This window comes from Chrysochloris asiatica, unplaced genomic scaffold, assembly GCF_000296735.1.
Source record: "Chrysochloris asiatica unplaced genomic scaffold, ChrAsi1.0 scaffold00009, whole genome shotgun sequence".
NCBI lineage: Eukaryota > Metazoa > Chordata > Mammalia > Afrosoricida > Chrysochloridae > Chrysochloris > Chrysochloris asiatica.
This window is the reverse complement of record NW_006408527.1, coordinates 27,867,128-27,923,688: the sequence shown is the minus strand read 5'-3', so window position 1 is coordinate 27,923,688 and position 56,561 is coordinate 27,867,128. Positions and strand designations below refer to the sequence as shown.

Genomic DNA, 56,561 nt, shown 5'->3' with positions numbered 1-56,561 from the left:
AACAACAACAACATGTGTCATATTCTAGCATAGTGGTCACGAGTTGGGCTGCTAACCTCAAGGTCAGCAGTCCAAAATTACCAGCCATTCTGCAGAAAAAAGATGAACTTGCTCCCATAAAGATTTATAACCTTGAAACACTCTTCAGGGTCACTATGAATCAGAACTGACTCCACAGCATACCACCACCACCACCATCACCACCATGTGTCATATTAGGAAGAGTGACACTGTAGCATAAGCACTGTACTGCTAACTGCAAGGTTGGTAGTTCATATTCACCAACCGCTCCTGGTGGGAGAAAGATGAGGCTTTCTGCTGTAAAGATTTAGTCTCAGAAACCCTATACAAGGTCGCTATGACTCAGAGTCAACTCTGTAGTCAATGAATTTCTGTTTATTATTTTCCCTTGTTGGTGCAGGGGTAAGTGCTTGGCTATTTACTGAAAGAGACCAAGTGACTTTGTGTATTCCTCCCATCTTCTTTTAATGCCTTCTGCATTATTCAATATTTTGCCCATGTTATTGTTGTTGTTTGATAAGTGTTGTTGAGTCATTTCCAACCCATAGAAACCCTGTATAGGGTTTCCAGGGAGCAGCTGGTGAGCTTGAACCTCTGACTTTGTGGTTCAAACGACTTTGCAGTCCAGCGCATTAGCCTACAGTGCTACAACAGGATAGAATCTTTCAACATTGCAAGTCAAGGCTTTATTTTTACTTCAGTTCTTTCAGCTTGGGAAATGTGGAGCATATTCTTCCCTGTTAGTTTTCTAGCTGCAGGTCTTTGTACATTTCATTATATAATACTTGACTTTGTCTTCTTGAGCTACCCTTTAAAATATGCTCTTCAGCTCTTTTACTTCATTTCTGCCATTCACTTTATATTCTCTATGCTCAAGAGCAAGTTTCATATTCTTTTCTGAAATCCATTTTTGTCTTTTTAATGATGTTTTTGTTTTCTTCATGTATGTTTTTGATCTCACCCACAGTTCTTTTGGTCTTGTCATGAGTGTCTAAAGTAGTGAACATCAATTGTGCCCCACCATTCTTACAGACCACTCTGTCTTGGGCTTAGGTGGGGTTAGTTCATAGGCAGTTCCTGTGTTAGTCCCTGATTGACTTAAGTATGACCTATACTCTAAAAGATTGGTTCAGGAATGGACACAAGATAAAGAGATGGCATTTAGGACTTTCATAACAAGACTCTATTTTCAGCTGGGTAAGAATGAGAAAGGATGAAGCCCAAGTAGCTGTTAGCAATCATCTTTCACCAAAGAGGAAAGAACTGACCAGCCTCAGAAGGCATCAGAGAAGAAAGTAGTCTAGAGGGCTAACAGTCTACACGAGCTACGACTTCATCTGCCCTGAGACCAGAAGTACTAGACGGTGGCTGACTATCACTACTGAGTGATGGATCTTGATAGCTCATGAGAAAAACATTCAGTGTCAGTTCTCTGTTGATGTACTGCTGCAGATAATTTAAATTATCTTCAGCAAAATTTTACTTGCATCTGATATTAATAGTATTTAAAACCCAGACTTACTGGACTAGTTGAGACTAGAGAATTCCCAGAGATTATCATCCTGAGATACTCTTTAACCCTTGAACCAAATCTATCTCCTGAGGTCAGCTTTCAGTGAAATGGCAGATTAACACACAAAATAAGGGATATTATGTATGAGTATGATACTCATTAATAAACCAACTATATATGAGATCAAAAGCCAATATGAGAAGATAGGGGTAGGGAAACTAGAGCACTAGGAATGGAACAACCAGATGCAATCAAAGAAAATGTTTACTTGTTATGAAAAATGTAACTATTTATGTAGTTGATGATAAAATGTAATGAACAATTTATGTAAAAACTGTCAAGTGAGAACCAAATTTCTATGTAAACTCTCATTGAAAAAGTATTAAATAAAAAATTTAAGGGAAATAGAAAGATATACATACTGAGACAAGCAGGAAAATAGAAAGTTCTAAGTCCTGAATCAAGTCATACATAAGTCAGATGACTTTGTGTGTTATCTTGCAACCTAGAGAGTAGTCTAACATCCTATTAAAATATATATGACTTTGGCTATAAAAATTGGGGGTGGCTATAAAGGCATGAGGTAGCTGGCTTACAAGCTTTCATGAGAGTGCTTAGTGTCAGAACAAGTGGAGTATGATAGAATCCCTACTTAATAGTTTTCTTCTTGTCAGATGGGTCTAGTGATGAGGGAGATGGGATTTTATGATTCAATTGTGAATAATACCACAGATCAGAACAGTGGTATTATTCAATTGTGAATAATATTCAATTGTGAATAATTACCACAGATCAGGACTAATGGCAATTGTCACAATTGTAAATGTAGAAGAGAGGTAACTAAAATGGGGGTGCAGTTAATCAGTCGTTTCAGCAACTGAGGACACTAGGACCATCAAGAGGAGAGAGCATGAGAAGAGCCAAGGATCCTAACTAGAAAAGCAGCGAAAACAGAGATGGTGGCAGAGGCGATGGTATAGACAGACAGAGCAACAGAGGACTCTAGGCAAGTTTCACATTCACCTGCAGTCAGGAGGCTGCCTTGAAAATGTGCCCTTTGGACACTTAAATGAATATATATTTTCAATGTGGTTTGTGTACATCAAAAAAAAAAAAGGAATACAGGTAAATACTGTTGGTTGAGGGTACATGGAGAGGATTTTAATCATTGCAGTGATTTGATGAATGTGAAACTGATCTGTCCTGTCCTGTAAACCTTCACTCACTCAATTCACAATAAAAGCTTAATATATATATATGTATGTATATATATAAAACCTGTCTTTGGTTAGTGTCTGTATAGGGTTGTAAATCTTTGAGGGAGCAGATAGTTTTATCTTTCTCTCATGGAGCAGGTAGTAGGTTTGAACTGCCAACCTGTGATTTGCAGTCAAGGGCTTATCCCAGAACAACGGTACTCCTAAATGAAACCTTATATAGGGTTTCCAAGGCACGGCTGGTGAATTTGAACTTCCAACCTCGTGATTAAAACCGACCTTGCAGTCCAATGTTTTATCCCACAGCACCACACCAAGACTCCAAATGAAACCTAGGGGAGTACATGGAAAATTTTTTTCCCTCACCCTCCAAAATAACAAATATCTTCAATATCAGCATAAACACCCCAGTGAGTGGGGAAGGCTACATACAGAGATGAGGCACAAAACAGAACTTACTAGAGCAATTCTAGGCACACATAAAAACTTTGTAAATAATGTAACTTAACTTTGAAAGACTTAACGGTCTTTCAAAGGTGGAGCTTAGTGTCCTAACTGTGAATTATTAGAATCTATGAAGAAACGAACACTTGCTAGAATAAGGGCCAAGTCCTGAGGAGGTTTCTTTGAAAAACAAAAAAATGAATGAAATACTTGATGTGAAATGACACTATGTCTAAAGTATGAAGAACAAATGAAAATTGAAGAAGGGGTCAATAACAATTTATCAAATTATTAAAAATTACTAGTATTAGGATACATTTATTGTTGTTGTTTAGAGCCATTGATTTGTTTCCAACTCATAGTGACCCTGTATAGGATTTCCAAGGAGCAACTGGTGGGTTTGAACTGTCAATCTTGTGATCAGCAGTTCAGTGTTATCCCACAGCGTCACACCAGGACTCCAGGATACCTCTACAACTCTTTTAATTATAAAAATAGTCATTATTGATTATACATATATTTTTAAAATCTCTAAGAATGTACAGGTAAGCACCATGTGAACAGTACACAACAGCTTTATTAGCCTAAAAGTCAAAAAGTCTTCATTAACATGGATGAAATAAAGTGGGTAATGAATGAAAGTTCTAGTTAATTTAGCAATCTGTTTTACCACAGATCTGAAGACTATTTTTGCATCAATTTCTTAAATTACTCTTTTAAGTTTTGAAATATATGTTATACAATTATGAAAGTCTCAAAGATGGCACAGAGAGATTTCATACAACAATCACTCAATTTTTCCCAGTTGTCATATTTTATGTAGTTTTGATATAATATCAAATCTACGAATTTACCTTTAGAACAATGTGTAAGCCGTTCAATGCCACATACTTTGTCGCCTGTGTAATTATTCCATCAACACAAAGGTATCTCTTGTTTGACCCTTTATGGTCACATACCTCTACCTATCCAAAGTGAAACAGCACTCATACTTTTTAATAAAATGGCCCTGCTCATATTTGAATCTGGTCTAATCTATACCATTTTAAAAATTGATGCCACAGTCCATTAGTAAGTCTTGATCCTCAATTTTCACAACATTACAATAAATCTGAACTTTCCAACTTATTTCCTTAATTTGGGATCTTGATTTAAAAAAAAATAACAAATCCAGCAAACTGATTTATGGTGAATTCTCTTTTCTTTATGTTGTTGTTAAGTGCCATAGATTGGGTTCTAACTCATAGGTACCCTCCCTGTACAGGGTTTCCAAGTAGCAGCTGGTAGATTTGAACTGCCAACATTATGGTTAGCAGTCAAGTGCTTATCCACACCAGGACTCATTTTTAGTGATTTTAAATTTGGTCCCACGCTTCTATAGCTTTCCTAAGAGTCTCTCCTTAGCTTTCCAGGGCTTAAACTCTTTTCTCAGATCATTGAACACTCTCCAGATTCTGATAGCTAATTTATTTCAACACAAAGGAAACAAATTTGCAAATAGGAATTCCAGTTAATTCATCATGCGATTATTTATAATAGACCAATACAAGTGTACGTAAAAAAGGTACAAGGGTTCCAGTTCATACATACATGGGTTTATTTATTTATTTTTGTTTTTCCCACTCAGGCATATATAATAATTTACATCTCCAAAGGGCACATTCTGCAAGTCTGCTCCTGGCCACCAGCTCTGAGTCCTTCTCTTCTCATGAATCTAGAGTCCTCAGCTGCTCCCCCTCTCCATGCCCCATCTCTGCCTCCATCTGTGGTGCTGCTATTTCTCTGGATAAGGTCCCGTATTCTGCTTGTGCTCTTCTCCGTTGATGGTCCTAGGGTCCTCTGTTTCTGGACTGTAAGAGTAATCACTCCCTTTTTTTTGTTGTTACAAAATTTCTACCTTTACAATTGGGACAGTCGCGATTAGTCATAATAACAGTTATTCACTATTGAATCTTTTCACCAGACCCATCTAGACAACATGACCGCTATTCAGTGGAGACTCTTTCCCCCCATATTCTTAAGCTAAACTCCCTCTTGAAACCTTGTAAGCCAGTCACTTCTTGCCTTTATTGCCCCCTCATTTTAGGTAGCCAATGTCTAAGTTGCCCATCCCTATCTACCCTGTGTACAGAGTGGATAGCATTGGAACTTGATTTGAAGGTTCTTTCCCTCTCTGTTGGTATTTAGAGTAACTACCGCTCTGAGTATAGGTCAGGTTCATCATGAAGATATAGCTTCTGTCACTGTAGCTGTTCCAGTCTGCTTGTCCTTTCTCGTGGGAATGTCTCCCCTCATAAGGTTGTGGATGGGATTCAGGATTCCACCTAAGGTCCTATGTCATTGCATGAGGCCTATGTCATTGAGCAAGTTGTAGAATCCCTTTTAGGTATTCCAATCAGTTATAGATAGGCTGACGGCGGGCTTACAAGTTTTCTCTAATCATGTTTCCCAACATTCCTTTCTATGCCACTCAAGTGTCTATTTTACAATAGTAGACAAGGGAAACTAATATTCATAAGGCAGTCAAGGATTTTCGTATTATTTACCCTCTTCAAGCTATACCTAGATCCCTCTATCTGGAGCCTCTTGTTCCAAGGTTGAGTATACATCACTATTTACCTCTGTCCCACTAGGCCATGCAAACTTGTCTCAGTGTTTCCCTATCTATCTTGTTCTTCTGCCTTCTCCCCCTTCTTGTATTGTACTCCCCAACACCCAAAGTAAACCCCTCACCCCAACCCCATTGTGGTTACCTTATATTCCATTAGTTCTTCCCTCCATTTAAGACAGTCTATTTTATCCAGTAATCTACCTGACCTTCCCACCACCTGGATCTCTGTGTTTACCTTTTTTCACATTGTAATTGTTTTGACCATAGACTGAACTCCCAGATCCTCTGTTCTTATAATTTTATTCTGTTCTTCACTCTTCCATTTGTTGACTGAGTTCAGATTGATGTTGCCATGAACGTCATTTTGTAGTTGTTGTCTGTTCTTGTTAGTTCTCAGTCCACAGAACTTCCTTTAGGATGTTTTTCATAGCAGGGTTGGCTTTGGCAAAATCCCTTAGTTTCTGATTATTCTGGAATGTTTTGATTACACCATCGTATTTGATTGACAGCTTTGCTGGGTAGAGGATTCTGGGTGGCAGTTTTTTTCTTTCAGGGTTTTAGATATCTCTCCCCACTGCCTTCTTGCCTGCATGGTTTCTGTTGAGAAATCTGAGCTTAATCTGATTTGCTTGCCTTTGTATGTTATATTTCTCTTTTCCTAGCTGCTTTCAAAATCCTGTCTTTATCTTTGATTTTGGAGAGCTTGATTATTATGTGTCTTGGTGATTTTCTTTTAGGTTCTATCCATCCTGGGGTTTGTTGAGCTTCTTGAATGCTTATCTTTTAACTTTTCATGATGTTAGGAAATTTTTCTTCCAGAAGCTCTTCAACTATCTCCTCTGTGGGCTTGTGTGATTGTTCCTGTTCTCAAATGCCAATAATTTTTATGTTATTCCTCTTCATATTATCCAACATGAATCTTACTTAGGACTTCTTCAGATTTTTTATCCTTTTTTGTATTTGTTCTTCTATCTTAGTAGTGTTGAGAGCTTTATCTTCTAGCTCACTAGTTCTGGCTTCTATCTCTTCACTTCTACTCCTTTGCCCTTTCAGTGTATTGTCCATTTCTGATATTCTATTATTAATTGTTTGGACCTCTTTCTGTAGGTTTTGAATTGTTTCCAATGCTGTATCTATCTTATTTGATTGTTCCTGTAGCGCTTTCCTGACTTCTTCCTTATTTTTCTCAGCTGCATTGTATAGTGCTTTGATACATTTTATAATGATTTTTCTGAATTCCTTCTCAGGCATTTCCAAAGCCTGCCCATCTTCTAGTATGGAGTATAGGTCTACTTCCAGCTCATTTGCCTCAGTCACTTTATCTGCAGATATGGTCAGCTGCTTCTGTTTTCTTTGGGCATCTTCAGGTGTTACCTGTGGCCTTAATACTCAGATGGGTATGTAATTTGGTATTTTTTATGCTTTCTGATTGCCTCCAGTTAGATGTGATCAGGAAATGGGCTTCCCCAATCTTCTTCTTAAGAAATTTCAAAATACCACTGTTGGTCATTTTGACGTAACTTAGGATTTAATTTTCGGCCTGTTTACTTTTTTGTCTTCTTGTCCCGCTCCACAATCCCCGTTAAGGCCTTTTTTCTAGTTGTAAACTGTTCAGGGCCGGCTGTGGCTGTTTGGTTGTAATTGGAAACCATCTCTTTAAATTTCAAAGAGATCTGTGTGTGTACATGGTAGAACCCTCTGAGGGTGGGGCTGGGGTGCCCACTAGCTCAGGCACCCCTATAGTCACCAAATGGAGGTGCTCAGACAGCAAGGAACCAATGATCTGCTACCAAAAGAGAAGAATGTCCACACCTTTACCTCTGTGCTTCTGCCAGGCGTCTGTGGCCGCTCCGATCCTTCCCCCACTTGGTCTCAACCAAGATGGCGGCTCCTGGAGCAGCTGAGCGTCTCAAATTAGAAAGGTATGGATTTCTTGCCTCTGCCACAAATTCCCCCAGCTGTGAGCCTTCCAACCTTCTAAATATTCCTTTATATGTGGTTCAGAGTTCTGGGACCATCCCCTGAGCCTGCTTGGTCGGGTATTCTGTGTTGTGGCTGGCGGAGCTCCTTTATTGAACTTCCACCCGATCCACCATCTTGTTTGTTCTCCATGGGTTTATTTTTAAAGTATGTGTTTTAATGTTTCTGCAATCTGTGGATGGCTGCAGACAAGTTCTCTCAGTAGTACACTTGTCTTAGTCTTATTAGGATGTTTTGGGCTATGGAAAAAACATGATTTGAGATCTGGGTTAATGGCAAATTTTAAACAAACTGAAGAGGACATCTTCCCAAATCACTGAAGCTTTGCAATAAGTTTAGGGAATGCTGTCCCGCACAAAAACAAACAAACATAGACTGACAGACAATATTGTTTAGATGGATCAAGTGTTTAAGGAAGGCTGGGAAGACCTCAAAGATGAATTCAAGGCAGAGAGGTCCACTCAAATGGTTTTGGCAACTATTTTTTAGAATTCCAAAGGAGTAATCTTGATAGAATTTCTCAAGGACACAGGACAATCAAAAGGGCTTATTATGAATAAGTTTCAAGAACACAAAACTGGACTGGTCAGAAAATGGTCAGGAAAGTTTTGCCAAGGAATTTTTTGCCATCATGACAATGTTGTTGTTGTTGTTGTTAAGTGTTAGGTTCCAACCCATAGTGACCCTGTATAAGGTTTCTCAGGAGTGGCTGGTGAGTTTGAACCACCGACCTTCCAATTCAAACGGACTCTGCACTTCAGCAAATTAGCCCACAACACCACACCAGGACTTAATCACAACATTCTTTGAGGGTAGCAAGGACTGCTTTGAGATCTTACTGAGAAACCTTACGCCTTTCATCCTATATCCCTGGTCTTGCCCCTGCAGTGTTTTTGGTTCTGAAAACTAAAAGAACATTTGAAAAGGAACATGATGCGAGTTCCTGGAGTGTGCTAAAACTGCTGTTCGGCGTGGCTGAAATCCAAGATATGCAGAATTATTTGTGGAAGGGTTTGTTGTTATTATTATTAAGTGCTGTTGAGTGATTTTGGCTCATAATGATCCCGAATAAGGTTTCTGAGGAGCATCTGGTGAGTTTGAACTGCCAACCTTGAGTTTCAAACCAACCTTGTGGTTGAGTGCTTATCCTACAGAGATGGAAATATCACCTTCATAAGTGTGTAGACCTAGATGAGGAATATGTTGAGAAACAATAGCACCGCATTAATATTTTTGCTTAATAAAGTTCTTGAAGATTTTGTAGCAATGCTATTGATTTATCTTTGTAGGCTTTGTCAGTCAGCCAGCCACTTAGATTCTAGTTAATTTTATTAAAACCCAAACCTTCAGTAGGATTCCAACTCATAGCAAGCCTATGTAAGATTTACAGGACTGTAGATGTTTAAAGGAGCAGTCTCTTCTTCAGTGCAGGGGCTGGTGGGCTTTCTTTGCAGTTAGCAGGCCAACGCCTAACCTGAGTTAAGGGTTAGGACTTAACCACCAGGAGTTAAGTCCTAGTAAGAAAATCAAAATCCATGGTAAATACAAATAACAAAAAAGGGTGTAGTGATGGTTTGCAATGGTTTATAATTCTTCTTTCTGTACAACTGCAAAGTCCTCAGGACTCCTGCCTTTTACAGTATTATAGAAAACTTAACAAAATTGCTACACTGCATCCTTTTCCAAAAAGCAAAGAGGATATCCTGTTGTTCATTCTAACCAGAAATTATTCTTAATTTTATGCTTATTTTGTCATATTTGATTTTTGTGGGGGTATCAAGAGAACTTTCAGCAATATCATTTTAGTTTGAATTTTACAAATTATGTTAACATGGTAACTGCGTTTTTTCTTCTTCAGTGATTTTACTTTTGATGCTCACTTAGGTTGGGTAAAAAAACCAAGTCATGAAGATCCCCTAGCTCAAAATATCTCAGTAGTTTTTAGAAAGGTCCGAGTCAGTTATTAATAAACTTCACGTATTTTGATACATTTTCTAGCATCCCAGTCCTTGGGGCTGTTATTTTGAATGATCTCAGGCCTAGTTTGAGCTGAGGAAAATACATCCACCCTACATCTCAGAAGAGGAATAGCTTTAGAAGTCAGATCCGGAGGCCTGGAAATGTCTCCTTCTAGCCCATCGCCTCATCCTGTTGACCCTCAACGGCTGCCACAAGGTCGCCACCTGCCCTAAAATTACGAATGGTTTCTGAGGCCGGGAGGTTGCGGGTGCGGAAGGCTGGGCCCCTGAGCACTTCACCGGCAGTCCTCACCGCTCCGATCGGCCCGCGGTCCAGGCTACCGCGTGCTGGGGCAGCGCGCGCAGCTCCGGGTCCACGCGCCGAGCCCAGGCCGCGCCGGCCGCCAGCTACGCCCGGCGCTCCGCCTTCCATAGGCCGGCGGCGGCCATGGCGGCCAGGCAGCTCCCGGCGTTGGCGGGCGCCGCACTCAGAAAGCAACAGCGCACCGCCTCGCCACCAAAACTTCTTTGGGCCAGAGCAGGGTTCCGCCAGTACTTCAGCTTAGCCCTCTGCTCCGCTTCCGAGGGAGACCGTTGCAACTCCGGGAGCCGCTGGCAGAGCAGGCCGGAGGGGACCGGGAGGCGCCCATCGAGGAAAGAGTTAACTGTGGCGGAGAGGCGGATCGTGGAGCTGCACGCGGCCGCTTGCGCGGTGAGGCCCCCCTTCATCTGCCCGCCCCGCCCCTCACCGTGCGGCCGGGAGTCAGGGTCGGTTCTTGAGCGATCTCCGCGGCCCTGAGCCCCCGGAGGCCGCCCAGCAGAGGGAAGGAAAGGTTGCTGGGAGCTGACTCACTCCTACCTCCCGCCTCTGATGTGCACGTTCACGTCCCACACCAATGGTTTCGTTTGGAAACTGGCCATAGTTTCACAAGGCAGATAAGGGTTTATTGTTTGTCCTGAATGTGACTCGTTTCGATTCAGCATCCGAACTAAACTTGGCTGCTGGATGGGTGTCTCTTCACTCTACAGTGTGTGTATGCTGGTTGACATGGAAGTGGTTAAAGAATTGATAGAGGGGAAGGAAGTTGTAGGAGTTGATAATGTCATCAGAAAAAAATGTATTGCGTGTTTATTTGAATTATAAGTTACACATTTTTACAATTCTGTGATTTCATCATGAAAACAACAACAAAAGATAAACACTGCCTACTTCATTTTAGTTTTTGCATCCCACCCTTTCTTCTTTCCAGTCCACTCAACAGATCAAAGTCACAAGGCAAACTACTCAGGTGTTTGGCTCTTTGCAAACACTATTGCACTATTGAAGTATGTTTTCTAATGTTTTGTGGATTTGACCATTGTCCTCATCAGCATCTAATTTTATCATGTCCCTTCACAATTTCTAACATCCTAGACCACGTGCGTTTAAAGGTTGTGTATTATTTTTGTATTGCTTTTTCAAATAAATAGCAATAAAAAAGGGAACAATTAGATTACATAATAGAGACACAAAACCCGATCTGAGATTAACCTAATCGATGAGAGGGGGTGGGGGTGGGATGTGTGTTTGTGTGTGTGTACATACTTACGTATGTATGTACACACTAGTGTTAACTGCTGTGGCTTGAGCCAAAGGTGGTGGTTGTTGTTATGTGCCGTTGAGGAGTAGTGAAAAAACTTTGGAGGTTGGCTAAAGTTGACAGGTTTTTTTTTTTTTTTTTTTTTAATTGATAGTTTCTTGTTGTTGTTAAGTAAGTTCAACACATAGTGACTCTGTCCGTATAGGGTTTCCGAGGAGAGGTTGGGGGGGGGTGGGGTTGAACCATTGACTTTGCAGTTAGCACTTCAGTGCTTATCCTACATCACCACACCAGGACTCCTTGACAGTTAATAGGCCCTGAAAATCCATGACCCATTTTAGTGTTTACAAGAATAAAGTTTCATCAGGAAATAACTGGCATCTTTTAATTGCTCTTGTTTATATTCTCCTTAAAATGGCATGTGTAGTTTGTTTCTACACTTCACATTTGACTTGGGATATAAGCAAAAAGTGTTTGTCTTTGTAGAGCAAACAGCAGTGGCATTTAAGGACAGGCTCAATCAGGCCCAGGAAAGGAAAGGAACTTTCTTCTGTCTTAGAGTCCACCGTGGTTTCATCAGTGTCAGCATCACGGGTTAAATGACTGTCCAGAAGCCCATAAGTAAACCCAATAACATGCTTGTTCTTTGACTTTTTCAACAAATCAGACTCCTCACAATGGTCTTTGTACGCTTCAAGGCAAATCATGCTCTTACCTTTCTCCCTGTGCTGATGTGCATCACTGAGCATCCTGCTCTCCAGTCAAACTGTCAGCACTCTTGAACATCTTGGCTGCCACCATTGTGAGAGGCTCATTTACTGAGGACAAATTAAGTTTGTGTGGGCCGCCAACAAGCTCAAAGGTGCTCAGTCAATATGGAAAGCAGGAGAACAGGTGCAAGCACAGAGGCAATCTGTTAGGCTTCCAGGTTGCCAGATAATTGCCCTCAAAAGACTCCCAGAAGCTATGAAAAGTGAAAAGAAAGCCGCTACAGAGCTCCCAGTATTTGTTTTTGTTTTCCTTTCAAGTTCCAAACTCAGACTTTGTAAATAAAGGAGCACGTCCTAACAATCTGAAGTATGGAGTAGTTTTTCATGCTCCTGGTTTCATGTAATTAGCTTCTGTCATCCCAAAGGATTTGGGAGGCCCCTTAGGCCAGCTTTGGTACTTACTTGCTGGGTATCTGCTGCCTTGGTCTACCTTTGCTGGAATGCCTTAGAGTGGACCTAGACTTGAACTTTTATCTGCCCTTTTGCTGCACATTTATTCATGAAGTACAGAAGGTTAAATCCTCACTTAGAATTCAGCCACTAAAAAAGACAACCGGAAGCTGTTCCTGACCTTGGCAAAAAATGTGTTTTGGAGACATGTGAATTTCACCTGTGTTTAAATGGAAAGGCATTATACACAGGTTTTTGTTGTTAGGTGCCATTGAGTTGGTTCCATTCCACAGTGACCCTGTGCACATTCGAATGAAACACTGCTCAGCCTTGCACCATCCTCGCAGCTGTTATGCTTGAGCCCAGTACTGCTATCAGTGTACCGATCTATCTCTTTGAAGGTCTTCCTCTTTTTCTCTCACCTGCCACTTTACCAAGCATGATGTCCTTCTCCAGAGACTGGTCCAAAATACACATATGTTCACATGATAAGTGCATCTTAGTGATGTACTGAGTTACAGTATGATGAACCCATGATATAAAAGGTCAAAGAGAAAGTTTCTCTGCAAATCTTAAGGTTTATTAATATCATCTACTGGTAGCATAGTGGGTTACAAATCAGGCTGCTAACCTCAAGGTCAGCAGTTCTAAACTACCAGTGGTTTCGCAGGAGAAAGATGAGGCTTTCTGCTCCTGTAAAGATTACAGCCTCAGAAACCCTGTATAGGGTCGCTATGAGTAGGAACCGACTCCAAGGCACATAACCACCACTACCACCACCAATACAGTAGGTTGTGTATTTATATATACCTTCACACAAAGTATTTGGGACACTTTTTAATATTTGAATGTAGGTATGCATCTTTGATATCTGAACTGATATAAAAGTTGCTTAATCAAACTTGTGAAACCAGTGACTGTTAATATATTAAAACAGGACTGTTTTTTTTCTTAAGAATAGAACCCACAACACTAAAAAAGAAAAACAAGTATAAAATGTGTACTGGAATAACACATCATGAAAGTAAAGAAAAAGTGTTCAATAATAGCAGAGGTAATACTTCTTCTGTAAGGACTGTTGGTTTTGATTAGCACCTTTTCTGTACGTTTAAATCATTATCCATATATTTTAAGTACTGAAATTGCAACTGCAACTTCTGAGTGAAAGTTCATTTTCAGCCTCTTAAGCTCTTAAAATCATTTAAATCGCCTGTTATTAAACTTGTTACCTAGAAACCAAATGAAAAATACTGGAGCAGTGGCTACAGAGTTATTGGGTATAGAGGAGTTCTTGTTTTTCCATCAACTTCTCATTTTTCTCAAATTGCATATTTTCTCCTTATGTCATTTAACATTGGATCATGTGTAGTGTCGGAATGCATTCAGGCTTTAATTGCAAGTGCCAATAAAATTGCAAGGAAGACGTTTAATACTTTCTAAAGCAAAATTTATGGTATTTTGTGAGTAGAAATTATGATGAGAAGATATGATGAATATTGAGATTAATGAATTGTTTCATTTTATTACCCTTCAGGCTGGCCAGCTAACCTATGTGGATCCAGCTACTGGCTTTGTGGTGCTCACACAGCTCGCCCATTTGCAGAGAGGTGAATGCTGTGGCTCAGCCTGCAGACACGTGAGTAGCAATTTCTCGCATTACAGGAGCAGTTTGCGGTGCTTCTGTAACTTTGTAAATACCTATTATTTGAACAACAAGTCAAATAAAAAAGCTAAATAGACCTGGAGTGCACTTTTCACAAGCTCTGTTAGCCAAGGACAATGAAGTCCTTAGGGCCAACATAGGACCTTTAAAGTTAATGGAATTTTGTAACATTTCACTCTTAGCATCAGTTCCTGGAAATACTGTGATTTGAAATTCACGGGAGCTCTTTATTACCAGGAAACTTTTCATGAGGTTTCTCTAGACAAGCACAAAGAGGGCAGGAAAAGAAATCCAAAGTGTTGCAAGCACTTTCTTCATTATTAGCTCAGTAGAATTTGCCAAGCAATGAGAGATGGGTGTCCTTTGGATGATACTGATTTTCTTTCTTTCTTCTTTCTCTTCCTCTAGATTGTCTTTAAAATAACTGTGAAACTAGAATGCCCTTAAATACATGCTATACATTTCCTGTGTCTTTTTCAGTATACATATCTGTGTCTTTATTAATTAAGATGAATTAACTAATCCTTGCCTATTTTGAGCAATGACTCAATGGGAAAAGGTTTGTAACTATTACTTTCCAAATGCATTGCATGAAGTAAATTGTTACAGGGTTAAAACTGTATACAGATAACCACTTCTACTTAAAGGCTGACTGCTTAGATGATTTAAAAACATAAATTACCTTCTAGGTTCTGTGGGTGACGGTGACTACCTTTTTGTAAAGGGGTCTACGAAAAGGCTTTTCTTCATCACGTTTCTAAGGATCAATTATGAATAAATAAGTAAGGTCATGTTTTGGAAACAAGGAGGTCTCTTAACTGACCCACTTTATAGTTAAGAAGTAAACCCTAAATACATGTATCAACTGTAGGCAGTATTGAAAAATAAAAAACTTTCATTTCTATATATGTTCTTAAATGTGCCATTAGCTGTTTCTAATCAAATACATAAGAGCTTTGTGTAAAGTGAGAACTTGGGATTTTCTAAGGGTGGATTTTTTGACAATAAAATTCTTAAAGTTAGAAGTATGCATTTAGGAAGTGGTTTCTTAGACCCTAATGAGGACCATTTGCCTGGGGTTGCCATTATTCTCCTCTTAGTCTAAAGGACTCTATAGATCAAATGATCCTATAACCTTATTAGCATTCTCTTTCTTCCCCCCATGAGCAGTATTACACTTTTTTTCCAAGATGATTGTTTAATAATTCAATAATCATTTGTATTTATTTCTTCTGCAGTGCCCATATGGTCAAGTCAATGTTAAAGATCCATCTAAAAAGAAGCAATTCAATGCCTATTTTTATGTTTGACATGAATTTCATCTCTGTTCTCCATATTATTGAACCTGTATTTTAAAAACCACCCTAATCCAGAACTACTGTCTGTGCTGTCAGTACTTGAACACCACTTTCATCTTAAATGCATATATTAAAAGAACATCAATAAAATTTTAAAAAAGCTAGCAAGTGTTTGTGTGTTTCTAAAGTGGCACATTGATAGTTATTTCCCTTTCTTTTTGCTTCATTATCAGACACATATGTTGAAGAAAGAAAATAATGACTGTCCCATTAAATAAATAGTCACATTCAGGTCACATTCGTAGCTCTTGATTTTTCATATCGCCTCATTTCTCCTACTGTTTTCCCCCCAGTGTTATCAATCCAAGGGAGGTTGTTGGCAAATAGAAGAGTTTAAATACATTCTTCAATTTATTTATATCTCGAGCTCTATAGAAATTGATATAATGTTAGATTGTGCAGCATATGAGAACCCAAGCAGTGCCATTCTGCACCAAGAAATGTTCTAATTTCCCATCTGTTCTCTGAATAAAAACTTTAAATCATTCTGACTTGGGGGTCAGGCCGCTAAATATGCCTCATTTAGACCACTCTTCCTTCTCTCCCCCACTCTACCCTCCTCCATTTCTTTTGGTACTTCCTAGTCAAATCTATCTGCCAGCATCTTGTTAGTGTCACACTGACTCAGTTCACTGCAATGATGTCCCTGGCTTCCAGTCTCCAATCCAGGTTGAGACTTTGCCGGAATTGTTCTTCCCACACCCTCTTCTCTGCTTCCTTCTAAGGATGGCAGCTCCCAGGGTCTGCTGTTCTACCTAGTGAATGCATCCTTGCCAGTGGATGTTGTTCAGTGTAAGGAGGCTGCTGCTCACTTGGAAGGCTGCCTTTGCCCAGAGCTGACCCTCAGCCTTTCCCCCCAGTGGAATCTGAAAGGTTCTGAACCTCTCAGGGGTCTGCCTCAGGCTCTGCCTGTGGCCGGAATAAAGGCTTTAGAGATCTAAGCAATGGAAAGGTCCTATTGCCTGCTTTTAATTCAAAATAAAATTGAAGTCTTTAAAATAAAAGCCTATCTGAACAGAAAAAAGTGAAAACAAGCCAAGTAAGGTTCTAATTTTCTCCTTAACTGTAGCTTCTGTTTGTTTTAATGTCAAATAGTAAATTGTTTCAAAAATGGTTGGCATTTTTGGTGCCCCAGTTTTGCTAGTGCTCTAACTGTGGTGCCCTAAGCTAACTGCCCTTGGGCCTCCTTAGATGCAAAAGAGCAAACTCTTTGACCTGGTATTGTCCTACCCAGAAATTGTTGAGGAGTGGGGTTAGATCCTGCAGGTAATTAGCCATTCCAGAAAGGCTTATGGACTCCTGGGAGCCAGTTTCCTTTTCATCTTGAGGACAAGAATCAACCCGCCAGCTCCACGTTTTCCACTAGGTTTGAAGAATACTAAGGCTTTTTTTCTGGGTAGGGGCCAAATGGTCCTTTCATTAACTGCTCCAGGATGAGGGAGAGAGGGAAAGAGAAAAAGGACCCTTAAAAGGCCAAGGCCATCTTCTTGGAGAAAAAGGAAGCTCACTCCGAAAGACGGTACCCGATGTTAAGGGTTTTGAGAGTCCTTTCGCTGGAGGAAATGAGTCGCGGGCTGCTTCTTTCCTAAAGGTTGCTTTTTCCTCATCCAGACTCCTTTTGCAGTAGGAACTGGCCCAAGAAAAAAGAACTCCAGACGTCCATCACGGAAAACCCTTATTAGGGTCTGGGGTGGTAATTGTGATTCTTCCTGGCAAATCCTCAAGCCTTGCTGGCTACAGTCCTTGCGCAAAGGAGCCACTAGGGGCGGGGAGGGTGGGAAGGGCGGGAAGGGTTCTGTCCATACTCTTTGCTGCACCTGGCGCCCGCGGAAGCTGAAGTCTGAAGTTCTCCTCTGTGGTTCTGGAGAGATGCATGTGAACCATACATCGGGGTGGCTGCGGGACGGTCGCTCCCACATTAAACACAATATGGGCACATAAATGGGCCTCGCTGCAAGAGCTTTAAGCTATATTGTATTCACACATTGTAAAGTAAAAATTCGGGTTTCTTATTGGGTGTGTGTATACAAACATGTGGACACAGAGGAATAGAGATTTCCCAATTTAAATAAACTCTGGTGCTGCTTGATTTTCAAGGTTTCTGAGGATTCCTTCTGTCCCAAGGCGCAATAAATCCAAAAAAAAAAAGTTTCTAACACGGAACTGGGGACACTTGTGGGGGGGCGGGGGAGGGCTTTAGGGACAACAGAGTATGGGATCCTGTAGCTTTGGTTCTTTCCTTCACGTGGCAAGCGGATCATGATACACAATTTCTTCTCTTAAGAAGTCACACCCGCCCCCCGGATTATGCAGAGCACCAAGGGCATTTCTTTTTTTCTAGTAAAATATGGGGTTCTAAAACTGATTATGTTTGGGAACTGGAAAGAGGAGGCACTTAATGGGCTCAGCGTGAGTCTAGTTTCTCGGCAGCTCCCCTTCTCTGGCGTTGGCAAAGTCTGTTCTCACACCGGTCCACTGACAGAAGCCGGCGGAGGGAGTGGGGGGTGGAGAGGCTAGAATTTGTCTCCAGGTAAGGGGAAAGGAATGCTCATTGATAGACAAATGCAGTTGGCTTGTTGCCTCCCTACCACACAGCCCCTCCAGCCCAGAACTAACTTCCAATTCCACTCCTTCCCATACCTGCCATTTCATCTTCTCTGCTTTCTGGCAAGTGTTTAAATTTGTGGATTAGACATCTATCTATGGTACAGGATTTAAAACCTGGTCATTTTTTAAAACTACACTGAAACAATTAAAAGGTGTTTCTCTCCTCTCTCCCCCCACCCCATAAAAAGTTAATGGTCAGATATTAAAGTGTGTATGCATGTGTGATGGGGGGGGGGCAGTGTCAACACCTTTTTGTAAGCCTCTGTGGGAAGGCTGAATTTGGAGATGAGGATTTGGAAGAACCTGTCACCTTGGACTGTTTCCGGGATGCCAAACCTACCCTGAGGTGTGAGGAGCGCCCCCCTGACTTTAGGACGGCTCTTGGCTCAGTGTCAGGAGACCTCAGTGTCAGAAGACCTTTTTACTCACGTCCCACTGTCCTGAGGGCGCCAGTGTGTGCTTGCTTATGTGTGTAATGCATACTTTGTTTAAATCAAATACAAGATCGTTCGTGATTCAAAAGAGATTTTAAAAATCGCTACTTTGGACAAGAATGAGTGAGAGGACCCCAGCGTTGTCGAGCAGGTATTATGGTCCACCCATTCGCTGGTGTCACCCGGGAGCTTGTTATAAACTGAACCTGAACGTTTGTTCCCCTTCCCCGCTGCTAATAACACGGACCCAAAGCCGACGGACTCTCCATGCGACAAGGAGCAAAGGAGGCCAAGATGGAGGGGGAAGTACAAGGTTAAAAGGTTAACCGGTTGGCGAAGGCAAATTTTACCGGAGAAAGCAAGACTTTGCCCCAGGACTCTCTGAATCACTATACAGGATTTGGAGTGGAAAGTCTGTGGACTCCCATCTGCGGCTCAGAGTCGATTCCTGACCAATCCTTATGTTGTATGGCAGAGCTTGCTGGGAGGAGGGGGCCGCCGGGAGGTGCGTGGTGCCAGTAACACACTTGGTCACAAGGAGCCAAGACGATGGTGGGGAGGGCGGCACTATCTTTCGGACAGTCACACTGGCGCCATCTCACTGTTCACACACCCCTTCCAAGGGTGCTGGAGCCTCTCAGTGACCCCGCGCCCCCATTTCGGACCTGGGACCCAAGGACATACCGTGTGGGGGAGGGGCAAACCATTGGCCAGCGTCCCCTCCCCAGATCCCCTCCCTTTGCTACCAGTTCTCCCTTTGCTTCCCCTGGGCCTGACTGGACCCAGGGCGGCCCAGCCCCTGGAGAACCTGAGACCAGGTAACTGGCCTCTGGCTGAGACCCCAGAAACGTTTGTCTCTCAGAGTTTGAGGTTTTCTTTGGGAGGGTTAATTGCCACCTTCACCTCCACGATCCTTGCGGTGACCTGACCGCCTACGGAGCGCCCTTGAGCATAGAATGCTCCCCAAAGTGCTCGGTTCCTGACGACGAGCACAGGGGCGCTCAGAGTAAATACAAGACTGGGAGAGGAAGGCGGGGATGTGGAGGGTGAGCAATCAATGGCTTAGTCCAGCTCCCGGCAGGAGCTCCCGCCCTTTCACCGTCTATGCCTGCACCAGCTGGTGGCAGCATCTTTAGGTACAGACTCAAGGAAGGAAAAGGCAAGGCAGGCTGGGGTCCCAGGGCGCGCTGCGGGACTCTAGTCCCAGCGCGGCACTCGAGCCTCAAGATGCTCTGAGCTTTATGAGGTTCGCTTACAGCAGAGTCCTCCATTAACACCTCCACTGGTTATTGAGAGGCGGGAAGGGCGAACGCAGCTCAGAGCTGTCTCCTGGCAGAGGCCCACGCTCGCGTCCTCTGTCCACTCCTACTCCCTCCCTTGCCCCATTTGGAGGAAAAAAAAGAAAATAAAAGACAGGTGGAAAGAGCCCAGGGTCAGAGTTGAGGGATTCAGGTCAATTCTGACTGAGAAAAGAAGGGAGAAAGGGAGAGAGAGATTTATTTCCAGCCAACCGCTGTTTATCTCTTTGGATTAACAGGGGACCCGCGGTGAGACGAGCCTGCTTCTCTGGTTGCTGCCTCCGACCCTCCCTCATAGAGGAACGGTTTGTTGCAGGGGAACATCTGAACCTCAAGGTAAGATCCCTAGAGAGATTGCTTTTTAGGAGCAGTTTTCTGGCCTCGATGTCCACTAGGATGCCTAGGAGCCCACCCTAAGAATGCGGCGTCCCTACCTGAAGGCCTGGGGGGGGGGAGCGGGGCAGCTGTGCCCTCCCCCCCCTCGGGGCAGGAGGAGGCGCGGGTGTGTGAGGGGTGCGGCTCCCAGGCCGCACAGCCCGCCTGACTCGCTGCGTTTCTCTGCCAGCCTGTCCCCCACCCCCAAATACGGCACGACCCACTCCTTGTGCTCTAAGATGCTGAACGACACCACTCTCGAAGCAGGTGAGTTACATGCCAGGTTCCTTCTCGTTTTCTCTGCCCTTTTCCCCCGGCCCGTGTGTCTATGCTATGTGTGCGCGCGTGCGCGCCGACGCTCCTTCGTTGGGTGTGTTTGTGTGTTGGTTTTACAAATAATACCGCGCTCCACAGGCTCGAAAATAAACCGTCTCGGCTAGAGTATCCCGACAGGATTCCTGAAATGTGTATTTCCCTCCCTTTGCCTTTCTCCTTAATGTCTTTGACCTTCTTCAGGACCCGGGTCTCAGGGTGTGTGGCGGAGGTCACAGAATCCGTGAACCGCGAGTTACCGAGGGTGGCTCTAGGGACGACTTCCCAAATTCTTTCCGGAGCTGTTGTGGGGTGGGATGGGGTATCTTCTCTGTCTCCTCACTGGATTGGATAGAGTAGGGGAAAAAGACACCTTTTCTTACCCATGTGGGGGGCTTCCCTTAGATGGTTTTTTGTTCCTTGCAAAACCCGCGCGGCCGTTTCTGTGCGTGATCTCGGCGGCCGCAGTGCGGGGACGGTCTCTTTATTCTTGGGGCGGCTGGGCGCGGAAGGCGCGGCACCTCACAGGTAAAGGGCTTCGGTGATCCCAAGCGCCTTGTCCTATACCCGTGGCCGCTTTCTTGGAAGCTCTGGGGCCCAAAAGATTGGAACCTGAAAGGAGCAAGCAGCAGGCCAGAGGCTCCCAGACGGAGAGTGCCTGGGTGTCCAGCGCACCAAAGGACAGAGCCCCCGCTCTGGACCCGAGCGCGGGGAGCAGAGGGCACTGTGAGCGGTTAGGGCGCGGCCGCGGACCACTCTCCCGACGCCCCAGCTCCCAGCTCCTCTGGTCCACACCTCACTGGCCAAACAGGAGGGCTTCGCTGGCAGGACTGAAACTGGAGTGCGCCTTGCCGCCCAGCCAATTTCGGGAGAAGTTTGCCCAAAGAAAATTTCACTATCCACTGCCAAGAGAAAAACCCCGGTGCCTCTGGGCTATCCGCTCACCTCGCACCTAACGCCAGACGGGCTGGTGGGGGTGGGGGTGGGTGCGGCAGGGGGAGGGGATGTGCCGAGCTCGTGACTTCTAGCCTCAGGATGCTGCTGACTCCTCTGGAGTCTGTAACAAAAACTGACCGCTGGTCAAAAAACTCTTAGAATCAGACGGCTCTTCAGCCAGCTTGTTAGGGTTTGGAGGAAAAGCGACATCTACCTCTTTAAGGGTAAATTCCGGGTCATGGTCTCCAAAATTCGGGTCTAAAGAGACATTGAAGCACCTGTGCTCTCTTGCTTGCCTTCTTGCAGGCAGACTGGTTTTTACACCCTCTCTCAACCCTCAACCCTAAAGCCTTTACCCTCGGGCAAGGCTAGGCATCCTCTTACTTTCCCCCTCTCTTCCCTTCTAGGGATTTCCTTGGGCTTGGATCCTTTGGCCAGTGGGCCTGCCAGAGTCCAGGTGAACTTGATGTGTCCTTGGTGGCTCTTTCAAGACCCTAAACCCTCAGTTTCAACTCCTTTGCTTCACAGAGCCTACTCACTCACTTTCCTGAAAGTGGCAATAGCTGAATAAGAGTTGGCAAGCAAAGAAGAAAGGGGGGTTTAATAGATTTTGTGTATCCAATTGTGAAAGAAGGCAGTGCCTGGCCATGGATCTGCCCCCTATATCTCCTAATAGAATCTTTGAGTTCAGAGAGGAGACTCAAGACCCTCCTCTTGCACCTGCCCTTGTAGAATGAAGCCTCTGCTCAGCTCCAGGAACTGAAAAAGTAAGCATTCCAACTTTTATAGGACACTTGAGGCTTTCAGTCGGAGCTGGGAGAGGGAGGAGTGCTTCTCCTCCACAGGCTTTTAGCAAGGCCCCTTTAGAAAAGAGGTTAAAGAAGACAGGGCTACAAAGATACCTCCCAATTTAAATGTCTTTTGAGAGCAAAGGACAGAGTAGCACCTCTAAAGCATTCTCTTAGGGATTCAAGAGGAAAATGTTAGGGCACCCCAGGACACACATCTGATTCTTGGGGGCAGTTCCCCTTTCCTCTTTAGGGTCTTTGAGAGGAGGCAAGCTAGATTGGTGGTGAGTGATTTCTGAAGGTCTAACTGTGGTTGTAAAGTGCTGTGGAGTCAGTTCTGACTCATAGTGACCCTGCATAGGGTTTCAGGCTGGTGAGTTTGAACCACCGACCCTGTGGTTCAAACAGACCTTGCAGTCCCTTGTATTATCCTGCAGCGCCACACAAGGACTAACTTTGTTGTTGTTAAGTGCCTGCCATCTCACAGACTAACTAGAACCTCCCAAATTCCAGTAGCTCCCTCCACTTTCAGCTTTCTACAGACTTCCTGCATTCACTGAGAATGAAGAATCTTGACTATTGAGGACTTCTTATGAGAAGTAACAGATTCCACTGGGTGCAGGAACTTGTAACTGGCGTTTCATAAGGAAGAGCAAGCTAGCAGTGATTAGCAGATATGAGTTGAACAGATGAATGAATAAATGATCGAAGGGTTTACAGAACTCCTATGTTTGGCTACCCTGGAGTTGCCTCACCAAGTTCTGGCTTCTTCATGGAATTGTTGGTTAAACTTTTCTTCATGAAGAGTCTCCAGAGTTTCATCTCTTGGGGATCTGCTCTGGGCTTCTTTACTGTTGTTTTTGCTGAACTGGATAAAAACCCAATAGCTGAATCCAATTCTGAATATCCCATTTGGGAAAGAGGATTCAGCACAGAAACGAAATGATTCAGGATCTTCTCTTCACTTTTTCTTTGGAACTTCTTTGGGTTAATAGAAATATTCTTCTCTTTCTCCTCTTCCCCAACTCTGAGTCCTCTTAAAGTTGACTTGAGTGAAGACAGTTTGCCCCTTTGTGAGAGGACCTGCAGTCTCTGAAAGGCCCCCAGCTCTTCCTCAGGGGCCCTTCCGTGTGTATGCCTTGCTGGGTTTGAAAAGCTCATTGATTTCCATCCAAAAGGGCTAATTACATTACTTACAGTAAATAGCAACCCTGCTGTCCAGTAGGACTGCCAAAGTCTGGAGAGGGTGGGGAAGGTCTCCAACTTAGTTCACTTGATTGGCTTCATTTTGTGTGAAATCGTGTTTTATGATCTGTATTCTGGCACCCAGAGGACCTAACAGCCAACAGTCTGCAAATAGCATTATTTTTGACCCTGAGAAGAAAGCTTAGGGAAGCTTTGGAATCTTGGGTTTCATGGAGAAGGCGACTCCAAAGTCTCTGGGGCTGCTGCTTTGGGACAGGAAGTAAAGCTGCTCTCTCAAGGATGGCTTCCTTTCTCATTCCCTTCTTCCTTCCTTCCTCCCCACTCTCTTGTCCCTCTTTCCTTGTCCTTTCTCTCCCATTCTCCTTTTTTCCTTTCAACCTTCCTTCTTCCATCTTTTCCTCCCGCCTTCCCTCTCTTACTTCTTCCTTCCCTGGATCCAACTGGATTTGGCCACTGTTACTTGTTGGGCTCCCCCGGGCGGAGGAAGGCGGGTCTGCTGCCGGGCGGGCCCCAGAGGTATCCAGGATGTGTGTCAGAATACTGGGAAGCTGGCGGGGAGTGGTGGGAAACAGAAGAAGGCGAAAGGAACTAAAGGAGTAGAGCGTGGCCGCGGGCTTCCACCTCTTCCAGATGAAAGCTGGGTTGATTCCTGCCACTGCTCCCCGTTTCGGAGCCCCCTAGAGGGCCTCTGGCCTTTTGAATGAATCGACAATATAAGAGTATTGTGGATAGTTTTTAATGGGGCTGGGAAGGGGCCGCTGCTAACGGGAACAGAGGGCGATAGAACAATTCCGTCTCTTGTGAGGTGCAAGTTTGCCTTTCTGCTCGTCAGCTCTCACCTTCCCTTCCTCCACAGCGAGGAGACCCTTTCACACCCTCCTAAGTGTGGGGGCGCCCCTGCCAGGGCAGTGGGAATGTCGCACGCGCTAAGTCCCTCAGGGACGCGAATCGAACTCTCCGGACTCCCGGAGCCGCTGCCCATGTTGACAAGTTTCAAACCGGACTCTAGAATCGCCTTCAAATCTGAATTGGGTAAGAGAGTAAATCATCCTCTGGCCACTGTTTGGTTACAGACTCGTGCCCTACAGTCTGTCCCTAAAACTTGACTTTGTCAAAGAAAATATACACACACACCCCAACATTGAGAAACACAGGCACTTCAAGTGCACTTTTCAGTTTTGGCGACTGTCTAGCGCATACTCTTCAGGAGGTGAGGCAAAGAAATTAACTGGCTGACCGCAGCTCTTAAGTGATGCGAAGGAGAGGAACCAGCATTGTCTTGACATCAGTGATGCTCTTGCGTTTCTGTCCAATATTGACTTATTTGGGGTGTCAGTCAGAGACAACCAGGATCAGAAAGTGATACAAAGTTGAACCCAGAATTCTGTGTGCCTTAAACCCTAATCAGGTCTTAAACTAGGATTGTGGAGTCAGACTGTCTTACTCCTGTGCCTTGGCAGGGACAATAAGGACTTCTTTTCCCCTTTAAAATGTGACCACTGGGAACTCTTGGAAGGATGTGTGTGTGTTCGTGAGTGTGTATGTGTGTGTTGAGGGGAGGTAAAGACCCCCCTTTTCTCTTCTCCAGTCTCAACACCCCCCCCCTTTGTAATGTTTGTCCCCGCTTGCCCATCACCAGGGGGTTGAGAGGACTATGACAGGTCTTTGTTGTCTGAATAAAATCCGTGGCAGCTCCAGGGAGAGAACTCCTCCTACTAAATTATCAAAAATGGGCTGGCTTTAGTCTCTTAACAAATTGGACACAGCTACAGCAGGAGCAGTCCCCAACCCAACCTACAGGCACTGGGAACTTGCAAGCAGCCAGGGACCGCTGAAAATAGCACTTCTTTTTGTTTCTTTGTGTTCAAAATTATTTTCTTCCTTCACCAGATTTTGTTTTTCTCCCCCCGCTGCAGTTGTTTCTTATTAGTAACCCGATCTCTCAGAGCAGTAAGATTCGCCTTCTTCGCCTTCTTTCCCCTCCGCCTGTGTTTGTTTGTTTTCTGCACATCTCCTTCAGGGAGCCGCTGGGCTTTTTTTTTTTTTTTTTTGCGAGCGACCCAATTTCCACTCCATCTTCTTCTTTCTTCTTTCTTCTCTCTCCTCTCTTCCTCTTGTTCTCTGTCCCCGAGAGTCTCCGAGCTCCTCCAGGGAGCAGCCCTCTGCAGTCCCCTTCTGTTCCTTCACTCGGATGAGCTGAGAACCCCGGGCGTGTGTATATGGAAATAGTAGGGTGCCGAGCAGAAGACAAGTCGTGCCCTTTCCGCCCCCCAGCCATGCTCTTTCACGGGATCTCCGGAGGCCACATCCAAGGCATTATGGAAGAGATGGAGCGCAGATCCAAGACAGAGGCCCGCCTGACCAAAGGAGCCCAGCTCAACGGACGCGACGCGGTAAGGAAGTGTCCCGCAGTCTCTGCAGCCCGGAGCGTCGCGGCGCCTGCGCGCGCTCAGTGAAGACAAGCCTCGAGTCTCTTGTCAGCTGGGGTTAGGGATGGTGGTCATAAGACACCCACTCTAAGCTGGGTGGTGGGTTTTATCCAGGTCTCCTAGCTCTGAGGAGCCAAGAAACGACCCCCTTTGGGACTTGAAATGTCAAGAACTTGCTATCTTCTGCCATAGTGTTTTCCTGAGCGAACAGGGCCAGTTGGAGTTGGAGGAGTGGGGCGTCCTCTTTTACACATCCCAAACTTCCCCCTTTGCTCCAGAGCGCCTTCCCGGCGAGGATCAGAGGATCTGAGGGCGAGTTGGATGCAGGCAAGGGTGGACGGTGCGTAGCTGAGGCTCAGGGTCCTGCTGGCGTTCCTCCGCCCTCTCTGGGTTTGACCACCCCGTTGGGGGTGGGCTGAGGCACGGCATAGCCACCTTCCATTTCCCTTACTCTTGGTGCTCAGCACCCTTAAACACAATCCTAGTTCTTGTGAAATGGGAGTGCGTTGAGCTCCGGGGTCCAGCGGGTGTGTTTGTAGGAGGAAAATCAAATAAAAAAATCATTCGGAGGAGCGCACACCCAGCCCAAGCTCAAAAACTTTTTTCAAGCTTTTCAGTGTTTCAACAATAAAAGCTATGTCCGCTCAAGAAAAAAAAACCAATTAGTAATATATGTGTTTTTCTTCCCAGTTATGAGCCAGAGGGGGTGGTGGTGGAATTACGAAAGTCTCCGGAAAATAATTCCAGCCCAACAGAGCAGTGTAGATTCTCTGGTGTCACACCGGGAACTGTAGGATAGCTCTAGCCTTTAGCCAGGGGATCCGGGGGTTTGGTGGTCCCACCAGTTTGCTGAGTTGGGAGATGTGTCTACATTTACAATGCTAACTCAGTGCTTGGCCCACGGAGTAAAGGAGGAAACTTACCTTTACTTTTTCAGGCCCGCCAAAGTTTCATGGGGACAGTCAGCTCGGTTTTTGTGTTTTGAGGAGAAATCTCCATTATCTTTTTCTCTTACGTGGTTATCCCATTTAAAAACAAAAAGCAGCAACCGAAGTCTGTAATTTCCTGGCTGGGCTTGGTCACAATGAGGTTTTCCCATCTTGGGCTGTGCGGGTGGTACTAGGCAAGAAGCTTGACTTGGGCACTAAACAGATATCCAGGAGAAAAATGTCGTGGGTATTTTGATGCCGTGGTACAACTGAGCCTTCCTGGGAACAATCATTTCACAACATTTCTGGGAAAAGAACCAATATTCTTGAAAATTAGGGAGCATAAAGGTCTGTAAATATATCCCCACCAAAACAGTGTCAAGTAAATTATGATTAATTTTACGTAATTAATTTCATTCTTGTCTGTAAGAATTTATACAAACAGAATTGTAATATTATTTGTGTTTAAAAACAATCTTTGCTTGTGTAAATCTCCTTTACCTCCCTCAAAAACAATTCCTATTGTTTCCTTTTGTGTCCGTTGTAAGCCACAGTTTTTAGGTTGTAATGATTCGAGTTCCAGAACCATCACCTAAATATAGTTAATATGCTCCCAACACATTATAATCGAGGTTCGGGACTGCCGGACGATCTTTAGGTTAACTGTCTGGGGTGGACGCGAACGCGGGGTCAGACTGACAAGGTAGAGAGGGAGTGAGCCACTAACGGAAAACGTGCCCCTACGTTTGCTGTGTGCGGTGGGTCCTGGGCTTAAGCTATCAGGGGACCCCGCATTGTGCTGTGCGGTGCAGCGCGCTCCACAGCCGCGTTTGTGATTGCCTTGCAGGGGATGCCCCCGCTGAGCCCGGAGAAACCCGCTCTGTGTGCTGGCTGCGGGGGCAAGATCTCAGACAGGTACTACCTGCTGGCAGTGGACAAGCAGTGGCACCTGAGGTGCCTGAAGTGCTGTGAATGTAAACTGGCCCTCGAGTCCGAGCTCACTTGCTTCGCCAAGGACGGCAGCATTTACTGCAAGGAGGATTATTACAGGTACTCCCGCTCCTATCTCTCTTGTGCGGACACATCTGGCGTGGTTACCTGTCCGAGCCCAGGTCCCCCTCGTCCATTTTTGGTCTGTTTGTGGCGCTGACGTCAGTCCGGAACCCAAGAAAGTCTACTCGGACCTCAGCGTACGCCAAAGTGCGACCCTCTGGACTAATACTGAGGCTTAGTGGGAGGGACACCCGAGATCTAGGGCATTCTCAGGGGATACCGCACGCGCGGGCTCTTCGCAGTTCGTTGGTGGGAGTACCTAGGAAAATCTGCGTGTCTCTGTGGTCTGAATCTTGAGAGGTTTATTTCCGCTTACTACGAACTGAACAAGGTGTGAACCTCGAACTGGTGGCCCCGGCGAAGCCACTGGGTTTTTGTTGTTGTTTTGTTTTGTTTTTGCTTGGTGGGAGACCTTGAAAGTGACCACGATCAAGAATAAATACCGTTGACAAAATTCAAGCCACTCAGTTCTGAGCTCTTTTTATCCGTTAGCTAGAACCATGCCCGCTAGACTAGAGAGAAAACTCAGCGGCGGGCATACCTGCTGATCCTTCCCATTTGTGTGTCTGGATTGGAAAAGACAGAATTAGGTGCAGGTGAGTGCTACCTCGGCTGTCAGCTGTAGTCAGGGAGGTGGATAACAAAAAAATCTTTAATTTACAAAATTGTCCTTTTTTGGGAAGTGTCCATCTGAATTAATACTTTCAGACACACACACACAACCAGGATAATAATACTGTCCTTCTTTCATTAAATGTTTTGTAACCGATGAAGCGTTTTTTACTTGGCAGAACAATTTACTATAGATCCTTTAAATTGCGCTGTGAGTTAGCTAGTGCAGAGTTTTGGGTTTTGATTTTTAGATCTCCATGTTACTGAGAAGGAAACTGAAGCTCAATGCCAAGGTTCTTTGTCCTGGTTCCTCAGAACAAGTTAATACGCAAATAAAATTAATGTCATACTGGTCCAGTCTACTGTCCTCCGAGGGAGTCTGGATCTCGGTTTGTCCACTGCAGACCAAACCCCAGGCGCTGTGCCTTAACCAGCGCCCTGACTCTTAGCTGTTTCCTTCCAGAAGGTTCTCTGTGCAGAGATGTGCCCGCTGCCACCTTGGCATCTCCGCCTCCGAGATGGTTATGCGTGCCCGAGACTCTGTGTACCATCTAAGCTGCTTCACCTGCTCCACCTGCAACAAGACTCTGACCACGGGCGACCATTTCGGCATGAAAGACAGCCTGGTGTACTGCCGCGCCCACTTCGAGACCCTCTTGCAAGGGGAGTATCCCCCACAGCTGAGCTACACTGAGCTGGCAGCCAAGAGCGGAGGCTTGGCCTTGCCTTACTTCAACGGCACAGGCACGGTGCAGAAAGGACGGCCCCGGAAGCGGAAAAGCCCAGCGCTGGGAGTGGACATAGTCAATTACAACTCAGGTGGGTCCCCCCCACCCCTGGCCTTCAGTCATTTCCCCCATCCAAGATCTGGCTGCCAGAGGATGCTCTACCCAACATTCCCTTTTTCTCTGTACAGCTTCCTCTCACACAGAAGAAAGGGAAGGAGGGAGCTAAAGAGGGAGACAGGGGAGAAAGGAGAGAGAGAGAATGTGACCTTTATTTTGTTGTTATTTAGGTTTATTTAGGTTGTGTGTGTGTGTGTGTGTGGTGGGGGGGTGGAATGAAAAACGCAAAACCAAACAAACCAAAAACAAAACCCCAAACCAAAAACACAACAAAGAAAACATCCACAGCCATGGGGCTGCCGTGACTTTCCCCAAAACATGCAGAGCCAAATCCTAGCTGCCCATTAGTTAATGAGCCCATTAGTTTCTGGCTCCCAGTTGGAGCAAATCAGCCCCAGGGCAATTCCTTTGTGGATGCCAAATTATGGATCCTGAAGGAGGTTTTCCCAAATACTAGGGGAGTGGGGGAAACTCTTCAGAGCCCAAACTCAGTCTTTCTAGAGGTAGTAGAGGCTGTGGTGAGCAGCCCAGTTAATCAGAAACACAGTTGGTATGAGTGTTGAAAACCCGACTTTCCTGACCCTGGCGACTGCAGCTTTAAGGGTGGAGATCCCTCCACACTGAGGTGGTTTGTGCCTTCCAGAGGTCAGGTTCCTCATCTAGATGATTCTTCTCTGAGAGACCTTCCAGATTCCCAGGCAAACTGGAACTACCTCCAGGTCAGACATGGTCTTGGCTCAGGCTTAGTCTGTCTTCTACCAGCTTTCCCTCTTAATTAAAACTAAAATACAGGCAACAGGCCAGAAAGCACACTTTCTGGCTGGCACTGGGGATGCACCGCTGTTTATCAATCTTGCTTACTCAAGCATCAGTTGTAGGAAGCCTGAGACTCCACTCACCAGGCTGGTGTTTCTTGTTCTAAAGGTTTGGTAAAAGTCAGAATGATAGCAGACCCCGCTCACATAATCTAACTCTGAGCAGGATCCAGACTCTTCTTGTGAGTCTCAGTCACTGGGAAGAAGTTCTAGAAAACCCTGGTTAACTTTTGGGGGACAGGGCTGTCCTAGCTGCTCTTCAAACACCAGCAAGTAGGAGACAGATTGAAAAAGACTACAGAATGAAGTTTGGGAACCTCATCTGGCAGGTTTACTGTGATACCATGAGTTCCCCAGGTGCCTAGCCAAAGTGAGTGCGTCCTAGAGCACAGGTGGGATGATTCTGTGTTTCTCTTCCACTCCCTGGCGCCTGGAATGATCCTGACATTCAGCTGGTGCTCAGCCAGATAAATGACTTGCTCAAGGTCACATAACCAGTGTAGACAAGTCAGAACGTAGAGTTCTGCTTTGAGAGTTTTCAGAAGTCATCAGGGTCAATGATTGCTCCCCGACCCTACCCTCTGTTCCCTCCAGATCTAGCTGAAGAGCAGATTCACAGCACTGAACAGGTACAGCAGGCAGCATCTCAGAAAGAGTAGTGAGTGCCCCCTTTGTGCCCCTCCCCCCAAACCCAGAGCAGCTGCAGTTGTCCCTAGAGGGTCACTAGATGATAGAAAAAGAGCCAGACAAATCGCTACAGACCCCATCAGGATCAGGTTGCACGAGGACAGTGGACAGCGGGTGCAGCCCCAGGTTTTGCCAACCTCCAGCCAAGGGCCACACCCTCAACCTCATTGCCACAGAGCTCAGTTGGGGTCTTTGGTTAGGCCCCTGCTTTGCCCAGCACTCATCTCTTTTGATGCCACAGGGCACTACTTGTTCTATACTAATAGAAGATGACATGGGAATTTTGAGTCACTCTCCAGGGTCCTAGTTAGAGAGAGAGACAAAATGGGGGTGGGGTGGAAAGAAGAGAGAATGGGAGAGAAACAATGAGAGAGAAACAGAGAACCAGCAAACTCTTTGAAAAAAGGGAAAGTCCCGGAAGAATGAAGACTTTTAGTCAAACTGTGACAAGCCTGGCTTTGGACTTATTCTTTTCATCTAATTAGTGGTATTTGATTTCTCCTTGGATCCTATTTTATAGTAGAAAGTCCTGGGGGGGTGGTGTAATAAAAGACAGTAGAGTTCAACTTTTCCTACTTATCTGAACAAAACTGGAGACTCAACACTTCTATCTTAAAAAGAATTAAAATCTCTTTGTTTGCAAATTAGTGCCACTACAAGGCTATAAAGAAAGTGGATCCATTCTTGTTTATGATGGAGAGAAAAGTTGCCTAGGTCACTGTCTTAGCTGGAATGAGATGAGTATCCATATATTACACTACTACAGACCTACAGACAGTGGTGCCTTTTAATTGGCACCCATTCCAACCTTTCTAAATGTTCTCCAGAGGCACTTGTAAATAGCATCGATCTCTTTAAAGTTAGTTGAAAATAATCTAGACCCTTACCAGAAATCAACCTACTATTTAAAAAGTGCTTACAAACCTACTGCCAGTTTGTTACAAGAACAAAAGAAAACTTTCATTAAATTAAAAGCGTGTTAAAAGGTAGAAAATAAAATGGACCTAGTCCTAGCTCATTATTTCAGGCTTCCTTGGATCTTGCATTGCCACTTCTGCTTAAATGTAAGCTTCTCTCAGAAAATATAACATTGATATTAATAAAACATGTAATTTATGCATTAATATATTTTCAAAAACATACATAAAACACATTTATAATCCAAAGATTGTTAGAGATGTGAAACGTGGCAAAGATCAGCAAGTGCCTCATAATGGGACTATTCCTAAGGTAGTTTATACTTCTTTGTGCCATTAATCAGACAGATGTTTTAGGAAAGAGACATGGAAAGTTTATCTGGAACCCTGGATTGAAATAAAGTCCTAAGGGGGTGGAAAGGAATTTTATTTTTAGGATAGGCAGTTTTTACTTGGGTAATTTAGCATTAATTTAGAGACTAAAATTTTACCACTTTTCAAAATCTCTCTTCTTTAGGTTCTTTCTATCGATCCAAGTTTTTAAAAGTCCTCACAGCTATTAAATAAGCCAGCTGGTACTGACCCCTAGTGGTGTTCCAGGGATCAGTTAGCTCACAGAAGGTCATGCACCTTCAAAATAGAAAACCACTTCAGGTTAGGTGACTACTTTATAAGTGATTAGAAAATAGAGTATTTTCTCATTAGATCTTCTCATTAACTTAATAAGTCTGGGTATGTACATACAGGTGGATGTTTACTACAAACCAGGAAAAAGAAACCTATAACCGGTTACAAAAGTAGACTCTAGGGAAACACAATCACCTGCAAGTTTACATAATGTACTTGTATTTCAACATAAATAATTTAGGATAATGCACTAGTAACTGTGTGGAAGAAATGGATTGCTCTATTAAATTGCATACTGTAAGTGATAACACAGTCAAAGGAAAATCATACACCATAATATCTGTTTAACAAGGAGATAACTTCACCTCTTTATACAATGAATTATAATCTGTGTACAAATAGGCCCTAAAATTTGGCTTAATGGAATAATATGCTCTGCTGAGTTTCTAATCAGCAATAATGGATATAGAATGTATACAAAAGAAAGCAATTTTATTAAACCTTACTATAATTACCTTTCTGAAACTTCATTTTAGCAACTAGTGATTATATACTCAGATTAGGATTCATATTGATTTCTTAGAAACATTAGCTTGTGGGGAAACGGTTCAGAGCATTATTTAAACACCAACTTAAAATTTCTATCCCAAGTGTAATATTCAATTTAATGTGTAGTTCTGGAAAAGTTACATGTTACTCACATATGATAGGAATGAAATCTTACTTGAAGAAGCTTCTAGTGACTGAGGTGAGCCTCTTTGATCATTTCATTGTTTGGCTGTGAAACATGACCTAGTTTTCTGGAGATAAGTATAGTTTTATAGTAGGTCCTAAGATGTTGTTTTATCCATTTGAGGATAAGAAAGTACAATTCTGTAGAGGAGTTGAACTTGATATATGCTCATTGGGCTGAAATTGGAAAAAAATGTAAAATACATACTCTCTGTATCTTTGGGTCTATGCTATCCTTTCTGATGGAGCATACGTCTGAGTTCAGCATTTGAATGTATATACCTGACTTGGATTCTACTTCACATTGATTTGACTTTGCATTAATATACACTTGTAATTTTATTGATGAACAAAGGACTCTGAAATCATGACTGAGTGACTGTTGAGTTCCTGGTTTTACTAGACTCTGAGGATCCCAAAATAAATATGGCATAATCTTTCCCCCAAGGAAATCACTCACCTACCCTTTTGCCAAATACGCCCTCCTACTTACGTATCTTATAGAAATATAAACCATGCATGTCTACTCATGCTGTATTAGGGAGAATTTCTTTTTAAATGGGTTTTGTAAAGCAGCTGACTTCTTGGTTGGTGACTAAAATTTCTGTGCTTCTCTCTATCTGTTGACTTACTGGAAACATTAAAAAAAAATCATTATAAGCAGAGTAAAACAAGAAGATAACCTTTTAGTAAGGAGACTCAAAAGAGCTCATGTTAATAGATGCATACTTTCTCCAAGATTCAGATTTCTTTTCTCCCTGGATGACAAGATCAGTTTGGTTTTAGGTATTCTATTATACAGTAAAATGCAAGATGATCAAACCTAATTAAATATGAGGAAAATATTTGAAATAAGAATTAAAAAAAAAAAAAAGCCATGCCCTTTAAGTTGTGAAATTGACTGAATCAGTAAATATTCAGCTAAATGTTTTTCATTTCACAAATCGTATTTTCTATGCAGAGCCAGTAGTTTATTGAAAGTGACCTTTTAAATGCACAACTTTGTATCCTGGGGATAACAACTTTCAGGCTGGTTTCAAAGGCTGGGCTGTAATCCCCCCAGTGCTAAGTGAGAAGACACTGGCCCTCTCTGCCAGGGTCCTCAGCTCTCAGTCAAGGCCAAGCTTGCATTCCAGAGCAAAAAGGGCCAAGATCTAAGCCTAGAAACAAGCACTTTCAGTGGCTGAGGGAGTGCTTCAGGCATGAAGAGAGTGAAGAGAAGTTTGGACTCATTATCTTTCAGAAATATTTATAAAAATAACTCCTAGGGAAACACATTTTCTTCCTGGTCTACCCTATTTTAACTGTTGTTGTTAAGTGTCATCGATTTGGTTTCGACTCATAATGACCCTTATAGGGTTTCGAAGCTAGAAATCTTTGAAGGAAAAGAAAGCCTCATCTTTTTCTAGAGGAGCAGCTGGTGGGTTCAAACCAAAATGTGGTTTGCAGTCCAGGGTTTATCCTACAGAGCCACCTGGCTAAACATTCTTGAAAATAATATTCTTGTATTACATAAGGAGTCCTGGTGTGGCTCGGTAGGATAAGCACTAGACTACTAACCACAAGGTCAGTGGTTCAAACCCACTATTTACTCCTTGGAAACCCTATACAAGGTCGCTATGAGTCAGAACTGACTTGATGGCTTTTTACAACATTACATAAGAAGTCTGAAAATTTGTATTTAACTTTACTAAAAACTAGAAATATGTTCTTGGTTGCAAATTTCTTTTTCTAAATATGATGAAATCTTCCCCCTCCTCCTTCTCTTTAACTTTGTCCTTATTGAGAATGCTCTAGGAATTTAGAAAAGACTGAACATTACAATTGGCCTTAATTCTTCCTTATTTGGAAGACTTGTTTGCCATCTCTCTAATGACAAAAAGCAATGCCTTCAGATAATATGTCTCATTCCACAAATATGGACAGAATAAGGAATCTCCAGAAACTGTGCATAGGGTTGAGCTGGGGTGGAGTGCTATTATTAAATACATTTCTTAGAAAATGATGTTCTCTTCGATTTGTTTCACTCCCAATTTACTGTGGTTATTTGTCAGTTAAGTTGATCCCAACTCATGCCAACCCTAGGTGTGTCATAGTAGAACGCTGCTTCATAGAGTTCTCAAGTCCGTAACCGGAAGCAGATGACTAAGATGCCTCTGGATGGGTTTGAACTGTCAGTCTTTGGACTATAAGTCTAGGGATTCCTTTTTGCTCTACTTGTATGTTTTGAAACTGATTCCAACTTATAGTGACTCAATAGGTCAGGGTAGGACTGCCTGGAATTTTTATAGGAGCAGGCCGTTGGGTTCTTTCTCCCATGCAGTAACTGATGGGTTCCAAGCGCCTGCTCACCTTTCTGCTGGCAGCCAAGTGCTTAAACACTGCACCAGGGACTCCTTTCCCACTCACTTACTTAGGGCTTATTTATCTTCCCAAGTTTCCCTAGCAACTATTAAGCAAAAGAGATAAATTACCTATTATTTTTCTATTATACAAGCTTTATGGTTATGTCTATAAACAGGCTAGTTTGGCTGCTTTGACAATTAGCCTCCTTGTTTTTATTGAGATATACTGCGCATAATGGAATCGTCAGCTTTTTTCACAGTTGCTTTATTATCCTTGCCTTATATCATCTCAGCTCATGAAGGAGTTTCTCCTGAGCAGTTGTTTGTTCACTGTTCCCACAACAGGTTGTAACGAAAATGAGGCGGACCACTTGGACCGGGACCAACAGCCTTATCCACCCTCTCAGAAGACTAAGCGAATGCGGACCTCCTTCAAGCACCACCAGCTCCGGACCATGAAATCCTACTTTGCCATCAATCACAACCCGGATGCCAAGGACCTCAAGCAGCTTGCCCAGAAAACAGGCCTGACCAAAAGAGTTTTGCAGGTAAGAAACCTCCATCATTGGTTATGCATACATCGCCCTTTCCCTTGCCAGTAAAAATAGTTTTCTTCCCTGTTTAGAGCGATACGGATATTTCCTATACCCCTACTTGAGCGTGTATCTTAGTTTTCTCCACAGAGGGTGTTTTGAGATGCTGTGGGGGCTTACCAGAGGGTGCCCAACGAGAGAACTAGGGACTTCTGAAATGCAGTTTATTCTTTCTCCAGATGGGCTCTGCATATACAGTGAGGTTATCGCTACAAGTTGTGGCTCTAGAAATTTACATTCACATTAGGCTCAGTGCAGAGACTTTAGGGGGCCTGTTGTTGCTGACACTTCAGCAAACTCTGGGCAGACTCACTCACTTGTTATAACCTTCCAAATTCAGGCTGACCCTTTTTTCAATTCTGGAAAGCCAGAAGCATAGCAAGTGTATCAGCAATCCATTAGAGCCAAGTATTTTCCCATTGTAAGTGACAATTCACAACAAACTACATTTAAAAACTAGGAGTTAGTTCTCTGTTCTATTGCTTCCTTAAACTCATCATGGTATCTTTATAAGAAGATGCAATGAACGAAACTAAAGGAGGTTGCTGCAGGTCCCTTGTGATCCTCTCTCACTTTTCGGGGTCACATAAAAAACATTTTAAGTCTGCTTACCAGTTTAGGGCTGCCTGGGGTCTGTGGCCTCAGAAGAGTTTTTCTTACTCAGAGTATTTACTGTATATCAAATTCATGAACAGCCCAAAGTCTGTTGCAGTGATGTTTATTTCAGATGAGTGCTTTTTACTTTGGGATGATTTCATTGACTCTGTTTCTCTCCATTCTCAAAATACAACAACTGAGAAAGCAGGGTTTATTTTCCCCCTTTTATCTCTGTGCCTTCCTTTCCATGGTATTTGCACATAAATGAGCTCTTGTCAATGCTGGGGGGTGGAATATGTGCAGTTGAGAGAATAAATCTGTAGTATTACTTGAATGAATTTGTTTTTAGAAAGCAAAAAAATCAACCACAAAAAAAAGAGGCCCTTGTCTCTCAAGAAAGATAAACAATTATATCTAAAAAGAGAAACATATATATATATATACACAAAAAAATATATATACATAAAAAGAAAGGAAGAAAAAGAAAAGAGAGAGAAAGAAATATAAAAATAAACATCGGTAAAGAAATCAATTGGGATTGGTTTGCAGGTTTGGTTCCAAAACGCACGAGCCAAATTCAGAAGGAACCTTTTGCGGCAGGAGAATGGGGGTGTTGATAAAGCTGATGGCACATCGCTTCCGGCCCCGCCCTCAGCAGACGGCGCTCTCACTCCACCCGGCACTGCGACCACTTTAACAGACCTGACCAATCCCACTATCACTGTAGTGACATCCGTGACCTCTAACATGGACAGCCACGAATCCGGAAGCCCCTCACAAACTACCTTAACGAACCTTTTCTAACATATGATTTAAAAAAAAAAAAAAAAATTCTTCCTCTTCTTTTTATTATTATTCTAATTATTATTATTTTATTATTTACAAGACTTTTTTTTTTTTTTTCCACACATGAGATATTTGGGAAATAAAAAAATCAACAGCTTGGTGTGTAGCATCTGCAGCCACTTGGCAAATGAGTTTCCAGTATTGTCTCCTTTCAGTGAACATATTTTGTTTGCAAACTGTAAATGGATTTTTTTCTGAATTAATTAGACCTTTCAGTTGATAAGGGGAGTTTTTGAATTTTTCTAATAAGTGCCTCTTAAAATTGTATGTTACTTATTTCCAGAATCTCAAAGGAAAAGAACAAAAATCACGCTGTATCGTAATTGACAAATAATCATATTCCCAGTCAAATAATTAGGTTACTAAAGAATCAGATGAGTGATCAGTTATTTTTTAAGCTTTGCAATTGTCTGTGTGCTTATGGAATTTTACAAACGTCACATTAAAAAAAAACAATGAAAGTAAAAATTTTTGGTTGATTCATATTTCTTGCATAGTCAATGCAAATGAGGAATGTTATTAAAGAAAAGTATTAGTTATAATTATTTTTAATGTTAATGATAGTTAGTGAGAAATCGATTCCAAGAGCGTGACTGTTCTTTCTCTTAGAGATGTACAGCCCAACAAAACTTTTTATTTCATAGTTTTTCAAAATTTGAAAAATTAAACTTCCTGTGTATCCATGAAAATTCCACATAGAATTTGAAATTCTATACTTTTAACCTCCGCAAGTCAATAGTGATCATTGTGAAACTGTTCTCTCTAAATTATCCTCCCCCCAGGGAAAATGGAAATAAGCAAAATATAATTTTTTAAGAAGTTAAAAAATTGATTTAGTTTAATTAATAGCTCTATTGATTGGCTTCAGATGTACCATAAGATTGTATCTGGCATTCTATATGAATAATGTTAAAAAAAATTTTTTTTTTTAAGGAAACTTAGTAGACTATTACAAACAATGAGAATTCCTTGGTTTTGTTTTGCTTTGTTTTATTTTGGCACAGGATGATAATTGTGTTGAAGAAAATTTTTTTTATGGCATTAGAGATTTGAAGTTATTAGTCTTACAGTAGATAAACTCAGAAGCCTTGTGGATGCTGATCTGAATATATTTCCTCGTTTACAGTAACATTTTTTTTTTCCCCCTTTTAATTTAAGCTAAAAATCTTAACTGGTCTGGGCAGTGGTGAATGTTCATCTATATGCTTCTGTTGTAGTTAAATACCAATTAGATTGTGGATTTCCTAAAAAAAAAAAAAAATTTTAAAAGAAGTCAAGATATATGTCTTGCTTTAGTGGATTGTTAAGGATAACTTTGCACATATTCTCCACTTTTTGGACCCCTTAAATCTCCTCTGGTGGTCGAAGTGGCTATTTAATAGATTTTAAAGGTGTCCTTCTGGCTGTATAAATGTGTGGTTAAATATTGACAGTTCACTGCCCACATTAAAGTGCATTATTGTAACTTTTGCTCAGGGTCTTTAGAAAATTAGCACAGAAAGTAGCTTATTTTTTAAAAAAAAGATGATGGAAGAGAAGTTAACACTGTAACAGAAGAAAAGTGTGATTGCCATTATATATTTAGCAAGTGTGGTTATCATCTTATATGGAGCTTAAATCTTGACTTTTCATATTTCTATTACATTTTGGGCATTTACCACTAACCAGACCAAACAACCTTGGTAAGGCTGAGATCTTATTAATACACTTTTACAGGTAAAATATTGATACTTATAAATTTTGTTCTTTGACAGAACAATATATGGTACTATAGATCTACTTTATTAAGTAGACTAATTATAAACTCAGTTCTCCTATGTGCCTTATGATATAACTTGGAAGTAAGTTTGTGAAAAATCAGGATATATGTGTTGTTTGTTAAATTAACTGTTTTAAGCCCTTTTGACACCTCACTAGTTTTGTACTGTTTTACCTCTTATTTCTGAAACTCTTTTTATGGTGTATCCTGTTAGAGGGAACAAACATGTCATAGAAAGCAGTTGTGCACTCTTTCAAATATAGTTGATAAATTCAATAATCTTATATATTGAACTTCGTGTTTATAGTACAGTAAGTGGTCTAGCAAAATTGTCCATGTTTCTTTGTTTATTGATAAATGCATTGTATAGAAACTATTTCCCCTAAATATTTATGGACCAAACAATTGTGATATATCCTATTAAATTTGTGTGAATAAACCATTTTGAATCTAAGGAGTTTTATTTCCCATCAGTTTCATTTAAGGTTTAACTGAACTACTGTATATCCAATAACAATATGTAAAATATATTAAAATGGTAATACAAAAATCTTTAAATAGTGAAACATACAAATAGATTTTAGATTTTCAAACTGCGGATTCATATTAAATTTACACACCATTGCCTCGACAGTGTAACTCAGCCTACAAATACCTTTAAAATATATTTTTTTATAATAAAGTAATGCCCCACTGATTTGACTCAGTTCAATTTTTAGAATTAAAAAAGAGAGAGAATTAGCAGCTAAAGTAATTGCATGAAAAAAAATCTTAAATATGATTAAGATTTAATGTTAGGCCTATTGAGCACAAATGGATATTTGTAAATCTAAAAGAAATTGAAGACCCCTAAAAGCCAAGTTGCTCTGTAGTTAATAAATTGTCACTATGATTTTTTTCAGGGAGAACAAATCTTGGGGCATTACAGCCAAACATCCCGACGTTTGAAAATTCCCTAAAGTATTAAAAGAAGGGGAAAAGTTTGATCGGAAATCCACTGCAGTGAAGACAAAGAGAATATTAGGTTATGATAATCATACATTAAAAAAATTTATTGAGCCAAAAAAAAAAAAAAAAAAGAGCGAGCGAGAGAGAGAGAGAGACTTAAATGTCATTTACTGAATGTTAACAAAACAAAACTTTTGTTATTTTATGGAGTCTAGCACAAATGAAGGATTAAAATGATGTGGTTTCAAACAAAATTAGATAAATCATGTATAAATCAGAGCAACCTGGCAGTCACATGCACACCCATATTTGATGAAAATTTTTATTGAAATAAAAATCCACACATTTGTCAAGCACAAGTAGTTGTAAAATAAAGTCCAAAAACATTCATGCCACCTGTTGGTAATTTGTATTAGTTCTATCTGTTAATGGCATTTTTCCATTGTAAATTCTAAGAACTATCACTCATTTAAGAGTATAGGGATCAAAACCCAGTAATTTTAGTATTATTGTTTATTCTTTCTTTTTTAAACAGAAAACTCTGCATGCACTTTTACATCTGTCACCTGTAGTGTACGTCTCTGTATGATACTTCTGTTCGCTGTTTCTTGTATGATAGCTTTCATTAATAAACATTTTATTTGATGCAAACATAGTTAACTTTATGTCAAACACACACTGTTGAACTTAATTTTGAACACTTTCTTCTTAGGCAGCATAGTACATTTCCCATTTGTTATACTTAAGAAATAATTCAAACAATATAATGAGGTTAAATTCTGGTAGTCTAGAATAAAATTACTTACTTGGTTTTTAGCTTTCCATAACTTATTCCTCGTTTGTTGTATTCAATCGATACATGTATAAAAAATGTTTTAAAACAAACAAAACCCAAATTACAATTAAAAAAATAAATAAACCTCAGAATAAATTGTTATGTAAAATTTCAGCAACTTTTTTAGATTATTAGGGTAAAATTGATGGATCCTCTGTAAGTTTACATGTTAGCTATGCAATGAGCAAATTTATTGAAGTATACAAATATATTTTGAACTATGAAAAGGTTGATCTTTGCATAGTTCAAGTTGCATATGATATTACAAGCAAAAGAGCAAGTAGAAGGAAAAACAAATATTTAGGAATGAGGTTTTTTAATTATTAAAGGAAATATTTGAAGAATTTTTTAACTCTTCCTATTTAGCTGTATATCCAAAGCATATGTTAAACAAATTAACATATAAAATACTTTCCAGAAAATTTTTCATTATGATGAAATTTTTATTATATACAAATGAACCCTATGTAAATGATGTAACTTTTATGAACGATAGACATTAAATATTTCACTTACATGTAATCTCAGAATTTTGAATGTTTTCTTAAATACTTTCACTTCCTGAATACTAGAAAAAGAAAAACTTTTTTAAAAAAACAGAGCGCAACTTACTATTTAATAATAAAGCAATGCACCATGACAAGTAGACTATTTTGAGTGATCATGAGACATGTTGGTTTTGTCAGTAACTTGAATGTTTATGCCTCATTGAAACCTCATCCATGGCTGTGGCAATTTAAATAGATTTTCCAATACATTGTCAGTCAGTTTATTCTGATCTCTGTCCTACAGCTTTACCTTTTCTCCTTGTTCTGTCACCTATGGCAGTTTAACTTAGAAATATTTTGGAACTTCGCCTGGTTTTACAGACCTTTAAATATTTGTCTGGTATGTGAATTGCGGGGAAAAGACCAAAGGGGGAAAGAAGTGAAATTAGGCATCTGAAAAAAATAATACAAATTTGAAACAGGCACATTTTTTAAAAGTAAAAGCAAGGAGCACTAATTACATGAGGGGGGGAAGGAAACAGGGAAACAGGCATGTGATGCATTGTTAGAAGGTCTGTCAGGTTTACCCGAGATGCTCCTCGGTCTTTGAGTCTGGGTAACTGCACACAATGTTGGGTAAGGAATGGGAGAACGTGGACTTCTTAGTTGGGAGCATGGCACTAGATTTTAATAGCTTCTACCTTCCAAATCCTAGGTTAGTTTAACTTCTGGCAAATTGATCTTGGACAAAACAACTTGACTAAGAGGTAGTGTCTGATAGCTTTGATTGAGTACCCACCTTAACACTGACTTACTGCACATAAGGGATAGGCTTTCTATACCTCAAATAAGCATAAAACACCGTAAAAAAGGGATTCAACACAAACACTTTTGAAACCTTGGTGAATTTTTCTTTCTTGTCACCTAGAAAATATGTAGTTTTATTGAACAAAACCCAAATGGCATCGTTTGGCAATCTAATTGTACTTTCTTTTGCAATAACCTTTCTTCAGACAAAGCATTTCATAAGTTTTTTTTTTTTTTTACCCCCCTCTCATTCTGTGTTGCAATGTGGCTATAAGGAATATCATGGTGGTAAGCGTTAGAAGTAGGAAATTCTGGAGTCATGTCATTCTAAGTTTCTAAAAGGAATATTAAGAGATAATACTATTGTTGTATATAAAAAGTTGGCTCTTCAAACCCACCAGTTGCTCTCAGAGACCCTATATGGAGTCACTATGAGTTAGAACTGACTCAATGACACTTAACAACAACAACAAAAACTAAGTTTTGCTACTTCAGTTTCAACTACATTAGAATCAATTCTAGCTTAACTATAGAGAGAGTGCCTCGTATTCTTGAGAATACCTTTTGCATTTTATACTCTTGAGACACCAAGAGTAAAATAAGGACATTAGGATTTAGTCCAAATTGGAGAAATCATAAACTCTAGATTGACCTTTTGGATCTATTTTATATTTTTAGTAATTGAGAATCAACTCTGACTATTCAAATAAATAAAAACTTTGATGCAATGTTACAGTCCTTTGTTTTACAGACAATAAAAAATAGGGAATTGTTTTCTTTATGGTGTACAGTTGATTTTGAAGTACTTTAATAACATCTAGTCCTTATATTATGCTTGCAGAACAAAATGATCATTTACCTTATTTTCAAAATAAATTACAGCTACAAGCTAATATTTTTAATACCCTCTGGGAAGATTTCCATTTTATCTGTTGTCATTGCAAAAAAAAAAAAAAAAAAAAGTTCAAAATGTGCATGGCACTGTAGGAGAAGTCTATGAATATGATGCTAGTCACAATATAGTCACCACAACAAAATTTCTTTTTAACTGTGTTACAAAATGGATGCTGTCCTTAATCTGTCACTTTTGACTTCCAACATTTCTTTGTGAATATGAATATAGTAAATCTTCTCTTATCATGCATCACATCAAGTTTTATTCCCTGGGATTATTAATTTTTGCTTCTTTGCACTACATTCATCTTGTGCTGAAATGGTGAAAAACAGGCAAGGAAAAAGATCCAGGTAATAGCCATATGTAGAAAGTTCCTGGTGTTCTCTTATGTGTACATTTTCCTCACATGTTAGAATTGTCAGAAATGATTTTTTTTCCTTTGGAACGTCATGTATACATCTTGCATGATCTTATAAATAAATCTAAAGAGTAACTGGATACCTTTTATGGTTATTTGAAAATAAAATTTGGTACAAATAAGATGCTCCCATCTGTGTTGCCTCTTATATTTTGCATGGATATATTAATTTCCATTTTGTGCTTTCCCATTGAGCCAGAAAATATTCACCTTCAAGGATAATTATACTGTAACTTATAAAGAAACTCAAAGGTGAGGTTGTCCTTACTTAATCATTCTCAGTCGCCCTTCCACCCCCCTTTTTCCAAAGCAGCAAAAAAAAAAAAAATCATGACGGGCTATGAGCTGTAACATTGGCATTCAAGGGCTTTGACAGTTTTCCTTACAAAAAGTTTTATTTATTATTCAGTAAACTTGAATTCTGTATAATAAATGCCCTTTATGAAATCTGATTTTTGAAAAGCCTAAAGGTATTTCAATATTTCAAGCAGCCAAATCAGTGTGAAATCTACAAACAAATAAAGAAAAGGTTTTCAGAAGAAAAGCAGAGTAGAAAATTATTTTTTAAATAACATGTGTAGATTTTCACCTGGGTCCACCTAGACACTCTATGGGAATTAAAAAATCTATTTTAAAAAACTTATAATGTTACAATATAAATAATTAAACATAATATTCTTCTATTATACAAAATTGAGGCAGTTTATTTTACAAGTATAATTACTGTTATTGTTGTTAAGTGCTGTTGAGTAGGATTTGAATCATAGCGACCCTGTATAGGGTTTTCTGAGGCGCAGCTGGTGGGTTTGAACTGCTTACCTTGTGGTTTGCAGTCAGGTGCCGATCCTACAGTGCCATACCAGGAGTCTAGTACAATTATACAGTTACTTTATTAATTGAGTGCACATTTTAAAATCTCAGACAGGGAGATATCAATGACAAGGGTATATCTATGTTTAATATGGGTTCTAATATTTTATTTAGTTTTCTTGCATTCAGCTTGTGTATGTAGGTGTGTGTTATTTCTGAATGTATAGTATACCAATACCGATGAAAATATAGTGTTACAAAAGAAGGATCATCTCTTTTAAACCCCATTTTTAATTTAAAAAATAAAAGCAAAATAATATCAATTTTCCTTCAGTTGGACGTGTCATAATAAGCCTACTAGTATCTTGTTAGTCTAACATAAAACTCTGCTCCTGAAAGCTTCCCTGCTAGTGGAACACTAATCATTCTAGTTTCTTTGTAGGCTACTGTCTTCATTGAACTTGGTTACAAATTTTTTTTTTTTTAAACTGGAATTAAACTTTTGTTCTGGATAATCATCAACAAAGCTCCACTCATGCTTATAATAAACAACCACAAAAGTACAACTTTTGTTGGTGTGAATAGTTTAATTTGCTTTCTCTACTAAATACTATAAAAATACAGTAGAAATAAAAGCTTCTTGCACAATTCAGAAATGATAGTTTGGTTTTAAGGTGGACGTAATCAGCTAATGTAGCTGATCTCAATGAGTTCATTGTTGTTGTTGTGTTGTTAAGTGCTGTCAAGTAGCGACCCTGTATAGATAGGGTTTCCAAGGAGCAGCTGGTGAACTTGAACCGCTGACTTTGCAGTTCAAACAAACCTTGCAGTCCAGCGCATTAGCCCACTGAGCCACCAGGATTGTGAACATTAAATATAAATTTGCCAAACTATCCATATAAACATACACAGAAGTATATACTGCTGTTATTGTTGTTAAGTGCCAATGAGTAGGTTCCAACCCATAGCGACCCTATATGGGGTTTCTGAGGAGCAGCTGGTGAGCTTGAACCGCCGATCCTTGCAGTTCAAACTGCTTTGCAGTCTGGTGCATTAACCCACAGCGCCACACCAGAATTCCGAAGTACATACTTCAGCATGCTAAATATGCATATTTATAGATAGATAGAAGTAGAACTGGATGGAAAATTTTTATCAAGGGACATATTACCAAATATACAATTTTTCTAAAGGACCTTTGTTCCATCAACTTGTTATCAGGAGGGGCCAGTTCCTGGAGAAAGACACCATGCTAGGTAAAGTGGAGGGTCAGCAAAAAAGAAGACACCCAGGGAGATGGATTGGCACAATGGGCTCAAGCATAAGAACAATTGTGAGGAAGGTGCAGGACTGGGCAGTGTTTCGTTTTGTTCTACATAAGGTCGCCATAAGTTGGAACCCACTTGACAGCACCTAACAAGACTGTGAAGAACTTGTAATCAACTCTGATGTTTATTTTTTCTAAAGGATCTTGCATTGGAAATATCATCAATAAAAATGGTTACCATGAGATTTTTTCCTATTTGGGGCTTTGTTTTGACTCAGATATGGATAAACTTCTAAAATCATTCTGTGCACAGAAAAGTCTTGCTAGATTGGTTCAATTCTCTATTCGTTTGCAGGGGAAACAGAAACCTACCAGACAGATGTGTATTGTTACTAGCTTAAAGACAAATAGGTCTTCCTTAGAAATATATGGATATCAGTAGTTTCAGTTTGGTCTCTGTAGCTTTACTTTTTTTGTTTTTACTCATATATCCACCACGTTGTCATTGTTAATGCCATCGAGCTAGTTCCAACCCATGGCAACCCTGTATAGGGTTTCTGAGGAGTAGCTAGCGAGCTTGAACCGCCGACCTTACAGTTCAAACTGACTTTGCAGTCCGTAGTATTAACCAACAGTGCCACACCAGGACTCTCACCCACCCCTAAAACCTCTTATTTATTGCTTTTGTTTTGTTAGTGCAGTTTGCATTCTATTTATAAAGATTGCAATTTTATGCTTCTCGGCCTTTTGGCTAAGATCGAGTATAGAAAGATCACAATTATCATAGAAAACGACAGTCACTATTCAGTAGCATATTCTATAGATGTTCACAGCGACTACTCAGCTCATCAATTACTCACTATCATTCCTCTTAAATTCTCTTTCATCCCACTTGCATTCCCATTTCAGGGTCTAAACTACTTTCTTTAAAGCTACCAGTGATCTTTATCATCACGTTTACCCAGTCCTTATTCACATTTATTTTTGTGCCAGATTTTATATCCCTTCTCAGTGGCTTCGTTTTAAAACTCATTTCCCAATTCACAAATAATGAATGTACTTATTCCACTCGGTTTTGCTGACTCAGAGTCAGAATTGTTACAATCCAGACACAGGTTTGTTTGCTCAGCTCCACTTGCATTTATTCTTAACTTCAATTTTTAATGATGACTCCAAATAGATTTCTTGAGACATTTCCACCTGTCTTTTTTCTTACTTAGGGAATCTGCTTGGTAACGATTGCTGTTGTTCTTAAGTGCTGTCCGGTCATTTCCTACTTACAGCAACCCTGTGTAGGGTTTCCAAGGAGCAGCTGGTAAGTTTGAACTACTGAGTGCTGATCGTACAAGCGCAGAAAACCCTATGGGACAGTTCTATTCTATGAGGTGGAATGGATTTGTTTGTGTCCATTACCACCAGAAGTACAGCATAAATGAACTTACTTTTATTCTTCAGAGAAATTGCTTTTTGACTTTCTTTTTATTAATAACATTACTTCTCTCCCCATTACCTATACTGCTGGTAGTGGTGGTGGTAGTGGTGGTGGTGTGCCAGTGAGTTGGTTCCAACTCGTAGCAACCCTATGTAGGGTTTCTGGAGTCCCGGTGTGGCACTACAGTATAAACACTGGACCGAAAGGTTGATTTCAACCCCAAGGCCAGCAGTTCAAATTCATCAGCTGCTTCTCGGAAACCCTATACAGGGTCGCTATGAGCCAACAGCACTTAAAAACAACAACAATAGGGTTTCTGAGCTATAAATCTTTACTTACAGGAGTAGAAAGCCTCATCTTTCCTTTGCAGAGCAGCTGGTGGATTCGAACTGCTGATCTTGCAGTTAGCAGCGCAACATGTAACATACCAGAGCTCCTTGTCACCCATCTGGATGTTATCAATTTCTTCAATTTTAGTTCTTTTTTTTTAACGATACCTTGTACCATTCTGTTATCAAATCCTATTTTCTTTATTCTATAGTTTTGATTTCCTCTTCCTCTTCTTCTTTTTAAATTTCCTCTTCTTTTTTTCTTTCTGATGCCCCATACCACTATACACACTAGAACTAACCAACTGCCATTGAGTTGATTCTGACTCTTGGGGGCTCCATGTGTACAGAGTTCTATGAAGTCGGGTTTTAAAGACTATGATTTTTTGGGAAATAGATCACCAGACCTGTCTTCCGAGGTGCTTGTGGATGGGTTTGAACCACCAACCTTCTAGTTAGTACTGGAGAGCTTAACTATTTATGCCAGCAGGAATTCCTAAATACATTAGAACTAGATTTTCTTAACTTGTGGGAAGATATTCTCTGTAGGAAGTCATAAGAGTTGTTTTCAGAGCAATGGATAGAAATTTCAAAAAAATTATACTTAAAACTAATTATATGAACAATCCTCTTACTACTGTAGAATCATAAGATCTAGAAGATAGTGAACATTCCTTGTAGGGATTTTAAAACCACTTGTTTAAAAGAGAAGAAGAAGAGTTTTCTCAGTCCAGGATACTTGTGTGCCAATCAAGTCAATTCCTACTCGTAACAACCTATATGAGAGTAGAACTGCCCCACGGGGCTTTCTAAGCTGAAATCTTCATGGGAGCAGATTACTAGGCCTTTTCTTTTGTGGAGCTGTTGTTAGATTTGAATCATCAACGTTTTGGTTAGAGTATAATTAGCACTAATTTTACTTGATAAAAATAATTTTAAATATTAGTTTCATATCAATAAAGAAGTCACAAATTAGGTAAAATGGTCTTTGGAATGTAAAGATAAAATCTGCTGTTTTAAAGATCGTTTTCGGTTACAGATGGAGTCCCAGGATTTCGGGAACATTTTAGTGAAATAAAATATCTACAAGGTTCTTTCTAGTTTCAACCACTTTTGATAGACTGTATGAAGAAGCAGAATAATCATGGACATAAGAGATAGGTCCCAAGTTAGGAGTCTTTCTAGTCCACCGAGCTATTCCACTGACATTTCTGGTACAGGTAGTCCCCAACTTATGTGATGTATTCCAGTTATAATGAAGACCACTTACTGCTGTCTATTCTTTTTGTTATTGTTGTCAAGCACCATCGAGTCAGTTCTGACTCAGCGACCCTGTAGAGGGTTTCCAAGGAGTGGCCAGTGAGTTTGAACTGCTGACCTTGTGATTCAAACTGACCTTGCTGTCTGGTGTTTATTCTATAGTTCCACACCAAGATATTTTATCTTTAGTAATATGTGTTGCATGCAATGTAGCAGCATGTAATTTGCTGATGTCATCATATCTATAAGTTTATATGTAATGTTTCCAACCTCTGAAGGCAAATGAAGATTGGTTTTAAGAAGATACTGATAATAAAAGTCAATAATAATGAAAATTAAAAGAAAAATGTGGTATTGGACTTATGTCAGAATTAACTTACATTGGTATCAGCAGAATAGAGCCCTATTGTAAGTCGGAGAATGCCTAACTGCAATCACATCTTTTTTAAAAAAAGATTTAATTGTGAATTGAGTGAATATTTACAAGGCAGATTATCAGCTTTACATTCAATAAATTGTATTTTGTTTCATGGCAATGGCTACAATCTCCTCCACGTACCATCAGTCAATAATATCTATCTCTATATCCTTTTTTTTTTTTTTATGTACACATACAAAACAGAAAATACATATCTGTCTAAATGGCCAAAGGGCACATCTCTCAAGCCAGCTTCCTGCCTGCATGCACACAGCCTTTCACAGTCCTTAGACCTAGAGTTCTCAGCTGCTCTATTTCTCTATGCCATCACCTCTGCCACCATCTCTGCTGTCACCATGCAATCACATCTTCATGGATCCACTTACTTCTAATTTTGCTCTATACATTCTTCCTGTATGTTTTAACAAAGATGGCCGTGGTGGCTCATCTTCATGCAGGTGACCCAAGTTCAATTCCCAGTCAAATGCATCGCATGCATCACCACTACCCATCTCAAGGTGGGATTTGTGTGGTGTTATGCTGTAAAACAGAGCAGCTACCAGACTAAGATGGACTAGGAAGAAAGGCTTACAGATCTTTTTCTGAAAAGCAGCCAGTGAAAGCCCCATGAATCACAATGGTTCGGGGCTACAATGAAACAGGGCCTACTTGATTGCAGCTAACAAAAACAACAACAGTATGTTATAACAAGAGTAATTTCTTTCTTAGGAACTTTAATGGATAAATATGTCTTCTTTCCCAGTCATCTTTCATTCCTTTTCAGCACTGAGCCCTAATTGTCTGTCAGATGAATTCTCACTATCATGTTTTTGTGCAAACAATCTTCTCTAGTTGTAGAGCATGCTTTTTTCTCCTTTGTTACTTTTTGCACATATAATATTAATATAAATGTTTTTAGAGGAAATAAAATCATCCACAAGCCTCAAACCTATATATTGTCCCTATATATATTCTTTCAAAATTCTTTTCCAGTACTTGTATAATTTTTTCCTTACAAAAATGTAATAATTTTTTTAAAGTTTTTGTTTGGCACTGCAACATGATAAGCACTCAAAATATAGTAGTTGAATTTGCATCTCAGAACTATCAATCCTTGGAGTCCTGGTGTGGCGCTGTGGGTTAATGTACCAGACAGCAAAGCAGTTTGAACTGCAAGGTCAGAGGTTCAAGCTCACCAGTGGCTCTTTGGAAACCCTATACAAGGTTACTATGGGTCAGAATCCAGGGTACTTAACAACAGCAACAATGGTATCTCCATGAAAATTGTCTCCATTAACATTATCATATGGATGTCTATTTTCCTGATCCATCCCCCAGCTCTTGTTGTATGTCCCTCACATTTGACATGAGTCATAGTAGACTTTTACTATACACATATCAGTTCCCCTTAACTTCCTAAGCACCCTGCCCAAGTATTAAAAACTTCATGAGAAAAAGGATAGCGTCCCATACATTCATTGTTTTTCTGAAAGTGCTAAGAAAACATTAACTGTTTAATAAGTAATTTGGAGTCCTGGTGTGTGTGGCATTGTGTATTAATGTGCTGGATGACTGCAAAGTCGGTCTGAAGCACAAAGTCAGCAGTTCAAGCTCACCAGCTGCTCCTCAAAACCCTATACAGGGTCACTATGAATCAGAACTGACTTAAAGGTACTTAACAACAACAGCAATAAGTACTTTTAAAAAATTGAATTGGGAAGCAGGATATTTTTCAAAGAGTTGTAAGACCTTTTGACTAGAATGCTGAGAGAAATAGAAACTTCTATAATGGAGAATGTATAATTTTTCATGATGTAGGCCAAGGGAAAGGTCATGCCCCATAGGGCTTGTTGCTGTTTTATTTTCTTTTTCTGAGACCAGTCAATGCTTCTTGAGATGAACTTGGCTAGATTGGAACTATGTGAGAGAACTGATGATTGCTATTTCACTTTGTACCACACAATACCCACCATCATCATACATTTCTGAGATGGAAAGTAGTCTAAAACTAGACCCGATGCCCTGACTTGGAAGAACAAGATCTTCTTGCTTGAAGTCTTTTGGTTCCTGTTATGGATTGAATTGTACCCTCTCAAAATGTGTGCTGGAATGTTGACCCTGAAACCTAGGAATGTAATCCTCTATGAAGATAAGGTTTTCTTTGTTCTGTTAATGAGACCATATTAGTGTAGGGTGTATCCTAAGCCTAATCAATAATGATTGATATACAGAACAGCATAGACACAGAGACAAGCAGACACAAACTGGGGACTATAGATGCCATAGAAAGATCATCAGGGAGCCAAGGAATGCTGGAAGAGACATAGGTCTTCCCCCCAACTGACAGTCTTCTGCAAAAGCCATTGCCCTGAACAGTGAGAAAAGAAATTTCTGTAATTCAAAGCCATCTACTTGTGGTGCTGTAGAATAAGCACTAGACTGCTAACCGAAAGGCTGGTGGTTCAAATCCACCAGTTGCTTCTTGAAAATCCTCTATAGGGTTGTTATGTATTGGAACTAACTCAATAACACTTCACACCAACTTTTGGTATTTCTGTTACAACAGTACTAGAAAATAAAGACAATTTTTTCCATTTTGTTACGAATGCTTACCATTACTAGAATTTTTGAAAGCATGTTGAAAGGAACGACAAGACTCAAAGGAGAACTAAATAAGTCACTAATGATGACCACATGATCAATATTACTGAGTCATAATGACTTACAGGAATGATCAAGACATTCTGTCGTTGCTCTGCTCACTTGTCTACCTGCTAGTTGTAAGCCTTGATTTGAGAAAGATTATTTACTATTCTGACCAGACTTTCTTATATAGTCACATGGCAAACCCTCACATATAAGTAACAATAGCTATTTCTTTGACGCCAGATTAGTGTTAAAGTACCTTTTCCCCTCCTGCTGGCAGCTAGTGTGTCTCTGTCTCTCACTGACAGCATTACTTTGTCAGTATATAAACTCTGAGTAAAAAGAAGTTCTACACATTGATCAAAATTTGTCAGCAAACTTTGAAGATGTTTGCCATGTACCTGTGAAGGATTCATAGTGCTTCACTGGACTGAGAATCACTCTGTTTGAGAAAGTTTAGAGGCTCCAATCCTCTGATGTTTATATATGCTATCATCTTTCAAAAATGAGCTCTGGTGGCACTGCAGGGTGAGCACTGGACTGCTAAGCACAAGGTTTGGCAGTTCAAATCCACCAGTAGCTCCATGGAAGAAAGATGAGGCTTTTTCCTCCTGTAAAGGTATACAGTCTCAGAAAGTCTAAAAATGGTTATTATGAGTCAGAATTGACTCAATGGCAGTGAGTTTGGTTTGAGGTTTTATTCTCTAAAAGGAGCCCTGCTGGCATAACAGGTAAATGGAAACGTTTGGTGGCTAACTGAAAAGTTGGTGGTTTGAACCTACTAACAGCTCCACAGAAGAAAGACCTAGTGTTTTGCTCCTGTAAAGATTTGCCATTCTTGTTAGGTACTATCAAGTCGGTCCAACTCCTAACACCTCTGTATACCTACAGCAGAATGAAACACTGCTCAGTCCTCTGCCCTCCTCACAATCATTTCCATGTTTGAGTCCATGGTTGCAGTCATTGTGACAAGGCATCTCCTTGAAGGCTTGGCTTTTGCACAGAAATGAATATATAAAGCAAACAAGGATAATAAGGTTGCTCTGGAGAGAGTGTATGAGTCAACTTTGGAAACCACACGTTTGGACTCAGCTCTGAATCCTGTTGAAATCTTGGATAAAATGTAGAGAGGAACAAAAGAAATACTCTTGTGGTAGGTAGTTCATTAGATGGGGCAATGTGGATATAATAGAACAAAGCTTTGAACTTGAGTGTCTAAATCACTTGGACAATGTTGGTCTTGGTTTCACCATCTGCAAAAAAAGAAACTGCCCTAAACCAGAGTTTTCTAAACTTACCCAGTCCTAAGGAATTCTGATGTGGTGCTGTAGGATAAGCACTGTGCTACTAACTGCAAGGTGAGTAGTTCAAAGCCACTCCTAGGAAACACTGTACAAGGTCACTATGAGTCTTGTTGACAGCACTTAGTAACAATAATATGGTAACTTTCAGCGTTAAGATTTTTAAGATTCTATTCAGCTCTTATATTTCTTCCATAACCTTTGTGACAGGGACATTTCTTCAAATTGGTAATGGAAGAGCAACTTGGAAAAGCAGGAATTTAAACACAGAGGGGCAATGGCAATTATATAAGGATACTGTGCTCTCAGAGAACTTGTCCAAACAGCTGCCAGAAATCTTTTAGAAAATAGTAAAAATAGGGTGCACATTGGAAGATTGTGTTTGGAGTTCAGCAAGCTGTTAAAATGTTTCATGATATCCTTCAGAGTGAAATGAGTACTGAATAACAAAATAATACCTCTGCCTCTCTCCAGACCTCACCAATCTGTGGGTACAGATGGCATCACATAACTGCTGACACCCAAATCTCAATGTGTCCTCCATTTGTGTTCCTGGACAGCTTCTACCATTCTCATATACCTGATGCTGGAAAGGTCTAGGAGTCCCATGGGGCATTTCAGGTGTACTTACCAGTCAGTCTGTCAGGAACATGATCTGAAGTGCCCTCCTGGACTCTTCGTTGGCTCCGATTTCCCTGGTTGTCTTCTGCTCTTGAAGCTGCAGGAGAGTGCCTACAATAAGAATGCACACTTTGTGCCAAAGTTGTAATTTCCTAAATGATCCCAAAGAAGAATGCCCTGTCTCCTACTCACTGTTGCAGTTTGTACACAGCACCATAAGGACCCTGATACAGAGTCCTTACCTTAAAGTTGTTTCCTCTACTAGTCTTCCTCCCAGCCACAGGCCTCCCTCCCATGATGTGAAAGAGATTTCATCGACCATCACCCCTGCTCAACTCCAGGCAAACCTCCTTCAGCCCCAAACAGAAGTCCTCAGAAAACTAAGTCCTGCACGTCTACTTCTCTCAGCCTGTTCAGTACCCTAAATTTGATCAGACATCTTTGCATCAAGGTGAGAGAATGACTATACAAGAATATACTTGTAGTCTGTGAATTGATAGCAGGTTTGAAGAACCAATCCCGGAGAGTATCAATTAATGAATTAATATGCCCTGTGGGAGGTGTCTAGGGGCTTATTCATGGACTCTGTTCATTTCAACATTTTTATTAGTGAATTAGTTTGAGGACAGAGCTGTCAAGCTAATAACACTTGCAGATGGCTCATAACTGGGAGGGACAGAAAATGCACTGAATGGCAAAATCAGAATTACAAAGACAGTGAGAAATAAAATTTAGTAGGAAGAAAATGTGCAGCTGCACTCAAGCCCTAAAAGCCACCTACAAACAGAGGCTAATGATGTAAAACATTTCTTTTACCATGGAATAAGTTATTCAGTTAAATTCTTACCAAAACTCTCTAATGTAAAATAAATTTGTACTGAAATGGACTTGGAGAAATTGGAGACCTCTCCTTATTTCCCCCTTACCCCTTTCCCTGGCCCCTGAGGTTGTTCTGTAAAACATAGTTTGAAAACTGTGAGTTCTGGCATGGAGGCAGCAGTGAGTGTGGAGATGAAGAAATGAGAGGACACATGGCTTAGGTGAGGGGATGGATGCCGGTTTTTAACCTCAGCTTGAGTGCAGACAGCCTGGCAGCAGACGTGGAGCCTTTCATCGATGCCGCAGGCAGAACCAAGGACCTTTCATTCCCAATCAAGTCAGCAACAATGACATCTAGGAACGTTTCCCCAGGGTCAGCACCTGAAATTTGGGCTCATCAGTTAGAATATCTAGAGACGGGGGGCAAATGCTGCAATAGTTTGAGGAGGGCAGCCTTCAAGCAAGGTTAGAAGAAGCACTGTAAGGTTATTGTGCATGGCTCTAATTATTTTTGCATATGAATTTTCAAGGAAATGAAGTTTAACATTCATATACAAAAAGAATCAAGGAACTTAGTGCAAAATATGGAGCAATGGTAAAGTGCTCTGTTGCTAATGGAACTTACTAGATGCCTTGTGGGGGAAAAGACCTGATCTGCTACAGTAAAGAATCCCACTGCCTTTGAAGTGATTCTGACTTATGGACACCCTTTAAGACAGAGTAGAATGGCCATATAGGTTTTCCAAGGCTGTAGATCTTTATGGAAGCAGACTGCCACATCTTTCTCCTGGGTTCGAATCACCAAACCTTGTTAATAGCTGAGTGCTTAACCATTTTGCTCCCAAGGCTCTGCTCATGAAATTTGTTGTTGTTAAGTGCTTTCAAGTCGTTTCCAACTCATAGCGACCTTGAACAGGGTTTCCAAGGAGCCACTGGTGGGTTTGAACAACTGACCCTGTAGTTACCATTCTGGTGCTTATCCCACAATACCACACCAGCACTCCATAAAGATTACAGCCTAGGAGACCCTATGAAGCAGTTCTACTCTGTCATATGGGTTACTGTGAGTCAGAAGAGACTTAACAGCACAGAATAGCAACAACAAAAAGCTTTAAATATGTATGGAATATAATTCACCTATCACTCATCATTCATTCATTCATCTACTCATCTTTACACATTTTTTTCTTAAATTGTGTTTATTTGGTTGTTGAGTATGCACACAGCTTCAGTAGTTTCCATATGTACAATTCAGTGATGCTGCTTACATTCTTTGATTTATACAATCATTCTCATCCTCCTTTTCTAAGTTATTCTTCCTCATAAACTTCCTGCCCCCTAAGGCTTCTACATAATCTTTTCAGTTGCTGTTATCACTTTGATCCCATGTATTGCTGCTGTTCCACCACTCGTTTGTCGTACCGTGGTGGCTTGTGAGTTGCTGTGATTCTGAAAGCTATACCACCGATATTTTAAATACCAGCAGGATCACCATGGTGGACAGGTTTCAGATGAGCTTCCAGACGAAGACAGACTAGGAAGAAAGAGTGGCGAACTACTTCCGAATATTTAGTCACTGAAAACCTTGTGAACAGCAGAGAAACACTGTCAGATATAGTGCCGGAAAATGAGCCCCTCAGGTTGGAAAGCACTCAAAATGTGACTGGGGAAGAGCTGCCTCCTCAAAGTAGAGTTGACCGTGATGATGCCAATGGAGTAAAGCTTGTGTGAGAAAAGCCCGCGGGACCTTCACTTGCTGATGGGGCACAACTCAAAATGAAGAGAAACAATTGTAAACATCCATTGAAAATTGGAACATGGAATATACAAAGTATGAATCTGGGAAAATTGGAAGGTGTCAAAAATGAAATGGAACGCATAAACATCGCTACCTTAGACATTAGTGAGCTGACATGGGCTGGTATTGGCCATTTTGAATCTGATGACCACATGGTTTACTATGCAGGGAATGACAAATTGAAGAGGAATGGTGTTGCATTCATTGTCAAAAAGAACATAT

The 56,561-nt window shown here is 41.0% G+C and overlaps 2 protein-coding genes across 4 annotated transcripts; both read left to right on the top strand.

Annotated features, from left to right (window-relative positions):
• The first annotated feature begins 10,192 nt into the window (after positions 1-10,192).
• Positions 10,193-15,457, top strand: LOC102813484 (chromosome unknown open reading frame, human C1orf53). Its single transcript, XM_006834176.1, has 3 exons — positions 10,193-10,456; positions 14,019-14,120; positions 15,386-15,457. The coding sequence occupies exons 1-3, from the start codon at positions 10,193-10,195 to the stop codon at positions 15,455-15,457; spliced, it is 438 nt and encodes a 145-aa protein (XP_006834239.1).
• A 4,985-nt stretch (positions 15,458-20,442) lies between these two features.
• On the top strand, positions 20,443-38,327 carry LHX9 (LIM homeobox 9). Of its 3 annotated transcripts, none has more exons than XM_006834174.1 (6): positions 20,443-20,486; positions 25,736-25,854; positions 27,667-27,869; positions 28,948-29,303; positions 35,798-36,000; positions 37,192-38,327. In XM_006834174.1, the coding sequence occupies exons 1-6, from the start codon at positions 20,459-20,461 to the stop codon at positions 37,444-37,446; spliced, it is 1,164 nt and encodes a 387-aa protein (XP_006834237.1). In that variant the 5' UTR covers positions 20,443-20,458; the 3' UTR covers positions 37,447-38,327. The 3 variants fall into 3 exon arrangements, with proteins under 3 accessions (XP_006834237.1, XP_006834236.1, XP_006834238.1); XM_006834175.1 differs by lacking the exon at positions 20,443-20,486 and adding an exon at positions 34,214-34,219 and having other exon boundaries at positions 25,738-25,816; positions 27,644-27,869; positions 37,192-37,446; XM_006834173.1 differs by lacking the exon at positions 20,443-20,486 and having other exon boundaries at positions 25,641-25,854; positions 37,192-38,199.
• Positions 38,328-56,561: the final 18,234 nt, after the last annotated feature.

Coding starts and splice junctions, on each gene's coding strand:
- LOC102813484 (XM_006834176.1), top strand. CDS start 10,193: ATGGCGGCCAGGCAGCTCCCGGCGTTGGCGGGCGCCGCACTCAGAAAG. Junction 10,457..14,018: donor TGCACGCGGCCGCTTGCGCG/GTGAGGCCCCCC, acceptor ATTACCCTTCAG/GCTGGCCAGCTAACCTATGT. Junction 14,121..15,385: donor GTGGCTCAGCCTGCAGACAC/GTGAGTAGCAAT, acceptor TTTCTTCTGCAG/TGCCCATATGGTCAAGTCAA.
- LHX9 (XM_006834173.1), top strand. CDS start 25,681: ATGGAAATAGTAGGGTGCCGAGCAGAAGACAAGTCGTGCCCTTTCCGC. Junction 25,855..27,666: donor AGCTCAACGGACGCGACGCG/GTAAGGAAGTGT, acceptor ATTGCCTTGCAG/GGGATGCCCCCGCTGAGCCC. Junction 27,870..28,947: donor TGCAAGGAGGATTATTACAG/GTACTCCCGCTC, acceptor GTTTCCTTCCAG/AAGGTTCTCTGTGCAGAGAT.